Genomic DNA, 72089 nt, shown 5'->3' with positions numbered 1-72089 from the left:
AAGCTCCACCCCCCCCAGACAAACACACAGACACATACGTAAAAAATAAAACAACTCTTTTTGTTTGTTTGTTTGCTTTTCTGAAGCAGGGTTTCTCTGTGTAGCCCTAGACCAGGCTGGCCTTGAATCAGAGATCTGCCTGCCTCTCCCTCCCAAGTGCTGAGATTAAAGGCGTGCACATCATCACTGCCCGACAAAAAAAAACTCTTTCTAAAAGACAAAACAAAGAAAAGGATTAGTGCAGTCAGGATGATGATGCACAGCAGTCCCCAGCGCTGGGATCTGGAAGCCCACTCCCATCGCATGGAGACCAGACCTGGCCTTCCAGCATCTTCATGACTTTTTATTTTGCTGCATGCTTTGATGTTGTGAAACACTGGATTGTGTGACTTTAAACTTCTTCCTCTGGGTCTCCTGCATTTTGGGGGACTCTGCATCACCTTCAGGCATCACCCTAACTCTGGGAGTGAGCAGCAGCCTGGCCGTGAGGATTGGAGGAGGCACCTCGTCCCCTAGTGGCCACAGTGAGAATCACAGCACAGAGCATAGCAGCTTTAACCCCAGAGGTGCCTCCTCCTGGTCCCTCTTCCTCCTCCCTTCACTTCCTCCCTCCGTCTTTCCTTCTTCCCTTCTCAGTCTTCTCCTTATTTCTCCATCCTCCATCTTCCCTCCTCTCTCTCTTCTCTCCCATCCCCTCCCCTTTTCCTGTGTAGCAGGTGAACCCAGGACCCATCACATGCCAGGCAAGCACTCTTCCACTGAACCACACAGAGAGCTACGGTGTTTCCAGATTAGTTGAGATTTTTATGGAGTCGTGGTTCAAGGCAGATGTTTAGTGTGTACATGTCACATAGTAGACTACCCCATACCCCCACCACAGGATCTTACCATGTAGCCCTGGCTGGCCTGGCCTAACTATTCTCCTGCCTCAGCCTCCTTTATTGTGGGATGACAGGTGTGCCATCATGACAAGAGTTGCTTGATTATACTTTTGGGTTTTATCTTGTTGTAGATAGAGTCTAGCTATGTAGATCAGGCTGGCTTAGAACTCTCCATATCCCTGCCTCCTGCCTCTTCAGTGCTTGGATGGCTGGTGTGGACCATCACTTCTGGCTTCAGTGTCCATAGTTAGTGTTTTCTTTTTCTGTCTGGTTGGGTCCATCCAGTTGCTGTGTGTCTTAGTTTGCTTTCTACAGCTGTGATTAGAGCACCATGACCAAAAGGAACTTGGGGAGGAAAGAGTTCATTTGATTTACATGTCCTGAATCACAGTCATTGAGGGAAACCAAGGCAGGAACTCAAACTGGGCAAGAGGAACCTGGAGGCAGGAGCTGATGCCGAGGCCATGTGGGGGTGCTGCTTACTGGCTGGCTTCTCCTGGCTTGCTCAGCCTGCTTTCTTATAGGCCCAGGACCACCAGCCCAAGATTGTCATGGTCCTTCCACATCAATCATTAATCAAGGAAATCAAGCCCCACGGGCTTGCCCATAGGCTCATCCTAAGGAGGTGTTTTCTCAACTGTGGTTCCCTCTTCTCAGATGACTGACGCTCGGGTCAAGTTGACAAAACTAACCAGGACACCGTGTGTCTTGTGTATGCTCACCTGAGGAACTCCTCAGCTGTAACCAGGACACTGTGTGTCTTGTATACGTTCATCTGAGGAACTCCTCAGCTTTCTTTGATCTTTCATGACACTGACTATTTAAGAACATATCTAGGGCTGGCTTGAGGGCTCACTGGGCAAAGGTGCTCGCCATCAAGGCTGACTTGATTTTGATCTCTGGGTTCAATATGGTGGAACAACTGACTGCCTCAAGTTGTTCTCTGACCACACACATACCAAATAAATAACAAGTAATAAATAAGTCATTTAAAAACAAACCTATTTAGATTTTGATTGCTAAGATTTGCTAATGGTGATTTGCTATTGGTGATCTTCCATCACTGAAGATCAAAACACTTTGACTTCTTCTTCTTCTTCTTCTTCTTCTTCTTCTTCTTCTTCTTCTTCTTCTTCTTCTTCTTCTTCTTCTTCTTTTTGGTTTTTCGAGACAGGGTTTTTCTGTGTAGCTTTGCGCCTTTCCTGGAACTCACTCTGTAGCCCAGGCTGGCCTGGAACTCACAGAGATCCGCCTGCCTCTGCCTCCCAAGTGCTGGGATTAAAGGCAAGCGCCACCACCGCCTAGCTCACTTTGACATTTTCTAGGCATGGTAATGCAGACATTACTATTCCAGTTACTTTGGGAGGCTGAAGCAGAGGAATTACAAAACATAGTGAATTCAAGGATAGGCCCTGCCCCACAATAAAAAGGAAAAGAACTAGGAGGGGGGTGTAGCTCAGGGGTGGAGCCCTGTCTAAAATTCTCCAGTGAAGGGCTAGGGGCGTGGCTCAGGGGTGGAGCCCCGCCTAGAATCCCCAGTGAGGGGCTGGGGGCGTGGCTCAGGGGTGGAGCCCCGCCTAGAATCCCCAGTGAGGGGCTGGGGGCGTGGCTCAGGGGTGGAGCCCCGCCTAGAATCCCCAGTGAGGGGCTGGGGGCGTGGCTCAGGGGTGGAGCCCCTGCCTAGAATCCCCAGTGAGGGGCTGGGGGCGTGGCTCAGGGGTGGAGCCCCGCCTAGAATCCCCAGTGAGGGGCTGGGGGCGTGGCTCAGGGGTGGAGCCCCGCCTAGAATCCCCAGTGAGGGGCTGGGGGCGGGGCTCAAGGTGGAGCCCTGTCTAAAATCCCCCAGTGAAGGGCTGGGGGCGTGGCTCACAAATCAAGCCCCTGTCTAAGCCACTAATGGCAGTACAGACACTGTCCACTTAAAACTCGGAGTTGAGCAATCTTAGTTAAGCCTTGGGCCCACTGTCAGTGACAACAGAGGCTTGAAAATGGCAGTATCACCAGGTAGTGGTGGCACACACTTTTAATCCCAGCACTCAGGAGGCAGAGGCAGGCAGTTCAAAGCCAGCCTGGTCTACAGAGTGTGTTCCAGGACACCTAGGGCTACACAGAATCCCTATCTTGAAAAACCAAAAAAAAAAAAAAAAGGCAGCATCAATCAGTGACAGAGTTGGTAGTTATTGGTGGGTTCCCATTCCACCACTCAGCTCTGTAACTATCAAAACAGCACAATAACTCATGTGTTGACTGGCCAGAGAGGGTCACCCTGAGTGGCTGTTCTTCTACTTAGGTAAAATTTGCAGATGTGACCCAAGCAAAGTCACTGCCAAGGTCAGCAGGAGTTGGAAGTTTCAGAGCCTTGTTGGTGGTTCTTTCTCTGTGGATTTCAGAGGTTGGATCCTAGAGTCCTGGCCTATGATTCTCCTCCTCCTCCTCCTCCTCCTCCTCCTCCTCCTCCTCCTCCTCTTCCTCCTGTTCTTCTTCTTGTGACACAGGGTCTCACTGTGTAGCCCTGGCTGGCCTGGAACTGACAATGTAGACCAGACTAGCCTGGAACTCACAGAGACACACTTGCCTCAATCTCTAGATGGCTGGATCAAAGGCATGTGCCACCATGCCCTTCATGCCCTGTAACTATTCCTGGAGAGAAGTGAATAAATGTTTGTTCACTCTGGAGAGGCACTGACCACAGACCAAAGTAATTACTCTACCCACTCTAGCTCAGGGAACCAGTGCATTCACTGGGGTCACTTAGTATGGGTGACTCAAAGGCAGCTCCCAAAGCCCCCCACAGCATGGTGGTCGACTCACAGAAGCTGTACAATTTGCAGACAGTTCCACCTTCGAGTCTCCACCCCAGCAGTTCTTACCACTCTGTAACCTTGGGGAGGGGCCTTGCAAATCCTGTAAATTTGAGGAGTTTCCTGAGACGTGTAAGTTTTGTTTACTTCCTTCGTCTATGATACGAGCCTTTATCCCTTCTCCGGGAGTTTGGAGGAAATCACTAGACAACAATCCCTCCCAGATTGCAGAAATGTTAATCATGGCATGAGGCAGGCTGGCTTTAGTGCCTCTGTTCACTTTCTGTTGCTATAACCCAATGACTGATAAGTTATAAGGGAAAGGAGTTTATTTTGGTCTGTGGTTCTGTGAATACAAGGTTGAAGGGCCATATCTATCAGTGCTTCTTTTTTTTGGAAACAGTCTTACGTAGTCCAGGTTGACTTCAAACTCAATATGTACCTGAGTGACCTTGGACTGCTTTTTAATTTGTATTTATCATTATTTTTCATGTGTGGTGTGCATGTGTGTATGTATTTTTGCATGTGTGTATGTGTGTGTGTGTATGTGCACACGCAGAGCCCTGGAGTTGATGTCAGGATTCCTCTTCCATTCCTCCATCTCCACCTTATTCTTTGAGACAGGGTCTCTTGATAAAACTCAGAGCTCACCAATGTGGCTAGTCTGTCTAGCCAGCTTGCTCTGGGGATCCCATCTCTGCCTTTGGAGGCTGAGATTGGAGGCGAGTTGTCATGATCACTCAACATTTGTGTGGGCTCTGGGAATCTGAACTCACGTCGTCATGCTTATGTGGCAAGCATTTAAAGGTTGAAGCCATTTCTCAGGCCGATTATGAAATCCCTATCCACCTTCCCAATGTCAGGGTAAAAGGCATGCTTCACCATGTGCAGCCTAGAACACCTGCCCTCTTATTTAAATAATTTACAAAACATTTATTATGTGTGTATATGCCATAAGTGTGTGGGTGCCCAAGGAGGACAGAAGAGGGCATTGGATCTCCTGGAGCTGGAGTTACAGGCAGTTGTGAGCTGTGAGACATGGGTGCTGGAAACCAAATGCAGGTCCTTTGGAAGAACAGCAAGTGCTCTAAACAGCCAATCCATCTGCCTTCCCCTAAATTTTTTTTTTTTTTTGAGGCAGCTTCTTGCTATGTCTTCAATGCTGGCTGAAGAGTTGAGTTAACCTTCCTGCCTCGGCGCCCCTGTGCTAGTATGGAGATGATGGGCATGCACCCCAAGCTGGGTCATAACATCTATTTTTCTGCAAGTTCACCCAGAAGTGAGAAGTGCACCCTGGAGGAGGCAGCTGGCCAGTTGCAATGACCCGTGCGCATGTCCAGCCTTAGAGAAGAACTCCTGGGAAAACCAGCATCCCAGGACATCACCGCTTGGCCCTGAAGTCAGCCCTGCCCATGGCCTTGACCAGGGCCATTCGGACTTCTCTGTTCCTCAGGCTGTAGATGAGGGGGTTGAGGGTGGGGGTAATGAGGCTGTAGAAGAGGGATACCACATTGTCCTGTTGTGGGCTGTGGTAGTTGCCCGGGACCATGTACATGAACACAGCTGCCCCGTAAAAGAGACCCACGACGGCCACGTGTGAGGAGCATGTGGTGAAGGCCTTGTGTCTAGCTTCGGCTGAGTGCATGCGCAGCACGGCCCCCAGAACGTGGCCGTAGGAGGTGAAGATGAGCGACAAGGGCAGCAGTAAGATCAGCACCCCGGAGATAGAGAGCGCCAACTCATAGGCGGACGTGTCTGCACACGACAGCTTGAGGAGGGCTGGCAGCTCGCAGAAGAAGTGGTCCACGGTGTGTGAGGCACAGTAGGGGAACTGCAGGGTGATGGAGGTCTGGATGGAGGCCACAAGCGCACCTGAGAACCAGGACGCGCCCACCATCACCAGACACACCTGGCCTCTCATGAGCACTTGGTAATGCAGGGGGTGGCACACCGCCACGTAGCGGTCATAAGACATGAGGGATAGAAGGACGCCCTCAGAGACACCCATGAGCATGAGGAAGAACATCTGGGTGGCGCATCCCCCGAAGGTGATGGTGTTCTCTCCCTGCAGGAAGTCAGCCACCATCTTGGGGATGGTGACCAGCGGGAAGCCAACATCCAGAAGTGAGAGTTGGCTGAGCAGGAAGTACATGGGTGTGTGGAGTCTGGAGTCCGTGGCAATCAGGAGAACTAGGATGGTGTTGCCTAGCAGTCCTGCGGTGAACATGGTGGCCACGAGGAAGAAGAGGGTGAGATGAGGCCCTGTGTAGCTGAAGAGCCCCACGAGGGTGAAATCTGAGGTTGTCGACGCATTTGATGCCCCCATCCTCCCAGAGTGCATCACTGTCGAGGGAAGGACAGGTGATTTGGTAAAGGGTCCCAGTGGGAGAATTTTACATCATACTGTAACTGTTTGGTGGTGGTCTGGAGTCTCACTAGAAGGGGATGAAAATTTATGAATATATCCAGGGTCAGCTCCAGTGAGGGGCTGGGGGCGTCGCTCAGGGGTGGAGCCCCTGCCTAGAATCCCCCCAGTGAGGGGCTGGGGGCGTCGCTCAGGGGTGGAGCCCCTGTCTAGGATCCCCAGTGAGGGGCTGGGGGCGTGGCTCAGGGGTGGAACCCCAACCTAGAATCCCCCAGTGAGGGGCTGGGGGCGTGGCTCAGGGGTGGAGCTCCTGCTTGGAATCCACCTGTGATCAGAACATGGAGAAGTCCACCCTGGTATCTGAGAGATACCATCACGATATCTCTCAGGGAAGCGCAATCTACTAACATTTACTATTGAAGTATGCCACTAAGCTGAAGGGCACAAGCCAGCTCCAGTGGAAGATCAGAGGCACACAGCTCTCCAGACACCCTGTGGCTGAATCAGGTGTGGGATTTTGAAGAAGTCAAGATTCGAAGTACGGAGACCTTGCCCAAGATGACACATGAAGACAAAGGTAGATCGAGAAATGTCTAGAACCGGGAAAAAAGGCTCATTTCCGTATCTTTGGCAGAGAGCAGATCTGAAAATCGAGAACCGTCAGAAATGGAGTGTCTGGGATGGTTCAAGAGAGACGGAGAGTCAGCAGGTTGGACTAAGTGTTCCCAATGACAGAGGAGACACATCAGCCTGCTTGTTAAGTTTCTGGTGTGTGTGTGCGTGCGTGTGCGCGCGCGCTGCGCGCGTGTGTGTGTGTGTGTGTGTGTGTGTGTGTGTGTGTGTGCGCGTGTGTGTATTTGTGTGTGCGTTTGCATGTGTGTAGTCTAGTTGTCAGTCTTGGGTGTTGTTTCTCAGGGGCTGTGCTGTCCATCTTGGTGTTTGAGATGAGGTCTCTCCCCAGCTTGGAGCTTGCCAAGTAGGCTGGCTGGTTAGCAAGCCAAGGGACCAGCCTGTTACTGCCTCCGCAGAGCTGGGATTACAAGCTTCTGCTACCATGCTTGTTTTCTCTCTCTCTCCCTTGCTCTCTCTCTCTCTCTCCTTCTCCTCTCTCTCCCTCCCCCACTCTCTCTCCTCCTCCCTGACTGTGTATACATACACATGTGGTGGCCAGAGAGCAACTTGGAGGAGTCAGTTCTTTCTCCTACTATGTGTGTCCCAGGGACTGATTCAGGTCCTCACGCTTGTATGTCAAACACTTTTCTGACAGAGTAGCCTCCCCAGCCGGAAGCTAGCTCAGGGCAGGTGCGTCCTGTTTCGTGTGTATGAATGTGTGGCCATCCATCCACCAGCCTCCCCTCCCCCTGATCTCAGAGCATCTTGCAGTAGTGTTTATACTTCTCACCTCCAGCACTGAGCACATCTATGTTGAAGATGCCCCTGTTATGGTTGATGGGGACACATTCAGAAGCACAGACATTCTGGCCTTTGGACCACAGGACAGACACCTGCTTTGCCATGTGTCCACAGGAGGTGAGACACTTGGACATCAGGATCTGCCTGGAGACCACTGGGCACCCAGGTCACCATGCCATTACCATGGATACCCTCCAGCCTCTCTGACTTGCCTTCCTCTAACACAGCTTTGCTGAGCTTCATCAGAAACCTTTGGTCCAGGACTGGAGAGATAACTCAGTTAAGGGCATGTGCTGTTGCTCCAGAAGACCAGAGTTTGGTTCCCAGAACCCATGCCAGATGGTTCACAACCACCTGTATCTCCAGCACCAGGGGATCAGACACCTCTGGCCTCTGAGAGCATACACACACACATACACATGAATTAAAATGAATAAATTGATTACTAATAATTAAACCCTTGGAAAGGGCCCAGTGAGACGAACCAGTGGGTGGGCATGCTTGCTGCCAAGTTTGAGTTCAAGCCCCGAGGAACAACATGGAGGCAGGGGAGCACCAACTCCTGCAAGCTATCTTACAACCTCCACACACTTGTCGTGATGTGTACCGCCTCCCCGCAAAGGCAGTCTGATGGCATTTTCCTTGGCCTAACTGCTGTCCTCTCTCCACTCTGTCTCTTCTGTCTTGCTCCCTTTGAAGTCAAATCACTGAAGGCATTGTCTTTCCAGTATCCTTTCCCAAGCTGCTCTGTTAGGCAGCTATTTCTTCCCGATTGAAACAGTCCCTCCTGGAGACTCCCCAGGCCCAGGAAATGGAGCCAAGATTGACAAGGCCCCATGACAAGGTTATAGAAGCCATGAAGTGTTGCTGAGGGGGACTAGAGGGGCATGTCACATGTGATGGGACAAAGACAATGGCAGGAATGACGTAACAATGATGACTCTAGAGAGACAACGTCCACTTTGGTGAGGTTTATGTACAACACCCCAAGAAGTGTTAGATTTGTTTTGGTCTTTCTTTCTTTCTTTTTTTTTTTTTTTGATAGGGTTTCTCTGTCTGTCCTGGAACTTGCTCTGTAGACCAGACTAGCCTCTAACTCAGAATCTCCCTATGGACTGTATTCATGGTTTAAAGTTTTATTTTGTTGCTAAAGGATCTTCAATTAAATCTTCAGTTCAAATTTTTAAGTCTCAGACTTAACAGGAATTAAGTTGTAAAATCTTATAAAAGCTACTAACTTGTACACTGTTCAAGATAATTAAGACATGCAAGTTAATTCTCAGTTACCTTATAAATGATCAAATTTCTTTTTGTGCTCAGAACTAGGCTCATAGCCATGCTAAGCATAAGTGTAATTTATTTAATGATAAGCTTTATTTAGCTCCTATATATGTTTTCAAGTTTAAGCCTAAAGTAAGTAACTGAAAACAAGTAAAGTTTGTTTAAAATCAGGTATACTTAATAGATAATGGTCCTCAAACTCCTCAGAGATCTGCTGAATATGGCATTTAAAATGTTTAATAGAAAAAGCTCCCCCACGGTTGACAGAAATGCCAGATCCTAGAAGCAACCCTAAGGTCGCCAAAGAAAACAATGGGGCCCAAAGGCTATGAGCTGGGCAGAACTGCCCCATGCCTCACCTACCCCTAGGGCCCCGCACCAACTGTGCACATGTTGGCTTGACTGTTCCACTGTGCTTTGCCACTGTACATCAGTTTTCCCAAGCTCCTCCTCCACAGGAAAAATCTCTCAGACCTTCTGGGTCTGGCAGCTGACTGAAAGCTAGTGCTGCCTGGCACAGAAGCCAAAGACGTAATGGTGTCCTGTGTGACAGATGAAGACCAGAAACTTCTTCCCCCAGTGAAGGCATCAAGACCACTGAGACCACTGAGACCATGGAAGCCTATGGTAACCATCCAGGTAGTGGCAAATCTCTGTCTTTGTAATTGATACATAGGCCATTTGGATTATATTTCCTGCTGTAATTTATCCTTCTCAGATCTCTGATGATGTTGACAGCTAACTGTAACTTTATGTTATCAGTGTCAGGAACCCAGCTCTTCCCCGTAAAGCTTCAGCTGTCAGTTCATTTCATATGTAAATTCAGGCCTCATTTTTCTAGAGCCCCTAGGTCCCCCACTGAGAAAGGCAGACATGAACAGTTTACCTTGGTGACAGACTCTAAAAGAGATAAACTCAAAAAACAGGTTTCAAATTGTAACATGAATTCCTACATGGTGTTAATAAAAAACCCAGAGCCAGATATTGGGGTAAATGTTGAAAGATCAGAGAAACAAAGGAACAAGCCAAGGCCACTACCTCTTACCTCACCAACTCCTCAGCCTGAAAAATACTCTAGTTCCTGTCTCCTCACATCTTATATACCTTTCTCTGTTCAGTCATCACTTCCTGGGATTAAAGGTGTGTGTGCTTCCCAAGCAAAGACATGAGATCTTAGTGCTGGGATTAAAGACGTGTGACTTCCAAGTACTGGGATTAAAGGTGTGTGCCACCACTGTCTGACTCTGTTTCTCTCCTAGACTGAGTCAATCTCATGTAGTCCAAGGTGGCTTTGAACTCACAGAGATCCAGAGAGATCTCTGCCTCCTGAGTGCTAAGATTAAAGGTGTGTTCTACCACTGCCTGGCCTCTGTGTTTAATTTAGTGGATTGTTCTGTTCTCTGATCTTCAGGCAAAGTTTATTAGGATATACTATAATACCACATTTCCCCTTTTTTGTCTAAAATAATAAAAAGTTATAATTTATATAGGAAAAACTATATACAATAAGTACAATAAGTATATATAATATATACAGTCAAGAATTACATTTACAATTCCAGTCCATTAACATTTGACAAATTCAGAGAAAATACTCCATTATCTATCCTATTTTGGTGAGTCCAAAGTATACCTAATTCACTTTCTATCCTAACTTGTATTATCAACCAAAAACTATCTTTTTTTTTTTCTTTTTTTTGGTTTTTCAAGACAGGGTTTCTCTGTGTAGCTTTGCGCCTTTCCTGGAACTCACTCTGTAGCCCAGGCTGGCCTCAAACTCATAGAGATCCACCTGGCTCTGCCTCCTGAGTGCTGGGATTAAAGGCATGCGCCACTGTCCCCCGCACCCCGCACCCCACCCCCGCCCCAAAACTATCTTTTAATGTCTTTCAAACTTATATACTTTACACCTTTTTAGTGAGTTTCTTTTCTGAATTTGTTAACAAGAAAAACTATAACTATCTAATCTTCAACTCCCTCAGAGACCCAAGAAGGACATAACATTACCTAAGTAAGCAGGAAGCGCAAACAAGCAACTTCCAAAAAATGTGAGAAATGACAAACAAACTTCCTGGACAGTCACCCAAGGTTCCTCTGCAATGTTTTTGACATCCACCTTTGGCCTACAGACCTAGCATATCAAACAGATTCATCTGTGAAGCAGGATTTTCTTTTCTTTTCTTTTCTTTTTCTGGAGCTGAGGACCGAAATTTTTCTTTTTTTTTGGCAGGGTGGGGTGGTGGTGGTGGTGGTTTCGAGACAGGGTTTCTCTGTGTAGCTTTGTGCCTTTCCTGGCTCTTGCTCTGTAGACCAGGCTGGCCTCGAACTCACAAAGATTTGCCTGCCTCTGCCTCCCAAGTGCTGGGATTAAAGGCATGCGCCACCACCACCCAAAGCAGGATTTTCTAAAGGGCTATCCTACCTTGTCTTGGCAAGGCTTGGCAGTCCTTTCTTTTGTGTCCTCCTTGTGCATTTTGGACAGCATACTGTCAGCAGTTGAAGAAGGGCACTTTCTTGCCCAGTGGCTAACTTTTTGCCACAAAGAAAATAAACTCCATATGGAGTTTCTTTGATGCCCATCATCTTCTCTGAAGTAGACTGGTGCTGTCAGGAGCAGACATGTCTCATAGTCATAAAAAAGAACCTATGTTATTAAAACATCTTAAATGCCATATTCTGTAGATTTCTGAAGTGTTTGAAGATGACATGTCTATCTAAAATATGTCTGTTACACCTTGAAAACATACCTAATCTGACTATAAGTTTGATTGTAATAGGTGACTAACTACTAACCTGCATTTCTTTATATCCTAATTAGTTGGTAATAATAACTTTCAAGGACTAGAAATTTGCATTATATTATTAAATGAACTGTATAGGTGCAACCTATACAACCTTGAACAAGATTAGAAATATATGTATAGTATTTTCTAACAAAATCAATTCAAATTTGTATCAATATACATAATTTGTATACAATATACAAAAATCCAATCCAATGTAAAATATTTAAAACTAGTAGTTGCTTTTAAAATGTAGATTCAATAATCTACCTTTGGGAGGAGGCAGGAGAGATACCAACCCGATGCCCAAAGAGCAACAAGATGCCAGCAGACCGGTAACGCCACAGCCATGTGGCAACATATAGATGAATAGAAATGGGTTAATTGAAGATCAAAGAACTAGTTAGCAAGAAGCCTGAACTATAGGCTATACAGTTTGTAATTAATATAAGCCTTTGTGTGTTTATTTGGGACTGAGCAGCTCTGGGACTGGGCTTCAAGCTACATCAAATATTTTTTTTTCTTTCTTTTCTTTTTTTTCTGGAGACAGGGCTTTTCTGTGTAGTCTTTGCTGTTCTGGAACTTACTCTGTAGACCAGGCTGGCCTTGGACTCACAGAGATCCGCCTGCTTCTGCCTCCCAAGTGCTAAGTCTTATGGTTTTCAAGACAGGGTTTCTCTGCATAGCCCTGGCTGTCCTGGAACTCATCATGTGAACCACACTGGCCTTGAACTCACAGAGATCTGCCTTCCTCTGCCTCCTGGGTGCTGCAATTAAAGGCATGCACCACCACAGCCTGGCTCAACGTAATTTTTAAAAGCTATTCCTTTATTTAAAGGCACTTGTTTTTGCAGTGATTGCTCTCAGTAATCAATCACCTGTGTCTCAGGGTAAATGACTGGATGGAAAGAAAGTCTAAATTAATGTAAGTTGTGAGGGTCTAGGAAAGCGATTTAAGGTATATAAATGCATGTTGTAAAGGTGTAAGAAAGTGATCTAAGGAACATAAAAATGGGAAATGCTTCAGGCTTCTTTTCCTCTCTTATGCTATTGTTATACTAAGATTTCAAATGTTCAGAGTTAAGTATTAATCAATGATAAGTTATTAATCGAGCCAGGATAAAGCACTGCTATTATCATAGTTACAAGCTCAAAAACTTAAATTTCCTTTGGTGTCTTCTAAGTGTAGACTTAAAAGTGCTTCTCATTGTGCTAAAATCATCTCTGTCCAATCTATATATCCAGCTTTCTGGACAGAGGAACGTAGTATTAATGATTTTTAACCCAAAATCATTTTTGGGGTCCCAAGCTTCTCCTACAACTCAAAGGTGTGAGTCTACTGCTTTTTCTACATTGTGGATTTCAGTACAGATTACAAACAGTGGTGATGCTAACATATCTAAAATTTTTATCTCATTTTGTAAATTTAAAAATCTTGTAAGCTTCAAAGAGTTATGAGACTTGGACCCATCTCTCACAGGTCAAATGGACTCCAGATAAGTACTCCTGTCAATCAACAGCCTGAGTTTCCCTGCCTACTGCCTATTCTTCAGGTTGGAATCTCTCCCCATTTCCCTGGTCTTGGGACTCCTCCTCCCCTCCACCCAACGACCTAACAGTAAACCCACTGGCTCACCAGGCTGGGCTTGGCTAGAGCTGTTTATCTGTCTCTTGTAGGAGCTCTATTGGGGTAAATAGACATTTGTTCACATCTCCCCAGAAAAAGTTACACAACATATTCCGACACTCACTCTCTTGGTAACAGTTAATTACACTCTTACAATGTCTTAGCTGTAGGGAAAAGGGGCCAGCCAAAGAAACTCACCCTGACCCTCAACCCAGAGCCAGTGAAAGAAACACTTTAGCCCTGAACCGAGAACCTAAGAAATACATCCTGGTCCTGAAACCAGAACCAAAGAAACACACTTTGTCCCTAGAATCAGAGCCAGTGAAAGAAATATGCCCTAGCCCTAAAATTAGAGCCAAAAAGCTAATAAGGGCCAGTGAAAGAAACACAGTTTGGCCCTGAAACCAGAGCCAACTCTGCCCCTGCCGGATGAAACCAACAAATCCCTGAGCAGGAAAACCAACCAATCCCTGAGCAGAAAAATCTTCTCTCTGGAGAAACTCCGCCCCTAAGAAGCCCTGTATAAGCCACTCTGCCTGTCCAGTTGGGGGCTGGACTTTCCCTCCCTGGCAGAGGCAGCCACTCTCGTGTACTCCTCCTTCCCAAATAAATCTCTTTCCAAAAAGAGTCTTGGGCGCAGATTGGGTGAAGATCTTCATTCACCAGCGCAGAACAGAAGAACTTTGCTGAGACGTCCCTTAGTGGGACTGAGCAGAAAAAACCTTGCTGAGGCATTCCCTTAGGGGTGCTGAACAAGGCAGGGCAGAAAAAGTAACAACTTTTCGCCTGAGCCAGAGGAGATTGCTACATTTCTGCAGAGGTTTCCGGTTTAGCAGAGTGAAGCCGAAGAGACAACATCTTGGGCCAGGGAGAAGAAGCAGAGCTCTGCTGGGAAGCCCCCTTAAGGAGGGGGCAGAACAAAGCTCAGCTATAACGGCTTTCTCCTAAGGAGAGGAGCAGGATTTCTATATCCTGCAGGAAGATCATCCCCCACCGCATCCCAGGTTCAGGTGTTACCTTACTTCCCGACAAGCCAAGATACCTCTCTCTCCAGAGCTGTCATATCACAGCCCTAGGTATAGCCTGGCTTCCGGACAAGTCAGGATACCTTTCCCTCCAGAGCTGTAACACTTGCATTAGTCACTAAAGGAGGCATGGAAAGCTGGGGATCCGGGCAGGAGAGATGGCTTACTGGTCAAGAGTGCTTGCTGTTCTTGCCAAAGACTAGAGTTAGGCTCTCAGCACCCACATGGTGGTTTAAAACTGTCTGTAATTCTAGCTCCAGGGGATCCAATGCCCTCTTCTGGCCTCCGTGGGCACTGCACACACACACACACACACACACACACACACACACACACACACAGAGACACACAGAGAGAGAGACACACCCATATACACATAAGTTAAAAAATAAATCTAAGCTGGGCAGTGGTGGCGCATGCCTTTAATCCCAGCACTCAGGATGCAGAAGCAGACAGATCTTTGTGAGTTCGAGGCCAGCCTGGGCTACAGAGTGAGTTCCAGGAAAGGTGCAAAGCTACACAGAGAAACCCTGTCTCGGAAAAAAAAAAAAATCTAAAACATAAAGGAAACCTGGGGGTGAAAAAAATAAAGAGATGATTCCAGAAGGTCCAGAGGCCCTTTGGGGAGGTAAGAACAAGGAAGCAAGAAAGTAAAACAAAATCCACCATCTTCTTCCATAAATATAGCAAAGGAGATTCACCAGCTTGAAAAGCACTCATACAGCAGAGGAAATGAAACAGATTGGCATGGGAAGAAGCAGCCCACGGAATGGGAAGTCTTTGCCAGCATTTGCCAGATAGGAGTTACTGTCTTGAATATATGAAGAACTCAAAACATCAACCAAGGAAACAAAGCAGCCAGTCAACCCAGGGACGTGGGTTGAATGGATGGTTCTCAAAAGAAGAAAAACAAAAGAACAATACATTCATGAAAATGACATTCAACCTCCTAACCTCTTGGGAGATGCAAATCAAAACATCCGTTGAGAAGTGGGGTGTGGACGGTCCCTCTGAGATTAGAACCTCCTGGCTCCCAGGGGATCGCCTTAACTAAGCACAGGAAGTAAACAACTCAAAGTCTTTAGGAAGTCCCCTAAAGTGACAAGATTGACTAGGCCCCTCCTTCCTCAAGTGTGCATGAGGTATAAGACCTGCTGAGAGAGACAGACCAGCTGAGCCTCTGGGAAGAGGTTCAGCCCACCTGAGGCACCTGGAAAGACCCTCTCCAACCTGCAGGCTGTGCAGTGCGCTCCAGGCTCCCAGCTTTGTGAGCTGTCACCTGGGCTGGGGTGGGCTCTGGTGATGCAGCTGTCTTTGAGTCATTTCTGTTCCTGTTAGTAACCTCTCATCCATATTCCTGTAAGTGACCCAATAAAACTCATTGGTTCACCCAGCTGGATTTGGTGGCATCTGTCATTTGACCTGTTGTCAATTTCCTATCTGGAGTGAGTAGACATTTGTTCATGTCCCCAGTAATAATGTCACACAATGCTTGTCATCTCAGCACACAGGAGACAGAGGAAGGAGGATCAGGAGTTCAAAGCCAGCCTCAGCTATGTGAGACCCCAACTTCAAACTTAAACCAAAAAGGTACATGGAGACTCTACCTCACCACAGGGAGTGACTGTCACCAAGGAAACAACAGATGCTGGCAATGATGAGGGAGCCTTATATACTATGAAGTGCAAACCAGTGCAGCCTTCACAGAAGTCAGTCTGGGGGTCTCTTAAGAACTAGAACTAGAACTAGTAATCCAGCTGTGCCCCTCAGGATTCATCCAATGAAATCAAAGGTGGCATGGCTTGGCTCCACATGCGCAGCTGTCTCTGGAACTTCCTCACATAACAATAAGCAGAACCACCTCAGGATGCATCCACTCTAGGAGTGGGTAAATATCCAAAGAAAACAAAATCAGTGTGTGGAAGACATATCTGAACTCCTGAAATCACTATGTCATTACGCATGGGAACTAAGGCTGGAAAGAAGCTACGTGTCAACAAATGAGTGAGGAAGAAAATGAGACTGCATGGATGGGATGCACATTTATAATGGAATATTACACAGCCACAAAAAGGACACCCTCCCATTTGGAATAGTGTGGATGGACCTTGAGGAGATGGTGTAACAGGCACAGGAAGACAATTATGGCCTACTATCACTTATATGTGGACTCTGGAGCAGTTGAACAAACAGAGACAGAAAATTGGGTTGAGTGTAGTAGATCATGCCTATAACCTCAGTACTCAGGAAGCTGAACAGGAGAATAGTCATGAGTTTGAGGCTAGCTGGGGCTACAGAGTGAGACTCTGTCTCAGAGAACAACAGCCCACAGCAACCAACCAACTAATAAAACAACCAACTACCAACAATAGGAAGAGAAACCAAATGAAGCAATTAACCAGTCATAAGAACAACAAACCCCAAATTCAACCAAACAACCAACCAACCACAACAATAAAACTTCCAAACCCATGGGGCTGGAGAAGTAGCTCAGTGGTTAGAGCATTGGCTGCTCTTGCAGAGGTCCTGGTTCCCAGGACCCACATGGCACTCACAACTGTCTGTAACCCCAGTACCAGGTGATCCAGTGTCCTTTTCTGGCCTCTGAGGGCACCAAACATGCACATGATGCACAGATATAAATACAGGCAATGTGAAATAAAAATAAGTAAATCCTTAAAACAAAAACCAAACCCACAAAACATCCCCAACCCAGTCAACTGGCCAACCTTCCTACTGACCAACCAACCAAGTAACCAACTAACAGGACAGTAAAGGGAACAGAGATCACCAGGGGCCTGACTAGGCAGACACTGGCCAGCTGGTTTTTTCTCAGCCACTCTGATGCACAGTCTAGATGGAGATCAGTGTGCTAATTAAACTGCTTGTAATAACCATGACCCAGTGCATATGTAATTCAGAAAGTGGACATCTTAAATATACACAACCTTATCTATCAATTGAATGTTAAAAGGGTCAAATAAGCTAAAACCTGGGATTACTGGTAAAACCTGAGCTTCCAGGGTGGTGTCTGTCTCATCAAATCCCTGGACAATATACAATGTTGAGGAAGGATGGACAGAAAGGGGCAATGACCGGGGATGTGAGAAGGGGGAGGGGTCTGGCTGGAAGCAAGAATCCCGACACAGTTACCAACCAGAAGCTAGAATCCCGGCAGTTACCAGCTGCTTCTTCACTGGCAGGAAACCTGTAGTTTTCTAGGAATCTCTCCAGGAAAAGACACAGCCTCACTTCCTTGTGCAACCTCAGTGGCCCCTGGTTTTATCAGATTATAATTCCCTCCAGGGTGACCTGGAGCCACTCTATAATCTCACTTATCAGGATAGAGGGGGGAAAAGAGACAATCAAGTTTCCTAGCAAGCCTTTGCGTTGTGGTTTGAGAGCCACCAAACTGGTTTACCCAGCTGATGCTGAGACACTTAATTGAGACTCTCCAGTGAGGCCAGCCCAACACTCAGGGGGGGGGGGCATCACCTCATTTCTGTTCTGAGAGGTTCCCTCTTTTTCATTAACCTTTATGCTTAAGAATAATGGCAAAAATATCTCTTAGTGAATCGTGTCTTTGGCAGAGAAGCCCACACCGCTGCCACCCTGTCTGCATTCATTCCTTCTATCTTTAAAAAGAAAAACAATTATTATTAGTGTATGTGCATGTTGTGTGTCTGCGTGGGGGCTTGCCTGTGTGCGTGCAGAGGTCAGAGGACAACTTTGTGCTGTCTGTCCATTCTCTCCTTCCAGTTTTATGTGGAGTTGGGGGTGGAACTTAGATTGTGGGACCAAGCTTGTCACAACACCTTTACCCATTCAGCTTCTCACTTGCCCCCTCTTTCTATTTTTAAGAAGACCCCCAACTCAAATCACAAGTCCTGCGTTTGCCTGAGTGGAGGCCCCTAAAAGACGAAGAGAATGTAGGTTGGAGAGATGACTCAGTGATTAAGAGTATACACTGCTCTTGCCAAGTACACAAATTTGGTTCCCAGTACCCATCATGGATGGCTCACAAACCCCTGTAACTCCAGCTCCAGGTCATCTGATGAGCTAATGCCCTCTTTTGGCCTCTGCAGGCACCACACACACACACACACACACACACACACACACACACACACACACACACACACATAATCAGTCAATCATAAATCTTAACAGAAAAGATTAAGGGCACTCCTCCAGCCACTGTGAGTGACTTGGGGGTGTGCCTCTGTTCCCTTCCTGCTGATGACAGAAAGACCCTTTAAAGCGTTTTTTAAACTCCTAAGTTTGATGAGATGCAGGTAGGTAAGCAAATTACTTTAGGGCGGCAAAAAAAAAAGGGGAACATGGTGCTTCGGTTCCCAGGGAGGACCAGCACCTGGCTTTGCCTGGCAGGTAAATGGGTTCAGAAACACTTGGGGGGCGGGAACCAGGTCCCCTTGTATACACTCGGAGCACAGCTGCCTTGGACCAGGTGGGTGAGTTTCTGTCCCCACACCACAGGACACTGCACCTGGCACATTCTTATCTGCAGAGCAGGCAGGGAACCAGAGAGTCAGAGACTGAGGACTCCATCCCAGAGCTCTCTTTTCCTAGTCAGCTGCCAATTGCAAGTTCCCCCCCAACCAGTTCAGCGTCAATTCAGCTGTCCATCCCTCACGCACTTCCACTGTCAATCACAAGTACCTGAGCCTACCCATCCTCTCCAACTGTCAATCACAAGTCCTTGAGTCCACAGCACCCACTTCAGCTGTCAATCACAGGTACCCAAGACTGCCTCTTTGCAGCCAGCCACCAGAACCAGTGTCTTCCCTGTGCTGTGCTCTGGCTGGACCCGCTGGGCCTCAGGGTTCCCACACTCCTGTGGTTTCTGTCTGTCTGCACTGACAGCTGCAGAGCTCCTGGGAATCACTGCACACTGCACACATGAGGTAGGTCAAGGGATGTCCTTGTGGCCAGTTCTAGGCCGGGAAGGTGGGGGAAGGTGAAGGTTTCTAAGCCTCAGAGGGAAAAGAAATTCTAGTTTCTATGTATGCTTTGGGGAGAAAGCTATCGACCAGGAACTAGGGATAAAACCAACACATGGCGTCACAGGAGACCTTGGAAGGCCAGTGTGTGATGTGGGAAGACAGGAAGGAGGTCTCACTGATCCCTGTGGGCTGCTGGTTACTAGCTGAGAGAATGCCCCTAGGCTTAGGTGGTGCTAGCCCATCTGCCTTGGGATCTTATCAGAATTTTCCCAGGGGTCTGCCCTGAGAAGATTCCTCCCAGAGTCCTGGGAAAGATGCTACATCCGGCATGGGGTTATCTGAGGGAAAAGAACCTATGTATACCAGTTTTTTACGTTCATTTACTTTATTTCTCTATAACAAACTTCTATCTACACAGCCTCAGTCTCCCAAGATGCTGGGGTTACAGGTGTGACCCACCTTGCTTGGTGAAGGAGCTTACACTCTTGAATTGAGTTCTCAAGTATTATTTATATCGCTAAAGAAATGTAAACATTCAAACAGTTGGCAGAATGCAGCTCAGTGGATGAGAGCTTGATTACCATGTCAAAAGCCTGGGATCCCATCCTCAGCACCATAAAAAAAAAATAAGGAATTACTCCGCAGCAAACTACTGCAATAAGGAATGCGTGGGTTTGGGTCGGGACATTTCTGAACCTTGGCACCATTGACATTTTAAGGTGGATGAGGGGTGGCAGGATGGCTCAGTGGGCAAAGGTGCTTGCCGCCGAGCCTGAAGACCTGAGTTTGATCCCTGGGACTAAGTCAAGCCTGCTTCTCCCGGTCAGTCCTTGCTCTCCTGCCTCAACCACGCCCCCTTTAGCATCTCTGTTTAATATTTCTTCCCAGGTGGTTGACATAGCTCTGCAAGTAAAGGAGCTTGTAGCCAAGCCCGAGAACCTGAGTTAGATCCTCAGAACTCACATGGTGGAAGGAGAGAAAGAACTGACTCCCAAAAGTTGTCCTCTGACCTCCACACGTGTTCTGGGACTACAAATAAACAAGACATGGTAAAAATCCTTCCTGTTCCAGGACAGAAACTGCCTCCTCATCCATGGATGTCTTAGCCCCGTGTCCACGCTCCAATTCCCTTCCCCACAGAACTCACATGAATCTCTCCTGGGGTCCTCTCAGCTGATGGATACATGGTCATAGACAGATGTCCAGATTCGGTCTTGAGAAAGGGTTGTGCAGATTGGCTCTGGTTTACCTTACTCAGGAGCACTCAGGAGTCAGGACTGCTGGCTTCTGGATGTTGGGTCCCTGCTGAGAGAAGAACAGCTGGGGATGTCTCGATGACTTCCTGTTGTCTCCTGGAGTGTTTGGGTGGCCCCTATACTGATCTGGGAAAGTGCACCTCCACCAGGGACTGGGATCTCTTGCAGGTTGCTTTTGAATAGAATTAAAAAAAAGATTTTTACTGTCGTGTGTGTGTGTGTGTGTGTGTGTGTGTGTGTGTGTGTGTGTGTGCAGTGCCTTTGGAAGCCAGAAGAGGGTGTTGGATTCCCTGGAGCTTGGGTTACAAGAAGTTGTGAGATGCCCTGATGTGGGTGCTGGGAACTGAACTCAGGTCCCCTACAAAGAGCCATTAATACTCTTAACCTCGGAGCCATCTCTCTAGCCCTTGTGATGTCATCTCTGTGTGTCAAAGGTTGCCTCAGAAAATTAATGCTTCTACCCACCAAACCCACCCTCTGTAGTTAGGTTGGCGGGATGTAGGACCTGGGATGGCTCTTTCCTTTTACAACTTTCTTGTTATTGTGTGTGTTTGAAGTGTGTGGGGGTCAGAGCACACCTTCCTGGAGTTACTTCTCTCCTTTCACCTTTACATGGGTTCTGGGGATCCAACCCAGGTTGTTGGTTTTGCCGGTAAGCACGTTTACTCACTCAACACACCTCCGCCACGTTCCCGGGGATTATTTCCTTCTTCCACATAGAGTGCTGGGTTCCTTAGGGTGAAAAGTCCCTGCCACAGGCCCAGGCCCAGGGTCTTGCACACAGGCAGGTACTCGGCCAGTGAGCTACACCCCTAGCCTTCTTTGGACTTTTCTCGTGTCTCTCTGTCTCTCTGTCTCTCTGTCTCTCTGTCTCTCTGTCTCTCTCTCTCTCTCTCTCTCTCTCACATAAATGAGTGCCAAGGGTGTGTGCCACAGCCCACAGGTGTAGGTCAGAGGACAGCTTGCTGGAACCAGCTCTCTCTTTCCACCACATGAGTTCTGGGTCAACCTCAGGCACAGGCTTGCGCAGCACACACCTTGATCCCTGAGCCATCTTGCCACCCCCTCCCTTTCTTCCTACATTTTGAAACAGGATCTCACTGACTTTCCCAGGCTAGCTGGAACTCTTTCTGTACTTCAGGCAGACATTAAACTAGCAATCCCCCTGCCTCAGCCTCTGAGCAGCTGGGATGACAGCCCTGCATCACAGGGCCTGGCTGTCACAGGTTTCTTGGACTGATGTAAGATCTTTCCTTTCACATCTTCTCCTTTGCTGTGTGTTTAAGGTCTGACACTGAGAACAAGAGATGAAGAGAGGTGCCGGGCTCAGCTGGCTCTGTGCCGATCAAACCTTCTCTACATCTTCCTGCCAGCACCAGGCCCAGGAAGCTCTACATTCATGGAAATGTTTCCTATTTTTCTTTTTTGAGACAGTCTCTTGTAATCCAGGCTGGCTTTGAACTCACCACTATGTAGCTAAGGTTGACTTTGGACCTGATCCCCCTGCCTCCATCTTCCAAGCACTGGGAACAAGTATGTGTCTGTCTGGTTTATATGATGCTGGGGATGGACCCAGGGATTGTGCATGCTAGGCAAGCACTCTACCAACTGAGCTACAAGTACTCTACCCACTCAGCTACATGTACTCTACGTATTGAGGTACAAGTAAAATGCTCTAAAATTACAGCTTTAGTCCCACAAAATTGTTTTAATTTCTTTAAAATTCAGATGGAGAAAGAAGGCTCTACCCATCCTGGAGTTTGTGTCATTAAATTAAAACCAACCATAAAATGCAATTTAAAAATACTACTCTGGTGGGGCTGGAGAGATGGCTCAGTAGTTAAGAACATGTGTTACTATTGTAGAGGACCCGAGTTTGGTTCCCAGCACCCACAGCGGGCAGCAGACAGACAACTCCAGAGTATCCCATGCCTCTGGCCTCTAAGGACACCTGAGTTCATGTTCAACCCTCCCTACCACACACACATAATGAAAGGTAAAATAAAAATTACTGTGAGCCTGAAGTGGTCTACAGAGGCGACAAAGATTGCTTAGGCTTTGCCCGGGGGTGTTCTGGGTCTGATTCCACAGCAGTTGTCCAGGGTTCTTCCAGGCTCTGCAACTTCAGTGGAAGCTCAGGGGTGGACTTCTAAAATGGCATCTGGAGTGTCCAGTTCACAGTAGTGCCACCAAATGAGACTGAACAAGGACCATCAAGATGGCTCAGGGGGAAGGGGCTTGCTGCCAAGCCCAATGACCTGAGTTCAATCCCTGGGACCCAAAGGAGAGAACCAACTCTTGCAAGTTGTCCTTGACCTCCATGTAGGCACCACGGCATGTGCTTGCACACACACACACACACACACACACACACACACACACACACACACACACTCCTAACACAGAAACAAATCAAATGAGACTACTGAGTGCTTACATGCTCTGGTGGGAGCTGGGGATGAAGTAAATACATTTTCTTACCCTTGAAAATGTCTGGGTATCCTCGAACCTGACAATCATGAAATGAAATAAAGACATCAGCAAGTCCTTTCTATTCTTAACGAGATACCTAGGAGTCACCAAGTCCCTGTCCAGCCCCTTCTATGCCCAGGTCTGCACACACCTGCCCAGACTTTGTTCTAGAACGTCTTCCTGACAGAACCTCCTCGGAGACCAGTCCCCTGCTAATATCACTTGCTTTGTTCTGAGATGTCATTAAAAGCACTCTCTGAGGAAAGGGCCCCTGGGGATGCCATTGCATCAGGACCCTTCTATTAATCTCTCAGGTTTTTGTTTAGATGGAAAATTAATAGCTCTGGGAGGTGGAGCTCTTGAGAGCAGAATTCCTCCCAGAAGATTTTGGAAAACATTTTCGACTTTCAGCTCTGGGAAACAGGTCAATGACTGACTCAAAGCCAGTTGTAGCGATGATTTAAAACTCTTCACTGGTTTTCTTGTGGGAGCAGGTCCTAGGAGACCTGGTTTTTCCCTTTTTCTTCATTTTAGTGCAGACATACGTGCACAAAAATGTAACTTCTAGGGGCTGGGGCTGATGCTCAGTGGTAGAACACTTGCCTAGTGCATGCATGCTCTGGGCTGCACTCCTGAGTCACATATGTTCCATCTATCTGTCTGTCTATCTATCTGTCTGTCTATATCTATCTATCTATCTATCTATCTATCTATCTATCTATCTATCTATCATCATTCTATCATTCTATATCTATCTATCATCTATCTATCATCATTCTATCATTCTATGCATCTATCTCCTATCAGTCTATCATCTCTCTATCATCTATTGATCTATATTACTTATCATCTATTATAGTATCATCTGTCAATTACCTATCTCTACCTGTCTATCATCTCTCAATAAACCATTATCTATCTCTCAATCATCTATCTATCCATCTACCTATGTATCTATCATCTATCACTTACCTATCATCCATCTATCTGTCATTTATCTATGTATCTGTGTATCTATTTGTGTATCTATGGACGTATGGACATATGTACATATGTATGTATGTATGTATGTATGTATGTATCCATCTATCTTTCCATTTATTCATCTAGTTTGCATAGAATGAGGAGAAAGCAATGCTTTTGAAGGTGTAAATGGGTATTAGAAATTTGACAGTTTGGGTGCTGGAGAGATGGCTTAGTGGTTAAGAGCTTTGACTGCTCTTCTGGAGGTCCTGAGTTCAATTCTCAGCAACCACATGGTGGCTCACAACCATTTGTAATGAGATCTGATGCCCTCTTATGGCCTGCAGGGACACATGCAGGCAGAATAATGTATATGTAAATAAATATTTTTTGAAAAAGGAATTTGACAATTTGGCCAATGTTGTGGCGCATGCTTTAATCCCAGCACTTGGAAGGCAAAGGCAGGTAAATGTCTGAGTCTGAGGCCAATCTGGTCTACAGAGTGAGTTTGAGGACAGCCAGGGCTACACAGAGAAACTATGGCTCAAAAAAAAATCAACACCCCCCAAAAGTTTGATGATCTGGGTATTGAGGCACAGGCTACTTGGGAGGGTGAGGCAGGAAGATTGTGAATTCCAGGTCAGCTTGGAATTGAAGTTCGGGGCCAGGCAACTCAGGCCAGTGAGTTCTAGGCAACTTAGGCCCTGTCTCAAAATAATACCTACAAAAGGAGATAGAGAGTCAAAAGAGACCTAGAGAGCAGGCTGGGGGCAGAGTGCTTGCCTAGCACATGGAAGTCCTGGATTTGATTCCCAGTACAGAAAGAGAAAAGAAATAAAAAGAAAAAAAGGTAAAATATAAAACAGATTTGCAATAAGCAGTGACATCTAACATGTCAATATTCCAGTATTTGAAGAGATTAGTATAATTTACATAATTCCTGAAGAACTGATTATGAAAAAGAGACATTACAGTTGGTCCATATCAGAATGGTGCAGGGTCACTGATGCACAGACAGAGAAGAGAAATAAGGAAAGTGAAAAGTCATACAAATGAGTGTGCAAATGCAGATCAAATGGAACAATTACTTTTAAAATATTTTTTTTATGAGATAGGGTCTCACTATATCTTTGGCTGGTCTGGAACTTTCTGTGTAGACCAGGCTGGCCCTGAACTTATAGAGATCTGTTTGCCTCTGCCTCTTGAGTGCTGGATTAAAGAAATATGGCACTGTGTCTGCTAAGATTTTATTTTTATTTATGTGTTTATGTCTCTGTGAGTGTTTGGCGCCTGTGTGCAGGTTCTCTCAGAGGCCACAGAGGACATCAGATCTTCTGGGACTGGAGTCAGAGGTGGTTGTCAGTCACCTGATGTGGGTGCTGAGAATCAGACTCAGGTCCTCTACAAGAGCAGCAAGTACTCTCAGCTGCTGGGCTATCACTCCAGCCTCTGAATGGAAAATTCTGAATGTCACCAACTTTTCCAAAGTGGAACAATAAAATGTACAAAGGTATTTGCATGTGTAAATATATGTATATGTGTGTGTGTGTGTGTGTGTATATCTTAAAAATTCTGTTTACATTTATTGATTTGTGTGTGTGTGTGTGTGTGTGTGTGTGTGTGTGTGTGCAGTACCCATGGAGTCCAGAAGACGGTGCTGGATCTCCTGGAACTGGAGTTACAGATGATTGTGAGCTACTATGGGTGGGTGCTGGGGACTAAACTGGGATGGTCTGTAAGAGCAGCCAGTGCTCTTAACCACTGAGCCATCTCTCTAGCCCTTGGTTTAGTTTTTGAAAAGATTTTTATTGGCATATATTAACTACATGTAATAATGTGTTTTATCATGGCACTCTTGCACACATATGTAATGTGTTTGATCATATTTACGTCTTTTACTTTCTCTCCCATCACGTGAGTTTCAGGGATTAAACTCAGGTTGTCAAGCTTGGTGGCAGACAACCTTATCAGCTGAGCCACCTCCCTGGCCCTGTCACCCTCTCTTCTTCCCTCCCATTTCCAATGATCTCTGTCTTTCCTCTTTCCAGGTACTGCCCCTTTCTTCTGTCATGTCCCTTTTTGACTTTTGAAAAACCAGTGAATCATTTTAGAGTTGCTAACAGGAACATGGGCACGCCCCACACTACTGAAGAAAAAGTCCCTCCCTTCCCCAGCAGCTGTTAACTGCCAAGAGCTCCTCAGGTGAGGAAATGAGACACATGTTAAAACACCTTCAGAATGGAGGAAAAGATGGAAGACTTCCTCATTCATCCCAACAGGCCTGCAACAGTTCTGGCACCAAGATGAAGATCATGAGAAATCCCAGACCCATCTCCATTACAGTCAGAAACAGAGACTCAGCCAGGTGGGGCCATGTTGGAATTTGTGAGGCTGAGACAAGAGATTCAGGAGTTCAAGGCCATCTGGGCTTTATGAGACCCTGTCTCAAAAACAATAACCCCAGTAGAAATTTTTAAAAAAAGTGCAAAAATTATAGCAAAACATTAGCAGATGGAACCCAATAAATTTCAAGAGGTGATACATCATGACTTCTTCCAGACATTATTTTTATCATTTGGAAACCAACTAATCTGGACTGGCAGGATGGCTCAACAGCCAAGGTGCTTGCCAACAAGACTGATGACCTGAGTTTGACCCCTGAGATCCACATGGTGAGGAGATAATGGACTCTTGAGCATTGCTCTCTGACTTCTCTTGTGTAGGCCCTGCATGACAAATAATAAGTAAGTACAATAAAAAAAGAAAGAAACTGATGTGATTTATAATGTTAACAGAACAAAGGAGAAAAAAAAAGTATAATCCATCAAGTAAAAACATGCAAAAAGTCCTGTAGATTATCGCTACTCTCAGCCTTGGCCAGAGAAGCGGATTTCTTCCACAGTCAGCAGGTACTGTAGAGACTCATAACTGGTCAAAGTCCTGAGGTAACCTGCTTCTTAGTCCTAAATGGGACATCTATATAACCTTGGGGGCAGAAAGGATGTAAGAGTCTGAGGCTGGGGAAGAGAGCTGTGAAACTGTCTTCTGGGAAGGGTCAAGCCAACATTCCCGCATGCCATACACATGCATGCATGTATACACACAAAATAAATAAATATTGCAATAATAAAAAGTAACCGAAAAAAGGCATTTATGCAAAAAAAAAAAGGTAAAAGCTTATGTTTTTGAGAAAAATGAATGGAAACACACACAAATGGGGCCCAGGTCATGGTTACAGATTGGGGTATAACACTGTATAGATGCAAAGAAGCCACAGACTGCTGACAAAACAAGACGACTTTAAAAAAATTAATTGTAAATGGACGTTTCCTGTCCCAACTGCCTGTTCCCAAATACATGGCAGCTGCTTCCCAAATTACTACACAGAGACTTAATATAAATTATAAATGCTCGGCCAATAGCTCAGGCTTATTACTAACTAGTTCTTACATTTTAAGTTAACTCATATTCCCTATTTATGCTCTGTCTCGTGATGGTACCTTTAGCATGGCATGTTCATCTCCTTCTCCCTCTGCATCTGAGTAGCGACCCCCAACTCTGTCCTTCTCCTTCCCATCATCCTTAGTTTGGTTGCCCCACCTATACTTCCTGCCTGGTTACTGGCCAATAAGTGTTTTATTAAACCAAAACAAATCTTTACAGTGTACAGGAGGATTATCTCACAGAATTTTTTCCTCATTGTCTAATTAAAAGGAAGGTTTTAACCTTAATATAGTAAATCTATATGCAACTAAAAGTTATTAAGTATGAATTATAGTAACACTATCTAAATCATTTGCATTTTTCAAAATTAGAGAAAATACGTAATTATCTGTCTTAGTGGGTCTAAGGTTTTGTATCTAATTTACTTTTTATTATAAGTAAGGAAAAACTATAATTGTAACTATTTAGTCTTCAACTCCATCAAAGACCCCAGAAGGGTGAAATGTTACCTAATGATAGGGACATCAGGATGTCTGAACAGTCACCCAAAGTTCCTCTATAATGTTGGGGCATCCAGCTCTGTCCTACAGGCCTAGCATATCTAACAGACTTTCCTGTGAAGCAGAGAATTTTGAAGGACTGTCCTACCTTGTCTTGGCAAAGTTTGGCAGTCACCTTTCTTGCATCCTGCTGGTCCAGTTTGGACAGTTTCTGTCAGTAATTGAAGCAAGGGCAGTTTCTTTGCCCACAGGACTAGCTTTTGCCATAAAGAAAACAAATTCCATGTGGAGTTTCTTCAATGCCCATAATCCTCTTTGAAGCAATTGGTGCTGCCAGGAACAGACATGTCTCGCTGTTGAGAAAAGTCTAAGTTCTTAAAACATTTAAAATGCCATATTCTGTAGGTCTTTGAAGTGTTTGAAGATTACCTCTCTATCTGAAATATATCTCTGTATGCACTTGAAAACCTAACTAACATGACTGTAAGTTTGTTATTATAGATGACTATTAGTCTGTATTTTTTAATTATATATTACATTTTAAAATAAGTTGCATAAACATAATACCCAGACAAGAGTAGAAACATACACACAGTATAACAAACTAACTTTAAATTTGTATCGATAAACCAAAATCCATACTAATGTAAAATATGTAAGATTGATAATTGGTTTTTTTGGATTAAAGTAGATTCAATAATCTATCCTTTTATCCTATCATTTCTCTATCCCACCTCTTTCTTTCAGAACAAGATCCCTGAATTTAATCTCCTTTGTTTAGCTTTTTTTCCTGACCATTATCCATAACAACTTGTAACTAACACCCCTAAATGATGGCAAACATTTATAATTTATTTTTGGGAATGTGAGCGTAATTCTCTTAAACTACTTCCTACTGATTGGGGATGCTGGTAATCTTTGGGGGGACCCTGAGAAAATTTAAGATTATGGTCAAGTCCTGACTGGAGTAGTCTGTGGGGCTGGTCCATCTCAGCAGCCTTGAAGCTGTTCTGGATGCAGAACTCAGAGGAAACTGCAACAGAGGCACTCTGAAATGCTGGATCATCTGGGCCATCCGTTCCCATTGGAGATTTTTCAGGGGTTCTTTCTCGATCAAACCTGATTTTTCTTAACCTGGAATGAATCCACAGCCCCTCATTTCCTGTGGAAATAAAAGTATAACCTCTCCCCCAAAGTAACATATCTTTTGTCTTAAATTTTGAAGTCAAAATAATTTTAAAATATATAGGTTGGTTTACTATAGTAGCTTTCATTATCCAAGGTCTCTTAGCAGCCAAAAGTGTTAAAGAAAACACAATAATATACATAATTTAGACTCTCTGTATTTTCCATTTTTATGTAGCTTATTATAGTTTTTATTATTCTACTCCGTTTTAAAAGACTTTCTCTACCCTTTTTCTTTTCTCTCCCAAGCCTGAATATATTTTTAAACACGTTGTATCCATTTAGAGTTTTTTTTTTTTAAATCTGAATCTGTCCTTACTGTGCATCTGTAACCTTTTCTGTCTGCATGAGCAAAAAAAAAAAAAAAAAAAAAAACCTGCTGTGTGACTTAGCTCATGGTGTGCTGGTGCTGACTCCTCTTCCTTGTTCCTTGAGAGTCTAGTCCCACAGCAGAGGCACATTTACCACCAGCTCTGAAAGCCTTGCTTACTGCCCCAACTCTGGGAAGTTTCTAGTTCCATGCCGCCACCAAGTAGCGGCTGCCCATAAACACCATGTAAGTGTTTGAATGTAGGATCTCTTAAAAGACCCATCCGTTTTTGCTGCTAGCACTAGCCCGAAAAGCCATTTCTTAAAGGAGCCATGCCTCTGCTCACCTCCAACAAACAGAGCCCACTGGAGAAAAGGCAGTTACCAAGAAACCATACTTGACTCCCTTCTTGTGTGTTTAGAATCCTTTTTTAAGCTTTGTCAGGTTTTATGTGGAAATTTCAGCCACATGTTGGAAATCCATATGTAAATGGACATTTCCTGTCTCAACCCCCTGTTCCCAAATATCTGGCAGCTACTTCCCAAATTACCACACAGAGACTTAATATAAATTTTAAACGCTCAGCCAATAGTTCAGGCTTATTACTAACTAGCTCTTACATTTTAAGTTAACCGATATCCTTTATTTATGCTCTGTTGTGTGGTGGTACCTTTATTAGCATGGCATGTTCATCTCCTTCTCCCTCTGCATCCGGATTGTGACCCCTGACTCTGCCCATCTCCTTCCCATCATCCTTAGTTTGGTTTCCCCACCTATACTTCCTGCCTGGTTACTGGCCAATCAGTGTTTTATTAAACCAATTTAGTGACAAAACTTTACAGTGTAGAAAAGGATTATCCCACAGCAATTAATCATATGTTTGCATGTGTGTGTATGCACACATGCCATAACATACATGTGGAGGTCAGAGGACACCTGTGGGAGTCGATTCTCTCCTCCACCATGTGGGTCTCAGGGATTGATGCCAGGTCATCAGGTTTGGCAGCAGATGCCTTTATCACTGGGGCACCTTGTCAACCCTAAACAATGACTTTTTAATTTATGCAGAAAACGGAACAAGGAGACCAATGAGGTGGCTCGTTTGGACCCCTGGCATCTCTGCCAGGATGCTGGGGGCTTCCTGCATGGCAGGCCTCTGGGCTGCTGGATCTCAGACCTCACTGCAAGGTGGGAATTCGACAAGCATTTCTGGCCTTAACCTGGGGCAGAGTGTCAGTACTGCAGCGTGGTTTTCTGTGTGGCCTTTCTCCTTCCCCCACCGTGCGAGGGGAAGTTGCTGCACATTGTTTATCTCAGCTCTGCAGGGGAAGTGTGCAGAGGGCAGGTAGGTGTGTTTCAGGTGGTCTGCCTGCTGCCATGACGCAGTCCTCTGTGTCACTTGGGTTCTTCTCTGGGGTCACCTCTTGTGGATGTCCTGATCACTGTGTCCTGAACAGTCCTCCATCCTCCCAGGTCTCTGCTAACTCCTTCCTAAGCCTGCACCATCTGACTTGGTCCTATTACCTCTTGGTGTTCCCCATCAGACATGCACACCATGATGACAGGGACCTTGTATGTCTTATATGTCCTGAGTCCAAAGCGGCAAGCCAGGGATACTGTAGGTGCTCAGGTGGCTCACGGAAGCATATAACCTCATCTCTTCATTTTAAAGAAGACAAGAGGCTCATGGAGGGCAAGCTGCTTGCTTGAGTTTGCACAGCCAGCTTGGACTCAGTTCCAATGAATTTGGAAGTTATCTCTTTCTGAGAAAGGGAGAGGTGAGGATCTACCAGCAGGTAGCACACATGAGAGTCTAAAGGGACCCCAGGAGTCGGGCATGGTAGCACGCATGACTGTAATCCCAGCACTCAGGAGACTGAAGTAGGAGGATTGCCACATGCACCACTGTTCTAGGCTGTGTGTGTGTGTGTGTGTGTGTGTGTGTGTGTGTGTGTGTCTGGTGTGAATATGTGGAGGTCAGAAGACAACTTGTAGGAATTGGTTCTCACCTTCCTAGGTCCCAGGCTTGAAGGCAGGTCATCAGGCTTGGGGACAAGTGACTTTACATACTCAACCATCTCACTGGCCCATGCTCAGCTTTTTCCAGGGGTGCTGGGGACTCAAACTCAGGTAGCCCCTCATGCGTGCTGAGTAAGCACTCTTACCCACTGAACCATCTCCCCCACCACATCCATTTGGTTTTGTTTTAATGTGGGTTTTACGGATTGAACTCAGCTCCTCACACTTGTAAGGCAAACACATAACCTGCAGAGTTGTGCTCCAGCCCTTTCCCTGACCTGCAGAGCTGTGCCCCAGCCCTGTCTCTGACTTGTAGAGCTGTGCCCCAGCCCTGTCCCTGACCTGCAGAGCTGTGTCCCAGCCCTGTCCCTGACCTGCAGAGCTGTGTCCCAGCCCTGTCCCTGACCTGCAGAGCTGTGTCCCAGCCCTGTCCCTGATCTGCAGAACTGTGCTCCAGCCTGTCCCTGACCTGCAGAGCTGTGCCCCAGTCCTGTCCCTGACTTGTAGAGCTGTGCCCCAGCCCTGTCCCTGACCTGCAGAGCTGTGCCCCAGTTTGTCCCTGACCTGCAGAGCTGTGCCCCAGCCTGTCCCTGACCTGCAGAGCTGTGCCCCAGTCTGTCCCTGACCTGCAGAGCTGTGCTCCAGTTTGTCCCTAACCTGCAGAGCTGTGCCCCAGCCCTGTCCCTGACCTGCAGAGCTGTGTCCCAGCCCTGTCCCTGACCCGCAGAGCTGTGTCCCAGCCCTGTCCCTGATCTGCAGAGCTGTGCTCCAGCCTGTCCCTGACCTGCAGAACTGTGCCCCAGCCCTGTCCCTGACCTGCAGAGCTGTGCCCCAGTCCTGTTCCTGACTTGTAGAGCTGTGCCCCAGCCCTGTCCCTGACCTGCAGAGCTGTGCCCCAGTTTGTCCCTAACCTGCAGACTTGTGTTCCAGCCTGTCCCTGGATTTGTCTGATAGAATTCTCAGGAAGCCTGTATATCAGCTCTGAAGACAGGCTCAGGGGTGAGGGGCAGGCCTCCTGGAACTGACTGTAATTATTGATGCTGTTGTCTGCTGGGTGGAGGTAGAGGACGTATGCTCCAGAACAAGGCTCCCCTCCCCTTGTCTCTCTCTGGGAATGTCCCATAAGCCTGGCTTGTACCATTTCCCTCCCTGGAAGAAAACTCCCAAGCTGAAGGCTTAGCATATGGACAGGCCCCACGTCTGCCTTCCTAATCCCCTCCTGCCACTGGGCCCTGGAATCTGATGGACATTGCCTAAAGGGGCCCTCAGTCACAGAAACACTGCTCAAGGCTTCAGCGTGGAGCCACACCTGGTTTCCCAACCTGGTCTTCCTGAAGTCTTCATGATTCTCCACACTGGTGACCTCAGCACCTGTCAAAGACCCGAGGACCCACTTGGGCCCCTCAGTGCCCCTCCACACATCTGTCCTTTGGAGACTTCCTTTGTCCCTGTTGCAAAGTCACCTCCTGGGCTGGAGCAATGGCTCTGTGGTTAAGAGCGCTGACAGCTTCTGCAGAGGACCAGAGTTCAGTTCCTGGCACCCACATCAGGTGGCTCACAACTGCCTGTAACTCCCCATTTCTGACCTCTCTGGACTCCTGCGCCCTCATGCACAAACCCACACACAGATACACATGTACACAATAATTAAAAATAAAATCTTATAAAAGAAAACTCACTTCCTCCAGGAAGCTTAATTTGACTCCTGGCTTAAATCAGGACCAGGTTCCCTTCTTGCATGTATGTGTGTGTGCCTCTGTGTGTGTGTGTGTGTGTGTGTGTGTGTGTGTGTGCGCGCGCGCGCGCACACGTGCGGGTGAAGGCACATACATTGTTCCCGTGGAGACCAGAGGACATACCCTCATGTGACTTCCAACTTTTGTTTGAGTCTTTGGAACTTCCATATATAGGTCAGGCTAGCTGGCCACTGAGCTCCTCAACATCTGTCCATCTTCACCTCCTACCTGGCCATGGAATGGCTGGGATTACAGATGTGTGCCGTTGCACATGACTTTTTATGTGGGTCTTGGGAATCCAAACTAACTCCTCACAATTGCCAGGCAACTAGTTTGCTGACTGATCTATCTCCCCAGCCAGACTTCTTCATTTATTTGATTTTATTTCTTGTTGTTGTTGCCTTTAAAATATTTTATTCATTCATTTATTTTTTGAGACAGAGTCTCATCATCTAGCCCTGGCTGACCTAGAACTCACTATATAGATCAGGCTAGCTTCGAACTCACAAGATCTGCCTGCCTCTGCCTCCAGAGTGTTGGGATTAAAGTGATGGGCTGTGGTGGTTTAAATAAGAATGGCCCCCATAGACTCGTAAGTTTGAAAGCTTAATCACCAGGGAGTGTCACCATTTGGAAAGATTATAATGGTTAGTGTGTCACTGGAGGTGGGCTTTGGGGTTTCAAAAGCCAGGTCCAGCCTCTCTCTCTCTCTCTCTCTCTCTCTCTCTCTCTCTCTCTCTCTCTGCCTGCCACCTGCAGGATTTAAATCTCTCAGCTACTGCTCCAGCGCCATGCCTGCCACCATGCCCCCCCCTCGCCATGATGATCATTGACTAACCTCTGAAACTGTAAGCCAGCCCCAGTTAAAATGCTTTCTTTTATAAGAGTTACCTTGGTCACAGTGTCTCTTCACAGCAATAGAACCGTGACTAAGACATGAGCCGCCATGCCAGGCAAGGTTTTATTTTAAATTGTGTGTTTGTGTCTCTGTGTAGGTTATGTGTGTGTACGTGTGGGTACCCGAGGAGGCCATAGGAAAGCTGAAATACAGTACAGGCTCTCGCTATAGCCCAAGTTGGCCTTGAACTACATTCCTTTCTTAGCCTCTCAAGGGCTTGGATGACAGGCATATAGCACTGTGACTCTGTTGAGGGCTACAGCCCCCTGACCTCCGGCTGACTGGGCTGGAGGCGGTACTGGGCATGTAGAGGAAGCTATCTCCCCCTTGCTTTTCTCAGCAGCTGGGTTGGAGCCCATCCTTCCAGACCCCCTCTGGACCATCCTTCAGGAGGGCCAGGAGAGAAGGAGGCAATCTGTGGACAGAGCATCCTGGGAAGGGAGGAGAAGCAGGAGGCCATCGAAGGGCCTCAGGATGCTTCTGGTGTGTGGCCATGTGATCCCAGCACTATAAATGTCCCTACATTGACAGTGCACTGTGCTCCATAGGGTAAAACAGCTCTGGAGAGGGAAAAGCTTTGGGCTTTACGTTCTGACAAGCCTGAGATTTTATTTATTTATTTATTATTTCTGAGCTGTGCAAATTGGGTTAGATGCTTGCCCTCTCTGAGCCTCCCCTTGCTTTCCCGTTGATACTCAGGACTCTAGGGCAGACTGCTTAGAGTGTGGAGGGAAATAGGCCTTTGTGAGGATGCTGGGCACCTGAAGAAAGCAGACAGTTTATGTAGACTAGTGTGTAGACTAGCCTGGGCACAGGAGGCAGGATGAGGACCCTAGGCACGGTGGGAGGACTTTCCTCACACTCTTACACAGAGCAGAGTCCTAGTTCACAGGCCCCATAGTGGTGGCCAGCCTGTTTCCTCATACCCTTTCTTTGGGGCTCTATCTCTGTTGATCTGCCCACTGCTTCCTCTAAAGCCCCCACATGAGAGGTGTGAAGTCCCGGGGACCCAGTACTCGTCTGTGTGACCCTGAGTGTGGGGTCCTGATTGGTTCTCCTCTGCTCCAGGCTGGCTCCGCCCCCATGTGGGCCATCTACCCAGACAGAAGGAGGCAGCAGGGCCTGCAAGGCGTAGGCTGGCCCAGACTCCTCCAGCCACCCCTGGTCAGGAGTCAGAAAAGGTGAGAGAAGGACTTGGGGAACAGAGTGATCCTGAGAGAAGGTACCAGCCTAGGGCCGGTGGGATGAGGGGTCCCAGCTGGGGTGGGGAGGGGCTGTCCTAGGCTGGGGTAGGACAGGAAGTCGGCATCAGGTGTTGATTTCTCGCTCATAGTCCCTGGCCCCTGGTCTATGACTAGGACTCAAATCAATCTCTTTCCTTCTCCATCTTCTCTTCATTTCTTCCTCCTCCATCTCATTCTTCCTCCTCTTCTCCTCCTTCTTGTCTGCCCCCTGCATTGCCCTGGGTGTCCCTACCTTCCCAGGCCTTATCCCCACCTTTTAATCCCCTGCTCCTGTCTACTGTCCCTGGACACCCCTCTCCCTTTCCCGTGCCCCAGGATCTCACCTTGTGTCCATTTGCCCTGCAGGATGCTACAGCTGAGCCTGTCCTGGCTGGGCCTGGGGCCTGCAACAGCTTCCCTGTGGCTGTTCCTACCCCTGACTGGGGCCTCCTGCCTCCTGGCTTACATCCTGAGCCAGGCTCATGCTGTCTATGAAATCTCCCATCGCCTTTGCTGTTTCCTTCAGCCCCCCAAACGAAACTGGCTCTTGGGTCACCTGGGCCTGGTGAGTATGGCAGGGAGGTGGGCCTGGGGTTTCAGGGTGGAAGGAATTGTGAGGTGCTTGGAATGGGGGCAGGGATGGGCTGAATCACATCGTTCCACCCAGAATAGGTTTCTCTGCATCCATCTCCAGCTGACTTCCACACAGATGCCCATGCTGCAGGGCTCCCAGCATGGGCTCCACAGACTGAGGACCCTGGTGTTCTCAGGCTGTCTGTGCTGGGCTTGAAGCCTCCTGAGGGGAGATCAGGGCCAGTCCTCTGCCTCTACTCCATCTTTTCATGTCTGGTCTCCCACTGGTCACAGAAATGAGCTGCAACCCACCGAGGCACACCCAGGGGGGTGGCTGGGCCAGGGGAGCTCTGGGGTCTGATTTCCTACTTCCTCCAGCCTCTTCCTCTTATGTCTGGCTTCTCAACTGAGATGTACCAATGAGCTAGCCCTGTTGCTCAATCTAGATATGAGCTGGCCACTCACTTCCCCTTTCAGACGCCTTCCCAGAACCCATCCTTCAGGCCACACCTTGAACGTTGACTTAGATCTGTTTTTCCCTCTGGGTGATTTGGTGACATTTGTTTTTCCTTGTAAATGGCATGGTGCCAGGGGTGCAGGGGTTCAGCTGGACCACACACAGGCTGTTCTGCCAGGGCCTGGTGCCAGCAGATGACAGGTGAGAGCTGCCACCCTGATGGAGACCTAGGTGACACCTCTGCTCCCTTGGGGTCTGTCAAGGCTTCCTCGCAGGAGGAACCAGAGGCTATCTGGGTGGCAAGCTAACTTTTCCTGAGTAGATGTGATCAAGTATTTACCCGAGGAGGTGCCCGAGTAGCAAGCCCACCAGCGTCCAGCTCTGTGAGAACAATAGGTTTATCTGGTGTTTTTACAGAGAATAGGAGAGCGGTTACTTACAGGATCATGGGTGACCCCCAAACAGCCCTATTATTGTAAGGTCCCAACCATCCTGGGTGACAACTTCATGGAAGCTGCACCGTAGAGTCTTAAAAACCCTCCTTTTCCGGTACACTCTAGCATATCCTAAGATCACTTGCTGCTGGAGGAGAGAGTCATAGCTGGAGTACCAGAAAAGGGTCTCCCCTGGAGTCTAATAACTCCATCACCATTACCATTGGCCTGGCTACTACTCCAGTGTTCTGCTATAGTTGCCATGACTACCAGGAAATGCTGAAAATGACATCCTGTTAGGCCTGGAGGGAAAAGTGCCATATAAAAATGGGCCACCTAGACCATGGAGGGATATGGGATACCTTGGGGACAAGTCCTGAGACCACACTTCCACCCACTATCTCCCCATGGGAGTTCCCTCTTGTGGTGGCCTCTGATGCTGGGACTGCTCCCAGGGTGAGAGAATCCACATTCCAAAGCCAAGGTGGACATCATGGTGTTGAGAGACTTGAGGAAACATGGACTAACTTCTGCTCATCCAGAATGAGGCTTTGACGTCTTGTGTGTTTCCACTTTCAGACCCCTTTGGAGTCTCCTGTTTCCCAGAGGGAATGTTAGAGAAAATTGTTATACAACATATGCTTGCTGGATGCCCAGTGCCCAGCTGGTGACACTCGTTTGAAGGTTCTGGAAACTTCAGGAGGCAGGGTGTAGTTGGAAGACATAGATCATTAGGGACAGCTTCTTGGGAGTTTCTTGTCCTCTCTCCTTTCTTATCTCTTTTTGCTCCCTGTCCACATGAGGTAAAGAACTCCCCTACCATAGACTCCTGTCGCCATGAAGTGAAACATCGAGTGGATGGGCCGAGCAGCCATGGACTAAATGCTCTGAAACCTTGAGCAAAGAAAGGCCTTCCTCCTGTCACCTGTTCTTTCAGGGACTCTGCTCACAGGCTCATAAAAATAACTAACACAGAGATTAGTGGGTAGATCTGGAGGAACTCAAAAGTCCAGAATCTGGTGAGAATTCAGACAGTAATAACTGCACTTATGAGGTAATGACTGTGCCCATGAGTTAATGGCTGACCCATAATGTAATGACTGTGCCCATGAGGTAATGACTGTGCCCATGAGGTAATGACTGTGCCCATTAGGTAATAACTGTGCCCATGAGGTAATGACTGTGCCCATGAGGTAATAACTGTGCCCATGAGGTAATGACTGTGCCCATGAGGTAATAACTGTGCCCATGAGGTAATGACTGTGCCCATGAGGTAATGACTGTGCCCATGAGGTAATGACTGTGCCCATGAGGTAATGGCTGTGCTTATGACAAAATGACTGTACCTATGAGGTAATTACTGTGCTCATGAGTCTTTAGATGGGAAAAAACACTGCTGGTAGTTGGAGCAGAGGCCACCTGTTCTATGGAATTTTCCTCCAAATTGCAAATTCCTTCCAAATTGAAACATTTGCTCCAGAAAGAAAAGGGGAGCTCAAGAGCCTCAGGGGGAGCAGAAGCTTAGGAGATTCTTGAGGACCTTAAGCCAACAGTATAAAAGGGGCAAACGCTTACTGGACGGAGACTCTGACCAGCCAAACTGCATAAAGAAAGATATTTGGGCTGTGGAGTGGCCTGTAAGCTCTAAAGAGAGCTCCAGGGTTGCTTTATTTTTCATGAATTTTCTGGGGTGGGGTGCAATCACCCATGTTTGGGTGGGTTTCCTAGCGATGCAGCTGCTTTTGAGTCATCCCTGCTCCCTGTAAGTAAGCCCCTTCCCATCATCCTGTTAGTAACCCCAATAAAATGTGTTGGTTGGCCAAGTCAGACACTTGTGCAATCATTACTTTTGGTCTGTCATGGTGAGTAGGGGTGTGTGTTGTGTCTTCCCAGGGAGACTGTCACACACACATTTGGTCACACATACCTTCCCAGGGAGACTCTCTCACACACACATTTGGTCACACACACCTTCCCAGGGAGACTCTGTCACACACACTGGCAAAGAACTTAGGGACATTTTGTCCCTGCTCTGAGACTTTGTGGGAGTCTCTGTTTAAAGATTTATTTATTTATTTATTTATTTATTTATTTATTTATTTATTTATTTATTTATTTGTGTGTGTGTGTGTGTGTGTGTGTGTGTGTGTGTGTGTGTAGTGCCCAGGGAGGCCAGAAGAGGGTGTTGCATCCCCTGGAGCTGGAATTGGAGGCAGGTGTGAGCTGCCCCATGTGGGTGCAAAGAACCAAACTTGGGTCCTCTGCAAGAGCAACAAGTGCTCAGAATTACCGAGCTGTCTCTCCAGCCTCAAAGCTGTGTTTAAAATGTCAAACTAGTTCATTTGACAGAAGGAATTTCAAAGTAGCAGGTTTTTCAGGCTGTTGCATGGTATTGATGTTTGTTTTTAGATGTGTTTATACTGAGAATTAGGAGCAAAAAGCAGGACAGAATAACACAGAAAAATTATTAGTTTGGCAAAAAAAAGGGGGAGAATACTTGAAAGCTGGGGCTACACTGTCACTGATGGGGTCAGGAGGGAGCACTGAGAGGCCTTGAGAGGTAGCTCAGTGGTTGTGAGCTCACTGGCTGCTCTCACAGAGAACCTGATTCACTTCCCAGCACCCACACTGGGCAGCTCACAACCACCTATAACTTCAGTTCCAGGATCTAACATCCTCTTCTGGCTTCTGCATGTACTGCACTCATGTGTATAACACACACACACACACACACACACACACACACACACACACACACGTATTGTAATGAAGTCTTGACTGTTAACTTGACACACCATGGAAGAAGAAATCTTAATTAAAAAATCGCCTCTATCAGACTGGCCTATGGACATGTCTGATGTCTGTGGGTGTATTTTCTGATTGTTAATTGATGCAGGAGAGCCCAGACCACTGTGGACGGCACCATCCCTACACAGGTGGACCCAAGCAGTCTAAGAAAGACAGATAAATACAAGCTAGTGAGCAAACCACAGTGAGCCAGTGAGCAGTGTTCCTCCATAGTTCTTGCCTCTAGGTTCCCGCTTGAGTTCCTGCCTCGACTTCCCTCAGTGATGGACTATGACCTGGAAGTATAAGTCAGAGTTGCCTTTGGTGTTTTTATCACAGTAACATTAAAACTAGAACAGGATCAGGTCATGAAATGTTGCTGCACCCCAAAGACTGAGTCCTTCTACATCAATTAACAATCAAGACAACGCCCCTCAGGCATGCCTGTAATGATGAGTCTTAGAGATTCAGGTCCACGGGAGAGCTCACCGCCCCCTTGGAGTTCCCATAAACAGCCCTCACAAGGCAAAGTCTGCACTAAGTCTCTGTGACTCTGGGGATCCACAGTCCCAGGCTCAGGTCTCAGCCATGCCGCTTGCTATGTGGAAAACTGCGAGGTACAACTGTTTCCATGTGGAGGACGGGATGGAGGAGAACCCGGGTTAATACGGTATTCAGGGTGCTTGGGGGATGGCTTAGTCAGTGAGGTGCTTGGTGCACAAACACGACCCCAGCACTGGGGAGGTGCAGACAGCTGGGTCCCCGGAGCTCACTGGCTCACCAGCCTAGCCCAGTCAGTGAGCCTCAGGCCACTGAGAGATTCTGTCTCAAGAAAACAAAGTTGGGGCTGGTGAGATGACTCATCAGGTAAAGGCGATTGCCTGGCAATCTGAGTTCAATTCCAGGGATCCACACAGTGGAAGGAGAGAACCAACTCCTGCAAGTTATCCTCTGACCTCTACAATGTACACCATAGCACTTGATGTCCCACAAATAAATAGAAAGTAATAAAAAAAAAACAAATTAGATGATACCTGAGGTTGACCTCTGGCCTCCATACTCACATACACATGATCATGTGCACATGTGCACTCACTCAAGCATGCACACAAGGCAAAATAAAATAAAATAAAATAAAATAAAATAAAATACAGTGTTTAGGATACTAAGTGAGGATATATCTTCTGTCCCAAGACTCAGGATGGGGGACCTGGGCAAGGCTCAGCAGTGTGGATGAAGTCCTGGATGGAATCCCTGGGACTCCCTGTGGCTCCCTACCCTGCTTGTTACCTCTGGCAGCCCAGAGAAGCAAACACCAGGTGGGTCCTTCTCTTCTATAGATCCAGAGCTCGGAGGAAGGGCTCCTGTACGTCCAGAGCCTGGTGCGGACCTTCAGGGACGTGTGCTGCTGGTGGGTGGGGCCATGGCAACCCGTCATCCGCATATTCCACCCTGCCTTCATCAAGCCTGTGCTCTTGGCTCCAGGTAGACACCATGCTGGTCCCAGCTTGCACACCCGTGAGTCTCAGGTGACCTCAGTGTGGTCAGGAAGGGCTGTGGTAGAAATGCCCCTGCCCTTGTCTCATTTGGACCCACCTGACTCACCTGTGGTCATTTGGCCCCTGTCTAGAGCATTCCATGTGGTATCTCCCAGACGCTTCTATCTTTTTGGTGTGTGCTGGTGGCTGCGCCTGGTTCCCACCCGGGTTTATATGACAGTGGTTTTCTCTGGGGCTACAGACAATGGGACGTGTTGGCTTCTGACCGGCTCTCGTCTGAGGTGTTGTTAGAAACTGTCTTTTTCTCCTGGCTGTGTCCATGTCCTGCTTGGAGTGTCTGAAGTCTGGGACCAGGGCCTTTCAGAGCTATGACTGAGACAGACCTTTTGGGAAAAATCTGAGTAGTGTTGAGGCCTGTGTAGGTTACATCAGGGAAGTATTATTATTATTATTATTAACTTTAGTATTATTTTTACGTTTATTTATGTGCGCATGTGTGCGTACTACAGAGCAAGGGTAGAGGTCAGAGGACAACTTGGGAAGTCATTTCTCTTCGTCCCAGCCATTGAACTCTGGTCATCAGGCTAAGTGGCAAGCACCTTTACCTACTGGGCCATCTTGCTGCTCCCAAAATGAACTTTTCCCCTCTAAAACTCTATTTCCCTAAACACTATATTTTACTGTATTTTCATTGTGTAGCTCTGGCTAGCCTGGAACTTACTATGCAGACCAGGCTGGCCTGGAACTCACAGAGTTCCACCTGCCTCTCTCTCTCCAGAATGCTGGGATTAAAGGCATGCTCCCTCATGCCTGGCCCAGAAATGGACTTTCAAATCTCATCTGGGGCCTGTCAATGGGACATGCTGAGGTGTGCCTGACCATCTGTGTCACACTCAGGGCAGGTCATGTGTACTTCAGTCACGTTAGCCTATGTATGTCTGTGTGTGTCACATGACTATGTCAGGCGATGTCAGCACATGCTGGAGCGGATAGGAGCAGTGGGTCTCTATAAAGGTCTGCAGAATGTGATGCTGTGCTTGGCAGGGGAAACATGTTCAGCCATGTAGTAGCTGTGTGAAGGTGTGCTGAAGTATGTGTGTCATGTCAGGCTGAGTCCTCCCTGCACCCTCTGCCCCTGCCCCTAACCCTACCATGTGGACTTGGAGGGGAGTGTGCAGATCCCAGGCTAAGGGCCCCATCCCTTCCATGTCCTCCCTCCCGCCATGGCTCCTGATGGTCCTTGTTCACACCAGCTTCAGTTGCTCCCAAGGACACAGTCTTCTACAGTTTTCTGAAGCCCTGGCTGGGTGAGTACCAACAGGTGAGGGCCTGGGAACACCCTCGGGGGCCAGGGGGCCGGGGCCAGGGGGCCGGGGCCCGGGGGCCGGGGGGAGGGTGCTCTCCTTTCCTACTGCCGTGCTGCTTTATTAGGAGATAGCCTCTTGATGAGTGCCGGTGACAAGTGGAGCCGCCACCGGCGCATGCTGACACCCGCCTTCCACTTCAACATCCTGAAGCCATATGTGAAGATTTTCAGCGCCAGCACCAACATCATGCATGTGAGTCCCTGGAACCCAGGTCCCCAGCTGGAGCCTGGGGGACAAAGGGCTGTAGACAGGTCTGGTCTCCAGTCCCTGCTCAGATGGAGGCGGTGATAAAATACCCAGACAGAAGCAACTCAAGGGAGGAAGTCGCTTTGCTCCACGCTCCATCGTTTGGGGGAGTCACAGTGGCAGAAGCGTGCGGCGGCTAGTCCCATTGCATCCGTAGTCAGGGAGCAAAGAGGGTTGAGTGCTGGCGCTCAGCTCACTTTCTCCTTTGTGTACAGCCACGGACTCCGCTGGCCCACCTGCTTTCAGGGTGGCCCATTGCCCTCCAGTTAACGTCAGCCTTCTAGTTTCTCTTCTGCTGCTGTGATAGAATTCCCAGACAAAAAAATGACTGAGGTGTCACTGAACGTGTCATGGCCATGGTCAAGAGCAGAGAGAAGATACGCAAGGATCCCTGCTCACCCACAGCCAGTCTTCTCCTCTCTGTTCAGTCCAGGAACCTCTGTCTAGGGAATGGTGCCACTCACAGTGGGATGGGTTTTCCCGAATCAATTAACCGTCGAGACAATCCCCCAGACACATGTCCACAGGCTGACCTGATCTAGAAAACACCTCATGGAGTGATTCTCTTCCCAGGTGATTCTAACTGTGTCAAGTGGACAGTCAAAACTAGCCAACACATCAGATAACCCCTTCCAGGCATGCACAAAGGGTAACCTAACACAGATAATCCCTCACAAGAATGCCCGGAAGCTTGTCTCCTAGGTAACTCCAGATCTTGTGAGGCTGGCAATCAACATTAATCATCACAGAGGGTTTGTATGTTCGCATGTGTGTGCATGTGGAGGCCCAAGCTTGATGTTGGAAATCTTCATCCATCTCTCTCAGCCTGACTCATTGAGGCAGGGTCTCTCAATCAAACCCAGAGCTCATGGATACAGCTAGTCTCTCTAGCCAGCTGTACTTGGGGTCCTGTCTCTTCCTCTTGCATACTGGGATTAAAGGCATGAGTGGTCGTGCCAGGCTGGGATCTTCTGTGATAGGAAACAAGGAAGCCTGGGGTCACTGCTGCCCTCTGAGCTGTCCTTTGCAAACACATCTGAGAAATGGCCCAGGTGAGAAATAATAGGACAGTGAATTATTGATTCCTAGAAAGGATTCTCATGATCAGGGACAGTAAACTCTCACATACTACAGGTGTGTGTGTGTGTGTGTGTGTGTGTGTGTGTGTGTGTGTGTGCATGTATACCTGTGTGTGTGTGCCAGGGTCCAGCCTCACCTCAGGTTCAGGTCCTGAGGCAGGGAAGGGGCATTGGAGCAAGGAAAACTTCTGACCACCAAGTGGATTGCACTCAAGTGGCCATGAAGAGCTCAGGCCGTCTTTATTTATACTTAGAGTTTTTCTTACCATGGTTGCATGTACAGCTTTATTATCAGTTCCCATTTTTTAATTTGAAGAAATACATCATAATTTAAGGAATACATAGTGATCATTATGAAAGCCCCCATTGTTCCCCTTTATGCTTCCCCAAATACACCTTCCCACCCCCTACATAACTTTATTCTAGACATAGGGTTCAGCATTTTTGGAGCCTTAACTAAATATCAAGTCAGACACATCCTGCTCTCACAACACTTACATCAGCTGGCAGCTACTTGTGGTTACAAAAGTAAAAAGTAATAGACCTGGGTGCAATACTTAAAGCAATATTCAAACGAGACAATTCTTTCAAGATATATTTTTATACAGTTCCCTTTTCTACAAGAGGGTCCCATGTCTCAATCTCTCTGTAAAAGGCAGACTTTGATAAGGCACTCTCTTCCCATCTCACTGTACCATAATTCTTCCACCAATATAAGCTCCTATGTATGGTAAGAATAGGTCTATCCATCCCACATTTCGCATTGTATTTTTTCCTCTTAGAGCATATTAGATCCTACCAATGATTCTATGCTTGGTTTCCAGGGAACTTAATCTCAACGGTTGACACCATGTGTATTCCTAAGGCTTTCTTCCAAGCCTGTGTATGGATGCCCTTTCCCGAACTGTGAAACATGGTTAATGTTCCAAGTGTTGTGTTCTCATATGTACCTAACTATCTCTATTGAGTCAGAAAAGTTCCCAGGATTGGGAGTTGTAATTAGCAATTCCAGATAAAAAATTTAAGAAGCATTAACCCCCTGCTGAATCTTAGGAGGAAATATTTGAAAAAGAGCAGAATTTCCAGGGAAAATTACAGCTGTTGCATGTGTGACTGACAAATAAAACTAAAAACCACCTGAAGAATCACCAATATAATGGGAGAGAAAAGAGCCTGCAAGATGCATGAATTTTGCAAATTCCTATGCTGTCCTGTGGACTACTGGTCCTTGCCAAGTGAGAGTCCATTTCCATGGGTACCTTGCCCTGAGGAAACCCATTGGATAAGTAGTCACGTGTTGATCCGAGACTAGGCTGCCTTGCTCCCAACATGTGTGTGTGCAGATACACCTGTGTGTGTGTGTGTGTGTGTGTGTGTGTGTGTGTGTGTGTGTGTGTGTGTAGATCAGAGGTCAACCATGGGTATCTTTCCTTAGTTACCATTCTCCTTGCTTTTTTGACACAGGGTCTTTTATTACCTGGAGCTCAACAATTTGGCCAAGCCGGCTAGCTGTTGAGCCCTAGGGACCCTCCTGTCTCCACATCTCTGGGCCTAGGATTACAGATGCATGCCACCATGACCACTTTTTTTTTTTAACATGGGTTCTGGGAATTGAACTCAGATCCTTATGCTAAAGTGGCAAGCACTTTTCTGACTGAGCCACATGACCAGAACCTAGGGATATATATGTGTATATATATATATTGGTTTTTCGAGACAGGGTTTCTCTGTGTAGTTTTGGTGCCTGTCCTGGAGCTCGCTTTGTACACCAGGCTGGCCTCGAACTGACAGATATCCGGCTGGCTCTGCCTCCCGAGTGCTGGGATTAAAGGTGTGCACCACTGCCGCCTGATATTTTTGAAATAAATTTATAACAGTGAAGATCAAGAAAGATAGCACCGACTGAACACCTTATGTGTCAAACAATGGTCTCACATGCCGATTCTGTAATTATCCGCTGTCTGCTTTTACTTTCACAAGCTTGTGAAGTAGAGGGCAGTACTGCCCAGTGAGGGCGACCCTGAAGGTCTGACATATCAGGGAGCTTGCTCAAGTCCACCCAGTTAAAGACGTGATCTGTGGATGGTGGGGTACCGGTTCTATCTTAGTATGGCACACAGCAAATCAGGTCAAATCAGAGGCTGTTTTGGGGGGCTCCTTTTTGGTGACTGCCATTGGGAAGAGGTTCAAAGTGCCAAGGCCCAGCCCATTAATGTCCCCTTCTCTGGCCAGGCCAAGTGGCAGCGCCTAGCCTCCAAGGGAAGTGCCCGCCTGGACATGTTTGAACACATCAGCCTCATGACGCTGGACAGTCTGCAGAAGTGTGTCTTCAGCTTTGACAGCAACTGTCAGGAGTGAGTCCCTGTCCTGGCCTGGGAACATGGCCCTTAGACACAAGGGAGGCGGGACTGGCCAGAGGGAGCAGAACGGCCTTCCTGGAGGAGGTGGCTCAGAAGTAGCATTGGAGGACCTGGGAGGGGAGAGACTGAGTGGTCCTTCCAGGAGGTGCAATTGTTCAGATGATGGCCTGGAGATGCAGGCTTGCACCCAGCCGTGAGGAAGATGAGGGTGTCAGGGGAGATGGTGGCTCGATTCTAAGGACCCTGAAAAGCTAGGCCAAGGGATGTGAACTCCATTATGAGATTTCCAGGAAACCACTGAAGGTGTTTGAGTTTGCAATAGTCAGATTTCTCCCACTGTAACAAAGTATCTGAGACAATCAACCTCAAGAGAAAAAAGGATTTTTTTTGAGCCCCGGCTTTCAATCAGTGAAACCCAAGAGGCTTCAGTCAGTGATCAATTGGCTCCTGGGATGAGGCAGTACCTCAAAGTTGGAGCATGGAGGAGAGGGGACTTTTCAAAGTAAAGAGAGAGGTGGTGGAGGGGCTCATCAGTCCCCACCTAGGGCTATAGTTCCTGGGACTCTGCAGGTATGTTGTGTGACACTGTTATCTGAGGAGGTGTAAACAAACATCTTCTCACCCCAGGTAGGGAGACTGTGACAGACCCAAGTTTGGACACCACCAATGTCCAACTTGGTGAACCAATGAGTTCTATTGGGGTCACTTACAGAAGCAGAAATGACTCAAAGACAGCGGCATCACCAAAGTCGGCCAGCATGGGTGACAGCTCACAGAGCTGGAAGCCCAGAGCTCTCTGCAGCTCTACAGGTCAGAGCGTCTCCTCTCTCCAGCAGTCCTTACTACTTACGTATCTTTGGGGAAGGAGGAGCCTCGTGAACCTGATGAGTTTTAAGGGATTTCCTGAGACTAGAGTTGTTTACTTCCTGAGTCTTAATGAATCTTGCTCCAGGATGGAATGTTTCAATTCAGAGGAAATTACAGTACAATAAGGCAGTTAATGGAAATAGAGAGGCATTTTCTTCAGTGGCTACGCCACTGGTAAGGAGGTGTCCACATTCCTGCAAATAACCCTAATTAAACTCATTGAGCCACCAGTAATAACAATTAATAATTATAGACATGGAAGTGGAAAGAAGATAGTTGGGAAGAAGAGGAGAAGCCTGAGTGGAGGAGGAAGGGGAGGAGGCTGGACCCTCAGGCTCTGACTTCAGCTGGTGAGTACCTCCCTTACTCCCACCTCCCACCCCTACCATACTCACACTCATAGGCATAGCTCCAGACCATGGCTCACATTAGCTTTGCCTGATGAAGGTCCAGTCAAGCAGCTCATGCCCCAGCTTTGCCTGGCCTAACTGGCCACACAGCTCTGGCATTGGCCTTATCTAAGGCAGGCTAAAATCTGACATCAGACACACAACCAAAGAAGGAAGTCCATCTGCCCAGAGATTAATGAAATAGAAGCAAATAAAACCATTGAAAGAAGCAATGAATCTAAGACCTGGTTCTTGACAGAGATATGGAATGAGATCTACATGAACAGCCTGGACATGAGTGGGGGTAATGAAGGGCGAGGGTCAAGGGAAAGAGAGCTTGGGGGAGCGGGAGATCCCAGCTGGATCAAGAACAGAGAGGGAGAACAAGGAATAGGAGACCATGGTAAATGAAGACCACATGAGAATAGGAAGAAGCAAAGTGCTAGACAGGTCCATAGAAATCCACAAGGATACCTCCACAATAGACTACTGGCAATGGTCGAGAGAAAGCCCGAACTGACCTACTCTGGTGATAGGATGGCCAAACACCTTAATTGTCGAGCTAGAAATCTCATCCAATGACTGAGGGAACCAGATGCAGAGATCCACGGCCAGGCCCCAGGTGGAGCTCCAGGAGTCCAATTGGTGAGAAAGAGGAGTGTTTGTATGAGTGAAAATTTTTGAGACCAAGGTTGGAAAAAGCACAGGGACAAATAGCCAAATGAATGGGAACACATGAACTATGAACCAATAGCTGAGGAGCCCCCAACTGGATAAGGCCCTCTGGATAAGTGAGACAGTTGATTAGCTTGATCTGTTTGGGAGGCATCCAGGCAGTGGGACCGGGTCTGGTGCTCATTGCATGAGCTGGCTGTTTGAAACCTCGGGCTTATGCAGCGTCGCTTCGCTCGGCCTGGAAGGAGGGGACTGGACCTGCCTGGACTGGATCTACCAAGTTGAACTCAATCCTCAGGGGAGTCTTTGCCGCCCTGGGGGGGAAGCCAGGGTGTCGGGAGGGGGGAGAACAAGGGAATTCGTGGCTGATATGTAAAATTAAATTATAAAATAAAAAAAGAAAAAATAAATAAAAGCCTTCTTCTATTTCAAATCCTAGAATGTAAGTATATATTATTTTTAAATCAAAACTTAAATGTTACTATATAGTTTGAATCATCTTTTCCAAAACTGGTGGCTAATTGGGGAAAATCACATATTTTTTAACTAAATGAAGAGTTTTAAATATATTCTTAATGGAATCAAATGAAAACATGGTGCAAACTCTCCATAATGCAAATTTTGATGAACAGATTACACATGTCTAAATTTCCACAATTTCTTGTTAGTCTAAATACAGAAGCAAAAACAGAAATATAGGAGATGCTCTCATATATGGTCCTAAAATAGGAACATAGAACATACCTGCATTTATGCTAAAAGTAAAGGCAACTGGGAGACTCCCAGATCACTGAAATCACTAACCGGAACCATTATGTATTTAGGTGTATTGCCAGAGCTGTGTTTTAAAATCACTCCAATGTTCATTTATTTCTGCAAACAATCCTCGGGCAAACATCAAACATCTTCTACTATCGGAGACCAGCACTCAACCTTCTACCACTATGTGTTTCCAGGCCATTCTCTTCATTGGCCACCACAACCTGAAGGGACTTGCTGCTTACTTGAAGGTTAAGGAAAGGAACTTTCATACATATAAAATGGATGCCAACCCAGACCAACTTTCTATATGAAACTGTGATAGGTAGACTACTGCTGCATTTTAACAAAAATCATAAAAAAATAAATTTCACTAAGGTGCTTTTTACCTTAACAACAGAGGTACTGTCATTGTCTTCTATTGTAGTCCCAGGGACATCAGGATCAGGTTTGTCAGAGAGCCTTTAGGAAAAAAAAATGCAATAATGGCAGGATTTGGTCATCTGAGAAACTCTGGAGAAAAGATCCAGTACTAATGTAATTCAAAGTCATCCTATGTTTTAAAACTTTTGGTTGACTTTGTGAGCTTTAACTTATTTCAATCTATAAACCATTCAACAAAGACTCACTGATAGTCCTAGTCTTTTAAAAAAGTCAGCAGCTTAGGAGATGGCTCAGAAAATGAGAGTGCTTGCTGCCTACACACAAGGACTTGGGTTTAAATCTGCATCATACGTGTAAAAAAACTGGGCATGCCCTATAACAAAACTTCTTTCTAAAATTCCAAAAACAGTTTTTCTTTGAAAGTTAACAACCTCATTTTCTGAGAGTCACTTTTCCTCCCCTGTGAATAGAAACATAAATCCATAATCCAAAATCATGAGAGTTCTCATGTTGATTCTAGAGTCAGGCAGACTAGGGAAAGCACAGTAGGAATAAAAACATCTTGTTAGAGTTTTAGGAATTAAGTCTGTACTCCATTTCTTTTTACTAGCACATTCATGTTTATGTGTCACATATTATGTAACAATACAAAATTCCATTGGTTTGACAGGATGTTTCAATAGCTGTTTCACTTGGCATCAAGCCTGATGACCTGAGTTTGAGCCCACTCACATGGTAGAAAGAGAAATACAAATCCCATTATTGTCCTTTGATTTACACACACACACACACACACACACACACACACACACACACACACACACACACTGTGTCATGTCCAAAACATTGAAAATAAGTAAAATATTTTAATCAAAAATAGCATGTCATTAACATTCTTATTTGCAGGAACCTTGTATGCTGTCACATTTAGGATTTGATCTTTTCTCTTCAGGAACTTGACCTTTAAACTGTGTACTGTGTTTCACAATAGACATATGAGAGCTGGTAGGTTTAATGACTGGCAATAGTAGACAGTGACTTGGTGATGATGCTCTTTCTTTGACCCTTCCATTGTGGCAATTTGATGTTTCAAATCTGATAAATAAAAACATTTTGAAAAAAAACTGGGCATGCATTTGCAGCCCTAGGTCTGTGGGTGGCAGAGAAAGGGCATCATGGGGGCTTGTTGGCTGCAAGTCTAGCTCCAAGTTCTTGAGAGACCTTATATCAAGTGGAAAAGATAGAGAATGATAGAGCAAGATACCAATATCCTCCTCTTACCTCTAAGCCTGCACACAGACATGTGCAACACACACACACACACACACACACACACACACACACACACACACACAGAGACAGAGAGACAAAGAGACAGAGACACAGACAGAGACACAGACAGAGGGAGACACAGACAGAGAGAGACAGACAGAGAGAGAGAGAGTCAATCACCAATATATTGACTTTTGCCTGTACAAATTGCCTCTCTTAAAGTTGGAGCTGATAATTCCCCTAACGAGTACATACATTTGCTACGTGCACTGAAATGAATCCACTGCTAAACAAGACAGAAGGTTGTCGGCACCTTCCCCAATGGCTGACTCTGGTTGAAGACTAAGCACTCTATGCCCTGTCCATTGTCTACACCTGGGCGAAGACTAATTATTTATGTAAACTGATAAAGAGTATTGGGTACCGAAAGCATATCTGCTACAGAGACCTCTTTAAGGGGTTCAAATCACATTCACATCTTTGTGTGTGTGTGTTTGCACATGTGTATAGATACATGTGCTGGTGTTTGTGTGTGTGTGGAGGACAGTGGACATTAGTGTGCTTCCTACTCGGGTGCCATCCACCATGCACAGGTGTCTCACTGCACCAGGAAACAAATCCATTATTCTATTTGGGTTTCAGCAAGCGATTGGAATAACTGTAAGTCTGACTCCCCAGTGATGGACAAGCGTGTGCAATAACGCCTGGGCTTTTATTTGTGTGCTTGAATCAGTGTCTCATGTTTACAGAAGATTCACTTCACTGACAGGGCTGTCTCCCTAGCCCCAAACTGGGACCTTTCAACAGACACCTTGACATTTTCAGGTCCTTCAACTAGGCAGTCTAAACAGCAACACATTTTTAGGACTCTCTTCAATTCCCGGTTTTAATGTGCTTTTGTGATCATTTTAGTGTCTCTAAACTTGAGTTTCCCTGTTATCCTTGTCACATCTGCCACACACCCCATTGTTTTCACTGCTTTTCTAGAACCCTCGCTGCTACCCAAACTAATGTTCTTCAAGCTCTACTTTCCACTGTAAACTCAGTCCCATCCTCCTTTAGGAGGTTAACCTGCTAAGCCCACACTTACCTCCTCCATGGGTTTCATTTCCTGTGCTCTCCCATTTTATTACTAAACACTCACACACCTGTAGATAAATGAGGAGACTACCAGCTGGGTTTTCAGACTACCAGCTTTACAACTCAGAAGCTAGAGTAAAATCTCATTTGTGACATGTGCTCTGTCGACATAAATTACTTTCATGTTTGAACTTCAGGCCTCCCCAATGGAAGCATCACTTGGGAAGGAAATGAAACACAAGGAATACTAACACGTATTCTAAGAGTCCTTAAAATCCTGAAATTCTAGATGTTTTTAATCTGTGTACTGATGAAAATGAATATTTAATTCTCAAAAATGAAAAAATAGAAAAGAAAAATGCTTTTTAAAAAAAACAAGGAAGGGTGTAGTTCTAGAAACAGAAATCTACAACATTAGTAGTAGTAATCAATTACAAATATCCTTTAAGTCAAAAGTTAGTACTTAATGCCTTTAATCCCAGAACTCGGAAGGCAGAAGTTAATGTATTTCTATGATTTTTGAGTCCATCCTTGGTTACAAAGTGAGTTCTAGGCTATCTAGGGATATTTAGAGAACCCTCTTTCTCTTAAAAAAAAATAAACAACTCCTCTAAGCTAATGCTAACTAGTATTCATAGGCCATGATCTACATGGCCTATGTAGATCTACATATAATCTACATATTGATACTCTTCATTCATCTACAAAGGTCACCTGATTCTTCCCATGTAAAAGCTATGAATGTCTGCCATATCTGCCTTAAAAACTTCAGCGATAAAACATGAGGTGTGAGATCCAACTACAGTTGTCAAAACTATTCACATAGGCTGTCTGGCTATGTAACCCAGCTTCTGAGGATAGACCACAGCCAAGTCACACAACTTAACTTTCTGAATTGATATGAGGTGGTTCTGCACTTTGATCTGTACAGAAGGGCAAGAGATGCATTGCAGAGCCAGGACCATAGACCAAATAATCAGGGCAGCAGTTGTCTAAGCAGTTCTAAAGAGGGTTTAGTAACATAGATACTTTGCAAACTGGCTGTGGACACAGCAAGCATTGAACACATAGTATTGTGTCTATCTCAAGGTACACTCAATAACAATACTTCCTTATCTTTGGACTCACCACATATTTTTAATTTATATAGTCTTACCTGGATAAAGGCTTCTGTTCGATATTGTTATCCACTTCTAAATATAAATGAAAAATATATTTTATAACAATATATTGTTATATCTATAGGCCACCTGCAGATCTTTTTCTGATCTCTTTGTTCTCCCAGACCAAATCCTTCAGTCTTATCCTTAGTGATACAAGAGAACTAGCTCCAGGGTCTCATCCTCCCACCCCACCCCATCTATATCTTCTGTGGATCCCATAGACTATCCACTCCTAACATCCCTCCCCTATTCATTGTACCCCAGCCCTCAACTTAAGCAGGTGCCTCCTATTGAGATACAGGCCACACCTGCCAGAAAACTAGGTAGGCTGCCCACAGACCTTCTCAGCTCTCTCAGCTCTCTCTCTCTCTCTCTCTCTCTCTCTCTCTCTCTCTCTCTCTTTCTCTCTCTTTCTCTTTCTCTTTCTCTTTCTCTCTTTCTCTTTTCCTCTAGACCTAATCACTCAGTCTGATACAAGAGAACTAGCTCCAGGGTCTCATCCTCCCACCCCACCCCATCTATATCTTCTGTGGATCCCATAGACTATCCACTCCTAACATCCCTCCCCTATTCACTGTACCCCAGCCCTCAACTTAAGCAGGTGCCTCCTATTGAGATACAGGCCACACCTGCCAGAAAACTAGGTAGGCTGCCCACAGACCTTCTCAGCTCTCTCAGCTCTCTCTCTCGCTCTCTCTCTCTCTCTCTCTCTCTCTCTCTCTCTCTCTCTCTCTCTTTCTCTTTCTCTTTCTCTTTCTCTTTCTCTTTCTCTTTCTCTTTCTCTTTTTCTCTTTTCCTCTAGACCTAATCACTCAGTCTCTTCTTCAGAACATCAACAGATCACAAACTACAGCCTCCTTTCCTCCCAGCCCACCTCTCCTGTGGAACCCATAGACAATCTCCTCCTAACCTCACTCCCCCCAACTCATCATTGCATTCCAGTATCCAATACCAGCAGTCATTCCCTGTGAATACACCAGCTGAGCAGGCCTGTAAAACAGGCAATACACAGCTATCACACTCTATGAAAATCCAGAAAAGAAACAAACAAACAAACAAAACCAACAACATAACACCTACCCAATTGACAAACCCAGACATCAACACCTAGACCTATAATCATCCCAAACCCGGATGCCTAGATGTTAGCATTAGAACATGTTCAATAACAGCCAGGGGAATATATCCCCACCAGAGCTCAGCTATCCTACCGCAGTGGGCACTGAATATTCCAACATAACTGAAGCACAAGATAAAGATCTTGCAAGCAACCATATGAAGATGACAGAGGTCCTTAAAGAGTAAATGAATGAAGCCTTTAAAGAAATCTAGGAAAATGCAAACAATTGGAAGACAAGTATAAATCCTCTAAAGAAAACCAGGGGAAAATTAAAAAAAAAACACTTAAAGAAAAAATATAAAACTGTTCAAGACCTAAAAATGAAAATAGAAGCAATAAATAAAACACAAACTGAGAGAATTCTACAAATAAAATTTTTAGGAATTTGAACAGGAACTACCAACAGAATACAAGAGATGGAAGAGAGAATCTCAAGCATTGAAGATACAATATAAGAAATGGATAGACCAGTCCAAAAATGTTAAACCTAACATATTCCTGATACAAAACATCCAGGAAATATGGAACACTATGAAAAGACCACACCTACAAATAATAGGAATAGAGTTTGGAGAAGAATCCCAGGTCAAAGGCCTGGAAAATATTTTTAAAAAATCATAGAAGAAAATTTTCCTAATATAAAGAAGATGCTTATAAGGGTACAAACAGCAAACAGAACACCACATAAATTGCCATACAATAATCAAAACACTAAATATACCAAACAAAGACAGAACATTACAACTTACAAGGGAAGAAACCAAGTACCATATCAGGGAAGACTTACTAGAATTGTACCTGAATTCTCAACGGAGTCTCTAAAAGCCAGAAGGGCCTGGACAGATGTCCTGCAGATCCTAAGAGACAAAATATGCCAGCCCAGACTAGTATTCTTAGCAAGAATTTCATTAGATGGAGAGAATAAGATATTTATGATAAAGACAATATTTATAAATCCTGCCCTACAGAAGGTGCTAGAAGGAAAACCCCAATCTAAGGAGGTTAAGTATACCAATGAAAACACAGGGAATAAATAATCTCACACCAGCAAAACCAAAAGACATGTTCAAATACTCAAACACACACACCACCAACTGCAACAACAAGGACAGTAATCAACAATCACTGGTCATTGATATCTGCCAATATTAATGGTCTCAATACCCCCCCCCCCCAAAAAAAAGACGTAGATTAACAGAAAGGATACAAAAACAGGATCTGTAATTCTGTTGCATCCAAGAAATACACCTCAAGACAGAGCCGGCCAGGACCCGACTAGACTAAGAGTTGAGTCTTTATCCTCATACCTGAACACACCAGCCCCTAGGCTTTGGGCCCAAGGGCACAACCCTTTGCCCCTACACCACCACCCATTGCAGTCCTAGTTTCAGGCCAGTTGGCAGGCAGACCTCCTGCAGACAGATCAGACTACCACTATCTACCAAGCGCTAAGACTGAAGCTACTCCCTGAGACAAAGCCCACTAGTACCAATTGGACTAAGAGCTGTTCCATGAGACAAAGAGTCCATCAGCATCAACTAGACCAAGAGCTCCCACTAGACAAAGAGTATCAATCAGACCAAAAGAGGCTCCCTCAGACACAAACACCATTTGCATCAAGTGGAGAAAGACATGGGTAGTTGCCAGTGCAAAAATACAGTCAACAGCATAAAAACTAATATGGCTCCATCAGAGCCTACATCAACAAGACCCGAACATCCCAACACAGAAGAAACAGAAGATATCGACCATAAAAATGACTTTAAGAAGATATTAGAGATCTTAAAACAGGAAAAGAAAATTTCCCTTAAAGAAATTGAGGAAAAGTCAAATAAAAAAATGGGAAGAAATCAGTAAATCCCTTAAAAGCCAAGAGAAAGCAATTAAACAAGTGAGGGAAACAGTTCAAGATTTGAAAACTGAAGTGGAGACAATAAAGAAGGCACAAACTGAGGGAATGCTGGAAGTGGAAAATCTGAGTGAATGAACAGGAACTACAGATGCGAATATAACCAACAGAGGGCAAGAGATAGAAGAAAGGATCTCTGGCATTGAAGATACTTTAGAGGAAATAGATTCATCAGTCAAAGAAAACACTAAAGCCAACAAAATCATGGCTCAAAATGTCCAGGAAATTTGGGACACCATGAAAAGACCAAACCTAAGAATCATAGGAATAGAAGGAGAAGAATACCAATTCAAAGGCACAGAAAATACATTCAACAAAATCATAGAAGAAAACTTTCCTAACCTAAAAAAGGAAATGCCTATAAGATAAAAGAATGTTACAGAACACCAAATAGACTGGATCCAAAAAGAAAACCCCCTTGCCCCATAATAATTAAACCACTAAACCTACAGAATAAAGAAAAAAACATTAAGAGCTGCAAAGGAAAAAGGTCAAGTAACATATAAAGGCAGTCCCATAAGAATAACACCTGACTTCTCAATGGAGACTCTAAAAGCCAGAAGGTCCTGGACAGATGTAATGCAGACACTAAGAGACCTTGGATACCAACCCAGACTATTATACTCAGCAAAACTCTCAATCAACATAGATGGAGTAAACAAAACATTCCATGATGAAACCAGATTTAAACAATATCTTTCCACAAATCCAGCCCTACAGAAAGCACTTGAAGGAAAAATCCAACCTAAGGAAGTTAGATACACCCATGAAAACACAGGCAATAGATAGTCCCACACCAACAAATACCAAAGAAGGGAAACATACAATACTACCACCAAAAAATAACAGGAATTAACAATAACTGGTAATTAATATACATTAATATCAATGATCTCAATTCACCTATAAAAAGACACAGGCTGACAGAATGGATATAAAAACAAGATCCATCCATTTGCTGCATACAAGAAACACACCTCAATTTCAAAGACAAACACTACCTCAGAATGAAAGGCTGGGAAAAAAAAACTGTCCAATCAAATGGATTTAAGAAACAAGCTGATGTAGCTACCCCAATATCTAACAAAATAGACTTCAAACTAAAATCAATCCAAAGAGATCAGGAAGGGCATTACATATTTATCACAGGGAAAATCCAACAAGATGAAGTCTCAATTCTGAATATTTATGCCCCAAATACAAGAGCACCAACATTCATAAAAGAAACAGTACTAAAGCTTTAATCACACATCAAACTCCTTACACTAGTAGTGGGAGACTTCAACAGCCCACTCTAACCAATGGACAAGTCTGCCAGACAGAAACTTAACAGAAAAATAAGGGAGCTAACAGACATTATGACTCAAATGGACTTAATAGATATCTACAGAATATTCCACCCTAACACAAAAGAATATGCCTTCTTTTCAGCACCCCATGGAACTTTCTCTGAAATGGACCACATGCTTGGTCACAAAGCAAATCTCAACAGATACTAAAAATTCAAGTAACCTTCTGTATCTTATCAGAGCACCGTGGCTTATTCATAATAGCAAGAACCAGGAAACAACCTAGATGCCCCTCAACTGAAAAATGGATAAAGAAAATGTGGCACATATATACAATGGACTACTACTCAGCAGTAAATAAAGCAATGACATCACGAAATTTGCAGGCAAATGGATAGAACTAGAAAATATCATCCTGAGTGAGGTAACCCAGACTCAGAAGGACAAACAGTATGTACTTACTCATAAGTGGATACTAGATGTGAGGGAAGGGATGGCCAGACTGCAACCCATAGCTCCAGAGAGGCTAGCTAACAGGGAAAGACCCTAGGAGGGACACATGGATGATCCAGCAAAGGAGAAGTGGATGAGATCTACATGAGCAGACTGGGTGTGGGGGTTGGCGGAGGACGAGCAGTGGGGGGTGAGAACATAGGGAAATGGGAGGGTCGAGCTGGAACAGGGACAGAGTGGGAAGGTAGGAAGGGAGATACCATGATAGATGAGGACATCATGAGAATAGGAAGAGGCAGGGTGCTGGGGAGGCTCTCAGGAATCCACAAGGATGACACCAACTTAGACTGCTGGCAGTGGTCCAGGGGGGGTACCTGGACTGGTCTACTCTGGTGACCAGTCTAGCAAATAGCCTAGCTGTCATCATAAAGCCTTTGTCCAGTGACTGATGGAGGCAGATTCAGAGATCCATGGCCAGGCACCAGGCTGAGCTCTGGAAATCCAATTGATGAGAGAGAGGAGGGATTCTGCAGGCTGGGGACATCAAGATCATGACGGGAAGACATGCAGAGATGACTGGCCACACTAGTGGAAGCCCATGAACTGTAGACTAGTGGCTGTGGAGCCCCCACGGGACTGGACTAGGCCCTCTGGATATGGAAGACGGTTGTTTGGCACAAACTATTTGGGGGCACCCAGGTAGGGAGATCGGGATCCATCCCTGGTGTATGGGCAGGCATTTGGGAGTCCGGTTCCTGTGGTGTGCTGCCTTGTGCAGCCTAGGTGCAGTGGACCTGCCTATGCTCAGAGTGCTAGGGTCTGCTGACTCCCCATGGGAGACCTTGATTTGGGAGATGTAGGGATGTGGGGTGGCTTGAGAGAGAGGGCTGGGTGGGGGTAGGAGGGGGTAGGAAGTGGAATCTGTGGGTGGTATGTGAAGTGAGTAGAAAATTTCTTATAAAGAAAAATGAAAAAAAGAAAAGAAAAGAAAAAAGGAGAAATAAAACCCAGAAATCAAGGAAGTCCAGAGGACCATAAGGAGACCTAGTTTAAGAACCTGTACTCCAATAAATTGGAAAACACAAAATAAAAGGATATTTTCGTTGATGTGTACCACTTACCAAAGTTAAATAAAGTTCAGATAAATAATTTAAACAGAGCTATAGGCCCTAGTGAAATAGAAGCAGCTATTAAAAGTCTCCCAAGCAGAAAAACCCAGGCCAGAGAGTTTTATTGCAGAATTTTCTCAGTCTTCAAAGAATAATTAATGCCAATACTCCTTAAATTATTCCACCAAATAGGAACCAAAAGAAGGTTGTCAAACTTATTTAAGAGGCCGCAGTCACCCTGATACCCAAACCACACAAAGATTCTGGTCATCAGCTTTTAGAGAGAAAGAAAAACATATTTCACAACAAGTATAGAAAACTACAGCAGAATAAAATGAAAAGACTAGTAATTTCTTAGTATGTATTGCATTGAGCCTCTCCTATAGCATATTCCTGAGTGAATATTCATGAATAGACAATTAATACTTATACCTCTTTTTATATTTCCAATACAAGGAAAAAACATCAATTTATTGAATGTCAATACTTAAAAATAAACCACTATGCACAATGGCCATGAACCTAGCTGACCACCTTCAGACACACAGAAAGTGGCATCCTTACCAGAATCAGTGTCATAACATAACTGTATCAAAGAAGCAGCATGTTGTAGTAGTTGTTGTTGCTTACCACTGAATTGTGTCCAGCGAATACTGAGTACATGTTTTCAATTTGTAAAGAAACAAGCTTCTCCAGCTACTTAGTTAAAATTGTTCAGTTAAGCTCCACCCATTATAGCCTCAGCAGCTGGTCATCAGGCAAGTCTTCTGTGGTCAGCCTGCTCCACCACCATCCCCAGTGGCATCAGAGGGCCCCGGAGGCACAGCCCCCACCTGCACCAATTGGAGGAAGAAGTGAGTGGCTGCTCTCCCAGCTGGACAGCTCTGTACCCTAGGCCATAGGACCTGGGGCACTTTCCACGCACCTCCTGACCCATCACAGCCTATAATTACCCCAAACCCAGTAGATGGCAGTGTAATAATACATTCAACAACATAAAGAACAACATGGCATGACCAGAACCTAGTGGTTCTACAATACCAAGACCTAAACATCCCAATGCAGATGAAGCAGAAGAAAGCAATTTTAAAAATAACCTTATGAAAATGATAGAGGCCCTTAGGGTGGAAATAAAAAAATTCCCTTAAAGAAATCAATGAAAAGACAAACAAACAATTGGGAGAAATCAATAAATCCCTTAAAGAAAGCAGAGAAAAAAATAAAAAATGTGAAGGAAACAGTTCAAGACTTGAAAATTGAAATAGAGGCAATAAAGAAAACACAAACCAGGAGAATTCTGGAAATGGAAAATCTGGATAAACAAACAGGAACTACAGATGCAAGCATCACCAACAGAATATGAGAGATAGAAGAGAGAATCTCAGGCATTGAAGATATGATAGAGGAAATAGATTCATCAGTCAAAGAAAATGTCAAATCCAACAGATTCTTAACACAAAACATCCAGGAAATCTGGAACGACATGAAAGTCCAAACCTAAAAATAATACAGATAGGAGAGGGAGAATAATTTCAGCTCAAAGGAACAGAAAATATTTTCAACAAAATCATAGAAGAAAAACTTTGCCAACCTAAAGAAGGACATGCTTATGAAGGTACAAGAAGCTTACAAAACACCAAATAGACTGGACCCAAATAAAATACCCTCACCACATAATAATAAAAATACTAAACATATCAGTTAAAGAAAGAATATTAAGAGCTGCAAAAGAAAAAGGTCACACAACATATAAGGTAGACCTATCAGAAAAACACCCAGCTCCTCAATGGAGACTGTGAAAGCCAGAAGGTCTTGACCAGATGTTTTGCAGCCATTAAGAGACCACAGATGTCAGCCAGGACTAGTATACCCAGCAAAACTTTCAATCACCATAGATGGAGAAAACAAGATATCCCATGACAAAACCAAATGTGAACAATGCCTATCCACAAATCCAGCCCTTCAGGAAGTACTAAAAGGAAAACTTCCACACGAGGAAGTTAGCTACACCCACAAAAACACAGGCAATAAATAATCTCACATTTGCAAATCCAAAAGAAGGGAAACACACATACTAACAAAACCAAAAATAACAGAAATTAATAATCACTCATCATTAATATCCCTTAATATCAATGCATTCAATTCACCTACAGAAAGACATAGGCTAACAGAATGAATAAAAAAAAGATCTTTCTGCTGCATACAAGAAACACATCTCAACTTCAAAGATAGACATTACCTTAGAGTAAAGGTTTGGGAAAAGTTTTTCCAATCAAATGGACCTAAGAAGCAAGCTGGTATAGCTATCCTAATATCTAACAAAATAGATTTCAAATAAAATTAATCAAAAGAGATTAATTTCATACACATCAAAGAAAAAATCCATCAAGATGAATGTCAATTCTGAATATTTATGCCCCAAATACATTTGTAAATGAAACATTACTAAAGCTTAAATCACACATCAAACTCCACACACTAATGGTGGGAGACTTCAACAACCTACTCACACCAATGGACAGGACTGCCAGAGAGGAACTTAACACAGAAATGAGGGAACTAACAGATGTTAATATTCAAACTGACTTAACATATATCTGTAGAACGTTTCACTCAAACACCAAAGAATAATACCTTCTTCTCAACACCTCAGGGAACCTTCTCTAAAATTGATCACATACTCAGTCACAAAGCAAATCTCAACAGATACAAAAAAAAAATGGAATAACCCCCTGTTTCTTATCAGGTCACCATGGCTTAAAGTTAGATTTCAACAACAACACAAACTGCAGAAAGCCTACAAACTCATGGAAACTGAATAATACTCTACTGAATCATCACTGGGTCAGGAAGAAATAAAGAAAGAATTTCACCAATCTACATAAGTGAGACAGTTGTGTAACTTGATCTGCTTAAGGGGCCCCCTGGCAGTAGGATCAGGATCCATCCCTGGTGCATGAGTTGGCTTTTTGGAGCCCACTAACTATGGTGGGACACCTCTCACAGCCTTGATGCAGGGAGAGGGCCTTGGACCTGCCTCTATTGAATGTACCTGCCTCTACTGACTCCCCATGGGAGGCCTTACCTTCTTGTAGGAGGGCATGTGGGATGGATTGGGTCAGGGGAAGGCTGGAGGGACAGGAGGAGGAAAGAGGTGGGTCTGTGATTAGTATGTAAAATGAATAAAAAATTCTTAATAAAAAGAAAGAAATTCTCTGTTGTGGGGAATTTCTTTCTTTTTTATTAAGAATTTTTTATTCATTTTACATCCGAGGGGGAGGCTTTGCCCTGGAGGAGGTGGGAATGGGGGTGGGCTGGGGGGAAGGTGAGGGGTGTGGGAGCGGGGAGAACAAGGGAATCCGTGGCTGATATGTAGAACTGAATTGTGTTGCAAAACAAAAATTAAAAAAGAAAAAAAAAGAAAGAAATTAAAAACTTCCTACAATTCAATGAAAATTAAGGCATGACATACCCAAACTTATGGGACACTATGAAAGGAGTGCTAAGAGGAAAGTTCATAGCACTAAATGCCCACATAAAGAATTTGGGGAAATCTCACATTAGGGATTTAACAGCACACCTGAAAGCTCTAGAACAAAAAGAAGCAAACTCACCCAGGAGGAGTAGACAACAGGAAATAATCAAATTGAGGGCTGAAATCAATAAAATAGAAACAAAGAGAACAATACAAAGAATCAATGAAACAAAGACATGGTTCTTCAAGAAAATCAACAAGATAGACAAACCCTTATCCAAACTAACCAAAAGGCAGAAAAATAATATCCAAATTGACAAAATCAGGAATGAAAGGAGGGATATAACAACAGACACTGAGGAAATCCAAAGAATCATTAGGTCATACTTCAAAAACCTGTACTCCACAAAATTGGAAAATATAATTTTCTGGATAGTTACCACTTACCAAAATTAAATCAAGACCAGACAAACAATTTAAATAGTCCTATAACCATTTTAAGTCATTAATATTCTCCCAACAAAAAAAGCCCAGGGCCACATGGTTACAGCACAAAATGCTTCCAGAATTTCAAAGAAGAGTTAATACCAATACTTCTCAAATTGTTCCACACAATATGAACAGAAAAAAACATTGTAAAACTCTTTTTATGAGGCTACAGTCACCCTGACATACAAACACAAAATGACACAACAGAGAAAGAGAATTACAAACCGATCTCCCTCATGAACATTGATGCAAAAATATACAGTAAAATACTGACAAACCGAATCTAAGAATACATCAAAAAAATTATCCACCATGACCAAGTAGGCTTCATCCCAGAGATGCAGGAATGGTACAACATACAAAAATCTGTCAATGTAATCCACCATATAAACAGACTGAAAGGAAAAAACTACATGATCATCTCATCAGATGCTGAAAAGGCCTTTGACAAAATTCAACACACCTTCATGATAAAGGACTTGGAAAGATAAGTGATACAAGGAATATACCTAAACATAATATAGGCAATATACAGCAAGCCAACAGTCAACATCAAACTAAATGGAGAGAAACTCAAAGTGATTCCACTAAAATCAGGAACAAGACAAGGCTGTCCGCTCTCTCCATATCTATTCAATATAGTACTCGAAGTTCTAGCTAGAACAATAAGACAACAAAAGGAGATCAAGGGTATACAAATTGGAAAGGAAGAAGTCAAACTTTCACTATTTGCAGATAATGTGATAGTATAGATAAGCAACCCCAAAATTCTACCAGGGAACTCCTACAACTGGTAAACACCTTCAGCAATGTGGTGGGACACAAGATAAACTAAAAAAAAATCAGTAGTCCTCCTATATACAAATGATAAATGAGCTGAAAAAGAAATCAGGGTAGCATCACCCTTTACAATATCCACAAATAACATAAAATGTCTTGGGATAACTCAGTCCAAACAACTGAAAGACCTGTATGACAAGAACTTTAGGCCTTTGAAGAAAGAAACTGAAGAAAATATCAGAAAATGAAAAGATCTCACATGCTCATAGATAGGTAGGATCAACATAGTAAAAATGGCAGTCTTACCAAAAGCAATCTACAGATTCATTGCAATTTCCATAAAAATCCCAACACAATTCTCCAAAGATGTCAAAAGAACAATACTCAACTTCATGTGGAAAAACAAAAAACCCAGGATAACCAAAATAATCCTGTACAATCAAGGAACCTCTAGAGTCATTACCATCCCTGACTTCAAGCTCTATTACAGAGCTATAGTAATAAAAATGCCTTGGTATTAGAATAAAAACAGACACATGGATCAATGGAATAAAATTGAAGATCCTGACATTAATCCACACACCCATGAATATCTGATTTTTGACAAAGAAGCCAAATTGTACAATGGAAAAAAAGAAAGTATCTTCAACAAATGTTGCTGGCATAACGTATGTCAGCATGTACAAGAATGCAAATAGCTCCATATCTATCACCCAACACAAAACTCAAGTCCAAAGTATCAAAGACCTCAACATAAATCCAGTTACAGTGAACCTGATAGAAGAGAAAGTAGGAAGTAGCCTTGAACACATTGGCCCAAGAGACCACTTTCTAAACATGAGTAGCATAGACACTGAAAGCAATAATTAATAAATGGGACCTCCTGAAACTGAGAAGCTTCTGAAAGGCAAAGGACACAGTAAATAAGAAAAAAACAGCAGCCTAAAGAATGGAAAAAGATCTTCACAACCCCACATCTGACAGAGGGCTGATCTCCAAAATATATAAAGAACTCAAGAAATTAGCCATCAAAAACCAAATAATCAAATTGAAAATGGGATATAGATCTGAACAGAGAATTCTCAACAGAAGAATCTCAAACAGCTGAAAGACATTTAAGGAACTGCTCAACATCCTTAGCCATCAGGGAAATGCTAATCAAAATGACTCTGAGATACCATCTTATACTTGTCAGAATGACTAAGATCAAAAACATAAATGACAGCTTATGTTGGAGAGAATGTGGAGTAAAGGGAACACTCCTCCACTGTTGGTGGGAGTGCGAACTTGTACAGCCACTTTGGAAATCAGTATGGCAATTTCTCCGACAATTGACAATCAATCTACTTCAAGACTCAGCAATACCACTCTTGGGCATATTCCCAAATGATGCACAATCATACCACAAGGACTTTTGATCAACTATGCTCATAGCAACATTATTCATAATAGCCTGGAATAGAACCTGGAAAAACCAAGATACCCCTCAACTGAAGAATGGATAAAGAAAATGTGGTACATTTACACAATGGAGTATTACTCAGTGGTAAAAATACAATGACATCATGAATTTGCAGGCAAATGGATGGAACTAGAAAAAAAATCCTCCTGAGTGAGGTAATACAGACCCAGAAAGACAAATATGGTATGCACTCATTTATAAGTGGATATTAGCTATAAAGTAAAGGACAACCAGGCTACAATCCACAGCCACAGAAAAGCTGGGTAACAAGGAGGGCCCTTAGAGGGAAATCCATGGATCACCCTAGGAAGGGAAAATAATAATATCTCCTGGGTTAACTGGGTGTATGTTGTGGGTGGGGGGAATGAGAATGTTGGGAAGGGAAGGGCCAAGTTGGAGGAGGGTCAGAGAGGGAGAGCAAGGAAAGAGATACATTGTTAGGGGGAGTCATTATGGGGATTAGGGAGAAACCTGGTGCTAGGGAAATTCCCAAAAATCCACAAGGATGACCCCAGCTAAGACTCCAAGCAATAGTGGAGAGGGTACCTGAACTGGTCTTCCCCTGTAATCAGATTGATGACTACCCTAATTGTCATTATAGAACCTTCATCTATAACACTGATGGAAGAGTGTGCAGAGATCCACAGCCAACCACTGGGCTGAGCTCCTGGATTCCAGCTGAAGAGAGAGTGGAGGGATTATATGAGCAAGGGCGGTCAAGATCATAATGGGGAAACCCATAGAGATGGTTAACCCAAGCTAGTGGGAATTCAGGGACTCTGGACTGACAGCTGGGGAGCATGCATGGGACTGAAAAAGGCCTTCTGAGTGTGAGTGACAATTCTGTAGTTGATCTGTGTGTGGGGCCCCTGGCAGTGGAACAAGGATTTATCCCTGGTGCATGAACTGACTTTTTGGAGCCCATTCCCTATGGTGGGATAACTTCTTCAACCTTGATGCAGTGGGAGTGGTTTGGTTCTACCTCAACTTAATATGCCAGAATTTGTGGACTCCCCATGGGAGGCCTTACCCTCTCTGAGGGGGCGGGATGTGGAAAATGGGATGGCAGCGGAGTAGGAACTGTGGTTGGTATGCAAAATGAAAAAAACAACTTTTAAATTAAAAAAAATGTTCATTTAAGATGAAAACTCTCTGGAATAAGGAAGCTAGGTTTTGGTGACTATCCCATGAAGCATGATGGAAACTGGAGACAGAGACAAACCAGGGACAAAAATCTTTCCAAGGAATATCTAGAATCGGCTGTGGTGGCACATGTCTTTACTCCCAGCACTTGGGAGGCAGAGACAGGTGGACCTCTGAGATGGAGGCCATCCCAGTCTATAGAGTGAGTTCAGGAGAGCCAGGCTAAATTAGAGAAGTCCTGTCTGTAAAATCAAAAGAATTGTCATCATCATCATGAACAACACATCATCATCATGAACACCATCATCATCATCTTCATCAACATCATAAATCATCGTCATGATCGTCATCATCAACAACAACAACAACAATATCAAACTGCCAGTGTAGGAAATCTTGAGAGAGGTAAACGTACTTATTCTCCTTGTTCACTTCTGGAAAAGATGCTAATAAACTCTCCAGTTCTAACTCTGGTCCCTGTCTTCCCTGTAGTATAAAGGATAATTATCTTCATTAGCTTCCATTGCTGCTCATAAACAGAACTAGGGAAAGATCCCACCCTTAATATTTGTGTATCCTGAACTGCATCTCTTAGTGAGAGAAAAGCAGAGAAGACACAGGACAGAAGTTTTTGTGAGAGTATTATCTGGCCTGAAACGAATTTATGTGACTACACATATAAACTACCGACTCACTAACTCTTTCCCCATAAGTCAACTGTTGCTCTCCACAAACAGAAATAAATCATTATTTTATATTTTATTCAGATGACTATATTATTTTATTAGGCATAAAAATAATAAAAATGACTAAATATGTACCCTTTGTTTGTGACATAATATTTTAGTGATATTTAACTATATACTAACATGCATACACAATACAATGTATCTATTGTTAAAAACTAAACGAAATATCTATTTTTATATAAAGTCAACTTGCTATTGTGTGACTATAAGGAACACATACTGTGTAGCAGGGTTTTTTTCTTATTTTTACAATGATATCAGTTGTTAAAATGAAATACACCAATATTTTTTAGAGATATGTTTTTAGATTTGAGATTTTTCTTAGTAATTCTGCACTCAAAAATGCTAAAAAATAGACTAAGAAGCAATGTAACTGCAATTTTCATGTGGTTTCCTTTACTCACTTTTTAAACTGTTCACATTTTTATTTTTATTTAGTGTTAGAGTTATTCATTTTCAAAAGTTTGCCTAGGGCTAGAGGGATGGCTCAGCAGTTAAGGGCACAGCTTGCTCTTAAAGGGATCCAGGTCCAGTTCACAGGCACCACATGGTGGCTCACAACCACCATAAGTCCAGGTGCAAGGATTCCAAGAGTTCCAACGCCATCGTCTGACCTCCACAGGCACCAAGCACAAATGTGGTATTGCTTGTACATGCGCAAGAAAAACGCTCACACACATAAATACTCGTTAAAGAATTTTACTCTTACCTTCACGGAACTCTGCAGACTTTGTTCTGTTAACAGACTTCATCTGCTTCAAAGGCATAGCTTCACTGTGAAGTATTTTTAAGTAACATTTAAATTCACATGAAAAACTTTTAACAAATACTCTTAATTCTTTCTTTTTGATTTCCAAATATACTTACATTAGTCATTTACAAAATAATAATTTGTGCTTCAGTGGTTAACTATGATTAGAGAATGCTTTCCTCATGTCAAAGACAGGGCAATAATTTTTACCCTGATTAAAACACCACACACATTACTCTTTTGTTCACTCTTCATAAGTTTTTGCATATTCCTTGCACAGGTAAGAAGAATGAATGTTCCGAATGTAAGCTTAGAATGATCTATAGATGTTTGTTAGGTGCATTTGATGGCATGTCATTTAACTTAGATGTCTCTCTCTTTGAGTAATAATTTATCATAGGCTTTAAGAAGAAATTTTAAATTCTCTAAAATTGAATGAATATAAAAATATTCCATGCTAGATCTTTGGTATACAATGAACGACATACTCAGAAAGAAATCAGTAGCTATAAGTACCTACATTAAAAAGAGTCAGAACGATCTCAAATAACTTAATGATGCATCTTAGGGCTTCAGAGAAACGAGAACCCAGCAAAGCCAAATTAGTATGTGGAACTCGACATGAGGGCAGAAATTAATGATCACACACAGGAGGGGCCAGGGGTTCTTCCACACACTTTGTTCCCATGGCTGCAGGAACTGCTGACTTTGTTTATGTGCTCAATGCACTTAATGCTCCTGTTTAATTCCTTTCCCACACCCTAGAGCACCATGGTCCCTTCACTATCAGGAAACTTTTTAGGTATTTCGATGAGTCTCATGCTCCCTCCAAAGAGGTTGGTGGGTAGAACATGAAACTGATTCATAGCTCTAAGCACTGAAGGGCCAGCACTCTCAGAAGCCACCACATTTTTTGGTGCTTTAAAGCTGCTTTTTGATAGTCTATTCACAAGTATATGATGAAGCTGTCAAATGGCTATTTTTATACTCAACAAGCAATTCTGTAATGTTGAGTCTTTATAGCACAGTGGGGAGCAACGCTGTCCCCTCAGCACCACTTTATCCAAACTACAGTTCAGAACTCCAGACTTCAGGGCTTGTTGTTGGTAATAATAAACCTCTTCGTTCTCCTACCTTCCACCGACCTTGGTTTTCAGCACCGTTGTGGAACTCATTGAGGAGGCTCTTTATGTCTGTGCAGAACATGTCCATAAGGCCATTCTGAAGAGATCTTCAGCAATGCCTGGGAGAGTCTTGAACCCTGCCTTGTTACTCACACTCTTGCCAACAGATAACTTGGCCCAAACATACTAGTGATCTGAATTAATGACCTGGAACTGATACTTTAAATACACGTGCATGGCATGTTATGGGCAGTGCACTTGAATGTATATGTGATTTCAGGTACATACATGCGTGCTAGGGTGCATAGTTTGGCAATTAGAGTACAAACTGCGGGGAAGGTCAACCTTCACCTTCAACCTTGTTTTTGTTGCTGTGTCTTGTCCATGAATGCACACCCCCAAATAATTATTGAGTCTACTTTGTGGGATTCTCTGTCTCCCTTCCAATTCACTCTAAGCTCCTCAAGATTACAGATGCACATGAGACCATTAGGCCTCATGTGACTTCTGGGCATCCAAACTCCCAGTCTGACACACGCATGGCAAGCACTTTCTTTACTGAACCATCTCTCTAGCCATGGATTCTTAACAGTATTTCACACTGCATCAGGTGTAATCAGTAATTGCAAAATTGTGTGCTCTACAAATAATTATTCAGCTTGTGAATAAAGGAGGAATAAAGATGGTGAAATTGCCGGGTGGTGGTGGCGCATGCCTTTAATCCCAGCACTCGGGAGGCAGAGCCAGGCGGATCTCTATGAGTTCGAGGCCAGCCTGGGTTACCAAGTGAGTTCCAGGAAAGGCGCAAAGCTGCACAGAGAAACCCTGTCTCGAAAAACCAAAAAAAAAAAAAAAAAAAAAGATGGTGAAATTGACTTACACAGAGGAAAACAGTGTGATTTCCAAATTTGATATCTCCAGACATTCAGTGTATTTTAAAACCCATATACTCTTACCTGATTGGAGTCTTCTGTTCAGTTCCTGCAATCACTATGAAAGAAAAAGACAAAATGTGTTATAAACAACTGCAGAAAATACAACTATTAAATGCCAAGGCTAAAGTTTTGCTACCACATATACTTTGACACCATTTCTGGATAGTCTTTCATGTGAATATTGATTTATATACAATAAATATATGGAGAACTCTTAATTTCCATTTTCCTGTATATTTCAAAGGCAAAGAGACAACATTACCAGAAGTTAATAATCATAACAAATTGTGCAAATACCTATGACCCTACCAGACAGAAGGAACTGGCATCTACACCTGATCAGTATCCTAAACTGCACCTTGTTGCTGTTGCTGTTTTGTCTGTGGACTAATGGTGCTAGAAATTATGAATATTTTCATCTTGTATAGGAGTGAAAGGAGCTTCTCCAAGGATTGAGTTTAACTTGCTCCATTGAGGATGAAAATTCCAGACACAAGGAAGCTAAGTCTATGGTGACTGCCCTCTGCAGCATAGCAGAACATAGGAGATGCAAACAGACCAAGGACAAACACCTTTGGGAAGAATTTCCACCTGCCAGTGTGGCAAAGCTCCGGAGAGGTCAGTGTGCTTTGTCTCCTTGTCCCCATCTGAGGAGGATGCTAAGAAGCCCCTCCATTCTAGCTAGAATCCCTCATGCCTGTGCAGTGTAAAGGAGCTCAGCATCAGCTCCCATCACCTCCCACCATAAGAACTACTAGAAAGGTTGTCCCTTAGCAGTTGTGCACCCTGAACTGGATCTCCAGTGAGAGAATCGTGGAAGAAGCATGGGCGCAAAGCAGCCATTTCAAGGGAGTAGTATCTCACATGAAACACTTTTATGTTTCCACGTGTAAACCATCAATGAGTTGAACTTTCACTCTATGCTAACACTCTGCCCTCCAAAAAGAAAGAAAATCAATTCTTGTTGGCTTCATTTGCAGTATGCAAAAGTCCAGAGTCATTTCCTTGACCCTGCCCATGACTGAGGTGAGCATTTGTCCCACCAATAAATGGACTGAGAATGCAGCTCAGTGGTAGAGCCTACATTCAGCATGTTGGAGGCCTTGGTCAGTCCTCATCACCACAAGGGAAGTTCAATAATATCGTGTTGAAATAATATAAAAGAAAGTCACCCACGTTATAGTAATACTGGCTGCCACTTTTCACCTCATCTCTTATGTGAAGAGGGGCATTCCAATTCATCTACACTATCACTCCCTGGTTTGCCTTCCAAAGGCAAGATAGGTGTGAAAGATTCTATGGTTACAGTTGCTGAAAGCACAAATTCTGTAGCATTCTCTCCACTGTTAGAATCTTGTCCAGACTCAGTGGGCCAGGACCCTGTAGTCAACGTTGCCTACTTGATAATAGTGTTGTTTTCTCAACTTTCCTGCTACTGTGGCATATTTTCTTGAAAATACATCTTGTAACACATAAACCAATTGTCATCATAACCGGCATATGCTGGCATAATCTGGCCACATAATCAATAGGGAAAGCACTTGCCTAGAATGCTCACAATGGCAGTGTTCAATCCCTAGCACTGCCTACAAAATTCAATATCCATTGACTTTTAAAAGATATTCCTTGAAACTCTTACATACTGTTTCAAGACACATTCACATTAAGTGGCAGATACTTAAAGGTAACAGTAAGACAATATGTGAATTGTCTAATATGTCTAAATTGAAAAATTACAGAATGGAAAAAAACAGATAATCTTAATTACATTTAGTCACAAAAAATTAATGAAGGTAATTGGATATTGTATTCTTGGTTTTTAAATATAATCATATTTTCATGATACTTAACTACATAATAATACATAGCAAAAATACAATGCATTTATTATAACAACTGGAAAACAATCCATTTTATAACAGAGCCAACTTGCTATTAAGTGCATATAGAGGATACTGTGGACTAAATTAAGTAGCTTTTTCTTATTTATACAAAGAGCCATTCATCAATGGCTCATGTGAAAAACACAAACATGTTTCAGATGATATGGTTTTAGAATGAAATTTCTTAGAAATAATTTAACTGATTTTGTATTCTACAAATGTTAAGAAGCAAATTAAGAAAGACTATAACTGCATTTTTATTGGATTTCCTTGGCAGTTTTTTGCAGGAACAAATCTTATTACTCTTTTTCAATTAAGGTAGGACCAATAGAGTATTCACTATTAATCTTACCTGTACTGATCTGGACAGGCTTTTCGGGTATCAATTGTAGCTCTCCTGGATGTCTTTCTTCACTGCGACATATTTTAAAAGTGATAATTTAATAACCATTTAAAAAAACATTTACCCAATGATTTGAATTTGTTGTTGTTTCAGTTCATAACATAACTTACACTATAAATTTACAAACAGCTACTAATACGTTCTTCAACATTTTGACTGTAGTGGGTGACTCTTTCCTTACTCTTTCCTTCTTGTGTTGAAGAAAAGAAGAACTCAGCCACAAAAAATACCTCAAGAAAAGCACAGAGAGACAGAGAGAGACATAGAGACAGAGACAGGGCTAGAGACAGAGAGACAGAGAGAAAGAGAGACAGAGAGTCAGAGACAGGCAGACAGAAGAGACACTGGTTCTTTCACAGCCTTTGTTCGATGGCTACAGTAACTGGTGGTTCTATAGTCACATGCTCAATGGAATTAATATCATGACTCCATCCCCATTCCTTGCCCTTAGAGCACCACAGCACCTTCTTTGTCA

At 44.5% G+C, this 72089-nt stretch overlaps 2 protein-coding genes and 2 long non-coding RNA genes across 4 annotated transcripts; 2 read left to right on the top strand and 2 right to left on the bottom strand.

Moving 5' to 3' along the window:
- Positions 1–5063: 5063 nt before the first annotated feature.
- Positions 5064–6008, bottom strand: LOC131894057 (olfactory receptor 2Z1-like). The gene has a single exon (XM_059244194.1). The coding sequence runs from the start codon at positions 6006–6008 to the stop codon at positions 5064–5066; it is 945 nt and encodes a 314-aa protein (XP_059100177.1).
- A 314-nt stretch (positions 6009–6322) lies between these two features.
- LOC131894437 (uncharacterized) lies at positions 6323–7917 on the top strand. The gene is made up of 2 exons (XR_009374913.1): positions 6323–6756; positions 7456–7917. It is a non-coding gene; the product is annotated as an uncharacterized LOC131894437 (long non-coding RNA).
- A 27596-nt stretch (positions 7918–35513) lies between these two features.
- On the top strand, positions 35514–45946 carry LOC131894681 (cytochrome P450 4F3-like). The gene is made up of 5 exons (XM_059244991.1): positions 35514–35711; positions 40738–40882; positions 42150–42203; positions 42328–42455; positions 45821–45946. Exons 1-5 carry the CDS (start codon positions 35514–35516, stop codon positions 45944–45946), a joined length of 651 nt encoding a protein of 216 aa, XP_059100974.1.
- A 3074-nt stretch (positions 45947–49020) lies between these two features.
- LOC131894576 (uncharacterized) lies at positions 49021–71618 on the bottom strand. Its single transcript, XR_009374953.1, has 5 exons — positions 71564–71618; positions 69350–69383; positions 67228–67292; positions 52531–52567; positions 49021–49100 (listed from the first exon to the last, which is right to left on the bottom strand). It is a non-coding gene; the product is annotated as an uncharacterized LOC131894576 (long non-coding RNA).
- Positions 71619–72089: the final 471 nt, after the last annotated feature.

Source organism: Peromyscus eremicus, chromosome 17, assembly GCF_949786415.1.
Source record: "Peromyscus eremicus chromosome 17, PerEre_H2_v1, whole genome shotgun sequence".
Classification (NCBI taxonomy): domain Eukaryota; kingdom Metazoa; phylum Chordata; class Mammalia; order Rodentia; family Cricetidae; genus Peromyscus; species Peromyscus eremicus.
This window is presented reverse-complemented; position numbering and strand designations above follow the sequence as displayed.

Bases quoted from the DNA above. Each gene is read 5' to 3' on its own strand.
- LOC131894681 (XM_059244991.1), top strand. From the start codon at position 35,514: ATGCTACAGCTGAGCCTGTCCTGGCTGGGCCTGGGGCCTGCAACAGCT. The intron at 35,712-40,737 runs GTGAGTATGGCA...TCTCTTCTATAG, and splicing joins TCTTGGGTCACCTGGGCCTG to ATCCAGAGCTCGGAGGAAGG. The intron at 42,456-45,820 runs GTGAGTCCCTGG...TTCTCTGGCCAG, and splicing joins CCAGCACCAACATCATGCAT to GCCAAGTGGCAGCGCCTAGC.
- LOC131894057 (XM_059244194.1), bottom strand. From the start codon at position 6,008: ATGGGGGCATCAAATGCGTCGACAACCTCAGATTTCACCCTCGTGGGG.